Source organism: Notamacropus eugenii, chromosome 1, assembly GCF_028372415.1.
Source record: "Notamacropus eugenii isolate mMacEug1 chromosome 1, mMacEug1.pri_v2, whole genome shotgun sequence".
NCBI lineage: Eukaryota > Metazoa > Chordata > Mammalia > Diprotodontia > Macropodidae > Notamacropus > Notamacropus eugenii.
This window is the reverse complement of record NC_092872.1, coordinates 685863183-685935271: the sequence shown is the minus strand read 5'-3', so window position 1 is coordinate 685935271 and position 72089 is coordinate 685863183. Positions and strand designations below refer to the sequence as shown.

Here is a 72089-nt window from a genome sequence, read left to right as displayed (position 1 = left end):
TAATTATCTGGCCTTGCCCTTTATTCCCCTCCCTGTGATCAATAGCTTGCTTTAAATGTTGAAATCCAAAGTATGATCAAACATGCCTCCATTTTAAGTGCCTTTCTACCAAAGTCATGGGACTCCTATACTTGAGATATATATATATATATATATATATATATATATATCTGTGTGTGCGTGTGTACATATACATATGTATATAGTGAGATATATGAACAGCCATATACAAACATGCACACACACACAGGCTACATGCATATTTTTGGACATGAAAATTATTATATGGAAAGATAAGACTTCCCCAACAAGGTCAAACTATTGATCCTGGTAGTCCTACTCATGGCAATCAAGAAATAGAAAGCTTAAAGACACTAGAAAGGAGAACAAAGCAGCCAAGTATGAATGCAGTTATAGCTCTTTTGATTCCCTCATTCTATCCTCTAGCTTCATAGATTTTAACTGCAAGGTTGTACAATTTCCAGGCTTCTCACAAATTCTGCTACCCTCAGAAGGTCCCTCAGAGATCACCTTAAAGAGGTGAAATGGTGCTTCAGAAATATGTGCTAGTTGTGTACAGTTTGTATTTACTTATCTGAGCATTTGCTGTATGAATTCTAGTTCCCTGAGGGCAGAAATTATTTCTCTCTTATTTTGTTTTTTTGTCCTTGTACCACCAAGCATGATTCGTTGCTCTAAAAGGTCTTAGTAAATATCTATTGAATGAGTCAATGAACAAATAACTAAAAGAAAGATTATGTCTCCCTTTCCTACTAGACATGCTGAAGGACCCTTTTTCTTTTCAGGCATAAGCAAGAAGAGTCCAGAAGGCAAAAGAAGGTCTCACCAATATTTCCAAGAAATGCCTTGGACGTTCAACTCTAAACCCTTAGTTCTGTCCTTCCAGCTCTCCCCTTTCCCTTGCTACTAATATAAGACTCCAGGGTGCCTACTAACTCACCTTTCATTCTATTATTCATTCTTACTTCTATAAATCACTTAGACATCAACTTGTTCTGTGAATCCAGGAGACTGTGGTCATGAGCTAGATATACTGAGTTTTGGCTAGATTATTCTCAGTCACACACCCAAGAACTATCTCTGGGCTTACAACCAAGTCTGTGTGTGACTGCTTATGTGAAGGAAATGTGATTTCCAATAAGATAATGTGGAGAAGTGGTGTGAAGCTCAAATAGAAACATTTCCCTGTTAGGCATTTATATCAGAAAACCACAAATTAAAATTGCCTATATTGGATTGTATTTTCATTTTTTGTTAAACATTTCCTGATTACATTTTAATCTATTCAAGCCCACTCAGGAGTTTTGCCAGCCTCAAATTTGACACCTCTTATGTAGAGAATGATGATGCCATACTGTGTTCCTGAAACAAAGATGAAGTTGGTGCCAGAACTTCTTCAGAGAGAGACAGATGTGCTTTCAGAGATTCTTTGGGAAAGACATGTTGAGAGAGGAGCTGCCAACATTTTGCAAAGTCTTCATAATGCAAGTGTGGCATTTTAATTTTTTAAATGAACTAGTGACTAATTTAAGCATCATACAAATATGGAATTTACAGAGGGAGTAGGTCATTTGGAATGCTGACAGTTAGTGACCTTGGCAAAAAATAGGGCTGTCTTTATGTATATTTTGAATCATCAAATAGGGAATAGTAGTGCTGGAATGCACTTTAAAATATAGAACAGAAAATGTTTAAGCTGAAAGAGACCATACAAGGTTATCTGGCCAACCTTTATCATTTTACAAAGGAGGAAACTGAGTTACAGAGACATGAAATGAAATGAATAAACCTGGCAGAAGCAAGAATGGATTAAAGACCATCTGAGTCTTAATCAGTGTAATGGTAATTTAAATGGGAAGATTTTCCACTCATTTATAGGCCCATGTGACTTACTTAAGTCACATGGAATCCTAAATCACCTGTGGTGGGAGGAGTGCTGAGCTGGTGGAACAGGAAGGGTGGAACAGAACTGGGAGGAATTTCTTGAGGGCAGTTAGAGTGGAGGAGAGAGAGGCAGCTAGTCTTGTAAGTATTTGCTTGTAGGAAGACCCCTCCCATCCTTCCTGACCTCCCACCCCTCTCCCCCTGGGGAGGGGAAAGGGAAGGTTTGAGAATGACTTTGTCCCCTGTCAAGCTGATGTGTGTTGACTTCTTGATTACTATGATGGGTTTGGCTTTCTGGAGCTGGGATTTGGCTTTCTGATGTCTGAATAAATGTTTTTCTTCTGCCTTCTATATGGAGAGTCTGTTATACTTTGTGATTCAGAACTATGCCAGCATGTTAATAGTCACAGACGGTGCTGTGAACATTGCCTTGGTGAAACAATCAGTTAGATGGAGTAGATATACTTTCATTGGGTTTAATCCAAGAAGTAAACCAAATCAATCATATAGGGTCACTTAAATAAAATAAACTGAGATTTACTGAATTCTTTTTTTTTTTTTTTTTTGCTGATGACTGAATTGTTTTTTTAGCTACAGTGTAAGTTATGAAATTATTAATAAAATGATGTAGCCTAAAGTATTAACCCTAGCTACTTTAGATGTGATTGTCTGGTCCTATAATATTAATTAATCTAAGTGAGTATAGGGCATTGCTAGGATACCCCTTATAAAAGTTCACTGTTTTGGGTGGAAATCTGAATTATGACAATCAATCATTTTTAAATGTGTGAGATCCTCCTTCCATCATATTTTCCTGACCTGATCTATGCTAACATCTCTCTGGCACTTGACCTCTGCTCTGTTCTGTTTTACCACTCCTACCAAGCCCTCCAGATTTATTTGCCTCATTGAAGTCTTTAGTCTAACCTTTCTATAACATTCAGCTTATCTGTTGGAATAATTCCTTGAAATGTTCTTCTCTGCCTAGACAAGTTCTCACCTTGTTAATTATCACTAATCACTGGCAAGTGTCAGACCCAACCCTATAGAGAGTAGATGTCTGACAATATCCTGGATGTATTATATGTTTTTCAAAAAGGTGTGGACATGTGTGATTTTAATTTAATTCAATAACAACCAAAAATTAATTATGCACCTAATTTGTACGAGGAACTGTTATTTTGGCCCCTGGATGCAAAGCCTTATGAAACTGATAGGAATCAGGGCAGGGGGAATAATGATGACAGATGGACCTTGTGGCATGGAAAGGGCAGTTGAGGGAGGATGCAATTTCATTAAATTTAACAAACATTCATTAAGGACTTACTGTACCTATGGCTTGGTATTAGGCAAAAGAAATATAAAGACAAGAAAAAAAAACGTCTCTATTCGGAAGAAGCTTATATTCTACTGGGAGGAATGAGGGAATAAAATATGTACAAAAGTAAATAAAGATAAAATATGCCCAAAGTAATAGAAAGTGTTTGTAAGAGGTAGAGAATATGAACAATTGGAGTTAAGAATGGGTGACTAGAAAGGGGAAGCAGCACCTAAGCTAGGCTTTGAAAGAAGCTATGGATTCTACAAAGTAGGAGTGAGGAGAGAATGTATTCAAGATTTTGGACATCACTTGTACAAAAGGATGGAGGCTATCTGTTGAAAGAGGAAGATTAGGGTTTGATGTGAGCACAAAAAGAACAAATCTGAGGACAAATGAGGTGTGGAGTTGTCATCCTCCTCACTAGAGGATCACTGATACTTTTTGTTTCTTAGCTGGAAGTTTTGCCCATTTAGTTACTATTCTAAAAAATATCCAATATATAATAACATGATATAATCTAGAATAATCATTATATTCAGGAACATGGGAATAAGAGGAACTTGGATAAAAATACATACCACCCAATTACCCATGACCATATTGGTTGGGTTTTTGTTTGTGTGTTTGAATAAAGAACTTCAAAATATGGTTCTTTGGGAAATCACATAAGCCACATTGGAGAATACAAATATAGACATATATACATACATATACAAACATAAATATGTATATACCACAAGCACATTGGGTAAATCACTTGTGGCTAATTTATGTGAGGACATACACAATAGGAGTACAAAAAGGATAGGTGTGAATATGTTATGATATGCACAACTGGAGGAAATATTACAATTGAAGAGGTTGTAAATCCATTTGATGGCATCCGTGACTAATAGAAAAGAGCATAGGGCAAAATCAATCAAAATGGAATGTAAAACTGATAATTGTTAGTCTTGCTCTTTGATTCAAAAAATGACCCTCACAAGTATAACATGGAAAAACCACAGGCTGACTGAGAAAGATACCTAGCAGAATGGAGGTCCAGGGAAGACTGAAAGCTCATGGCATTAAAGAATAGTAGTAATGGTGGTAGTAGTAGTATTGATTGGTTGTTGGCCTTCATTTTCAAAGAAGACCAAAATGACACCATGAAAAAGTGAAGTTTCAATGTGTTCGATTATGGCTGATCAGACAAATATGAGCTCAGAATGTCGGGTACAGATGTCCTTGTGAATATTTGGGGTAGATACTCGAAATCTGCACATCCTACATTTACTTTGTGCCGTCTCAAGTATGCTTTACTCATAGAGTACAGCACCCTTTCTGATGTGGGCATGCCATGCTGAGTGTTCCTGTGCCATTGTCTGCCATGTTGCAGAGTCAAGTCCAAAGTTCTTGAGAGAGACCTCGAGAGTGTCCTTGGATAGCTTCTTCTGACCACCATGTGATCAGCTACCTAATGTGAGTTCTCCATAAAACAGTGTTTTGGACAAGTGTACATTTTGCATTCGAACAATGTGGCCAGCCCATCAGAGTTGCACTCTCTGAAGTATAGTTTGAATGCCTGACAGTTCAGCTCAAACAAGGACTTCAGTATCAGGTACCTTGTCTTGCCAGGTGATCCTCAGAATCTTCCTAAGACAGTTCAAATGGAACCAATTAAGTTTCCTGGTATGGTACTGGTAGACTGTCTACATTTCACAGACGTACAAAAATGATGTCAGAACGACTCTGTAGACCTTCAGTTTGGTAGTCAGTCTAATACCACTTCTCCCCCAAACTTTTCTTAGGGCCTCCCAAACACTGACTTAGCTCTGGCAATGCATGCATCAACTTCATTGTTAATGTGTACATCCCTGGAAAGTCCACTACCAAGGTAAGTGAACTTATCCACAACGTTCAAAACTTGTCCATTTGTTGTAATCGATGGTTCCACATATGGATGGTTTGGTGGTGGCTGATGGAGCACCTGTGTTTACTTGATGTTAATTATCAGGCCAAAATTAGCACAGGCAGCAGAGAATTGATCCATTTTTTGTTGCTTCTCAGGCTCAGAGGCTGCATCAAGTGCACAATCATCTGCAAACAGAAAATCATTCAGCAACATTCCCTCCACTTTGGTCAGGATATACCAGCAGGATAGTTCGTCCATCTCTAAGAAGCCAGCATTTAATTCCATCAAAAGCAAAGTACAAGCAAAGCACAATCAAAGCTCAGAGAGATGCAGGATTTCTGGCTCAGTAGAGAGATGGGCAGAACACTTCCATAGTGTTCTCAACAGACCATCATCAATCAATGCTGAGGCCACTGACCTTTTACCTCAGGTTGAAGTCAATCCCTTCTTAGCTGAACTTCCAACTGAAGAAGAGGTTTTGAGGGCCATTAGGCTCCTTTCACGTGGCAAAGCACCTGGTGTTGATTATATTCCACCTGAGATTTACAAGATAGGGGGACCATTGCTCATACAAAAGCTGACTCAAATTTTCCAGGTTACATGGCAAGAGGAAGTTATCCCCCAGGAGTTTAAGGTTGCCTCCATTGTCCATCTCTATAAAAGTAAAGAGAATAGATTGTCCTGTGATAATCACAGGGTGATCTCTCTATTAGTCATTGCTACCAAATGCTAGAGTCCTCCTTAATAGGTTGATCCCTCATCTAGAAGATGGTCATATACCTGAGAGCCAGTATGGCTTCAGAAAGGGCTGAGGAACAGTCAATATGGTGTTTGCTGCCTGACAACTCCAGGAGAAATGCCAGGAACAGAACAGAGGTCTGTACACAATGTTTGTAGATCTGACCAAGGCCTTTAACACTGTTAATCACAAGGGCTTATGGAAAATTATGTCAAAATTTGGTTGTCCAGAGAAGTTCATCAGTATTGTATGTCAATTTCATGATGACATATTTGCCCAGGTTCTGGATGGTGGATAATGCTCTCGTATCTTCGTAGTCACCAATGCAGTGAAACAGGGCTGTGTGCTTACTCCCATGTTTTTAATGTGATGTTTTCAGCCATGTTGTCAAATGCTTTCAATAAAGATGAACACTGCATCAAGATCAACTATTATACTGATGGTAAGTTCTTCAATTTGAAAAGTAGTAATGGTAGATGACAACAAAGTACTTTGCATGTATTATGTCATTTCTTATAACAGTTGTGCTAGGTAGATGCTATTTTTCCTTAATAGTGTTTCATTTTTAAATTACACATAAAGGTAGTTCAAGTTTTATCTATCTATCTATCATCTATCTATCTATCTATCTATCTATCTATCTATCTATCTGTCTGTCTGTCTGTCTGTCTGTCTGTCTGTGTCTGTGTCTGTCTATCTATCTATCTATCTATCTATCTATCTATCTATCTATCTATCTATCTATCTATCTATCTATCTACCTACCTATCTATCTATCTATTATGTATTTATTTATTTATTTTCAGTGTTCCACAATCACTACCATACAACCCAGAATTTTCTTTCACTTCCTTTCCCTCCTTCCCCCCACCTCCCTCCTCCTTCTCCGAGATGGCATGCAATTTTACCTAGGTTCTACACATACATTCCTATTAAATATTTTTTCACTATAGTCATGTATAGAAGAATTAAAATGAATGGGAGAAATCATGTAACAAATCAAAACGTAATAAAAAAGAAAATGATCTGCTACAATCTGCAATTGAATTCTATAGTTCTTGCTCTGGATGTGGAAGGCATTTTGCCTTAAAAGACCACTGGAAATTTTTTAAGTCCTTGCATTGCAATGAAGTTCTAAGTCTACCAGAATAAGTCCTCCCACACTGTTTTTGTTGCTGTGTACGCAGTTCTGATTCTGCTCCTTTTGATCAGCATCAGATCATATAAGTCTTTCCACACCTCTCTGAAGTCTCCCTGTTCATCATTTCTTATAGCACAATAGTATTCCATTACATTCATATATCTTAATTTATTCAGCCATTCCCCAATTGATGGACATTGCCTTTATTTCCAGTTTTTGGTCATCACACAGAGTGCTGCTATAAATATTTTTGTACATGTGAGACTCTTTCCTATTTTTATGAGTTCTAGGGGGATACAGTCCTAGAAGGAGTATTGCTGGGTCAAAGCCTATACACATTTTTGTGGCCCTTTGGGCATAGTTCCACATTGCTCTCCAGAATGGTTGGATCAGGTCACAGGTCCACCAACAATGAATTACTGTTCCAACTCTCCCACATCTTCTCCAACATTTATCATCTTCCTGTTCTGTAATGTTAGCCAATCTGATAAGTGTGATGTGGTACCTCAGGGTTGTTTTGATTTGCATCTCTCTGATCAGTAGTGATTTAGACAATTTTTTCATATGACTATAGATATCTTTAATTTCTTCCTCTGAAAACCGCCAGATCATATCCTTTGACCATTTATCAATTGGGGAATGACTTGTATTCTTGTACTTTTGACTCAGGTCTCTATATATTATAGAAATGAGACTTTATCATAGACTCTAGTTGCAAAAATTATTTTCCCGTTTTCTACTTCCCTCCTAATATTGGTTGCATTGTATTTGGTTGCGCAAAAACTTCAGGTTAATGTAATCAAAATTATGCATTTTGCACTTCATAATGCTTTCTATCTCTTGTTTAGTCAAAGATTCTTCCCTTTTCCGTAAATCTGATAAATACACTATTCTTTGCTCCACTAATGTGTTTATAGTATCAATCTTTATACCTAGACCATGTACTCATTTGGACTTTATTCTTGTGTATGGTGTCAGGCATTGGTCTATGCATAGTTTCTGTCATACTTTTATTCAGTTTTCCCAGCAATTTTTGTCAAACAGTGAGTTCTTATCCCAGAATTTGGGATCCTTGGGTTTATCAAATAGTAGATTGCAATACTCATTGCCCACTATGTCTTGAGTACCTAGCATAATCCACTTGTGTAACCTTCTCTTTCTTAGCCAGTACCAAGTGATTTTGATAATTGCTGCTTTATAATACAATCTGAGATCTGGTAGAGTTAGACCACCTTCCCTAGCATTTCTTTTCATTAGTTCCCTTTCTGTTCTGGACATTTTGTTCTTCCAGATTAATTTTGATATGATTTTTTCCAGTTCTAGAAAATAATTATCAGATAGTTGATTGGTATGGCACTGAATAAGAAATCAGTTTAGGTAGAATTGTCATTTGTATTACATTGGCTCAGCCTACGCACTCGCTACCAATGTTTTTCCACTTACTGAGATCCAACCTTATGTGTGCGAAAAGTGTCTTGTGATTGTATTCATACAGTCCCTGAATTTTTTTGGCAGGTAAACTCTCCAATATTTTTTAGTGTCTACCCTATCTTTAAATGGGATTTCTCTTTCTATATCTTGCTGTTGGGCTTTCTTAGTAATATATAGAAATGCAGAAGATTTGTGTGGGTTTATTTTGTAACCTGCAATTTTACCAAAGTTGTTTATTATTTCAAGTAGTTTTTTATTTGAATCTCTGGAATTCTCTAAGTATATCATCAAATCATCTGCAAATAGTGATAACTTAGTTTTTTTTTTCTTTGCCTATTCTAATTCCTTCAATTTCTTTGTCTTTAATTGCTACAGCTAATGTTTTCAGTACCATATTGAAAAATAGTGGTGACAATGGATGTCCTTGTTTCATGCCTGATCTTATTGGAAATGCATCTAGATTAACTCCATTGCATATAATGCTTGCTGGTGATTTTAGGTAGATACTGCTTATTATTTTATGGAAAGTTCCCTTTATTCCTATGCTCTCTAGTGTTTTTAATAGAAATGGATGTTGTATTTTGTCAAAAGCTTTTTCTGCATTTATTGAGATAATCACATGGTTTCTGTTAGGTTTGTTGTTGATATGATCAATAATGCTAATAGTTTCCCTAATATTGAACCAGTCCTGCATTCCTGGTATGCATCCTACCTGATCAAAATGTATTATTCTTGTGATAAGTTACTGTATTCTTTTTTGCTAAAATCTTATTTAAAATTTTTGTAGAGAAATTGGTCTATAATTTTCTTTCTCTATTTTTTCTCTCCCTGGTTTAGGTATCAAAATCATATTTGTATCATGAAAATAATTTGGGAGGACTCCTTCTTCCCCATTTTCCCAAATAGTCTATATAGTGTTAGAATTATTGTTCTTCAAATGTTTGATAGAATTCACTTGTAAATCCATCCAACCCTGGAGATTTTTTCCTGGGGAGTTCATTGATGGCTTGTTCAATTTCTTTTTCTGAGTTGGGGTTCAGTATTCAACTTCCTCTTCTGTTAATTTGGGCAATTTACATTTTTTAAAAATAATCATCCATCTCATTTAGGTTGTCAAATTTATGGGCATAAACTTGGGCAAAATAATTTCTAATTATTGTCTTACTTTCCTCCTCATTGGAGGTGAGTTCACCCCTTTCATTTTTGATATTGGTAACTTAGTTTCCTTCTTTTCTTTTTTAAATCAAATTGACAAATGTTTATCAATTTTATTGGTTTTTTCATAAAAGCAACTCTTTGCTTTATTTATTAGTTCAATAGTTTTCTTAATTTCAATTTTATTAATCTCTCCTTTGGTTTTCAGTATTTCTAATTAGGTATTTACTTGAGGATTTTCGGTTTGCTCTTTTCCAAGCTTTTTCAGTTGCATGCCCAATTTATTGATCTCCTCTTTCTCTATTTTATTCAAGGAGGCACTCAAAGGTATAATGTTTCCCCTAAGAACTGCTTTTGCAGTATCCCATAAGATTTGGTAGGTTGTCTCAATATTGTCATTCTCTTGAATGAGGTTGTTGATTGTCTCTATGATTTGTTGTTTAACCCACTCCTTCTTAGATTATTTAGTTTCCAATTAATTTTTGGTCTATCATTCCATGGCCTTTTATTACATATGATTTTTTAAATATTATAATCTGAGAATGGTGCATTGACTGTCTCTGCCTTTATGCACTGGATTGTGAGGTTTATATGCCCTAGTACATGGTTTTTGTATAGGTGCCATGTACCATGTATGTGTATGTCCTTTCTATCCTCATTCAATTTTCTCCAGAGATCTATCTTATCCAGAATTTTACTTCCTCCTTAACTTCTTTCTTGATTATTTTGAGGTTAGATTTATCAAGTTTAGAGAGGGGGACATTGAGGTCCCCCACTAGTATAGTTTTGCTATCTATTTCTTCCTGTAACTCTCTTAACTTTTCCTCTAAGAATTTCGATGCTATACCACTTGGAGCATATATATTTAGTAATGATATTGCTACATTTTCTAGGGTACCTTTTAGCAGGATATAGTTTCCTTCCTTATCTCTTTTGATTAGATCTATTTCTGTTTTGCTTTGTCTGAGATTAGGATTGCTACCCCTACTTTTCTTACATCAGCTGAAGCACAATATATTCTGCTCCAAACTGTTACCTTTACCCTGAATGTATCCCCCCATTTCAAATGTGTTTCTTGTAAACAACACACCGTAGGATTATGACTTTTAATCCATTCTGCTATCTCTCTCTGTTTTATGGGATAATTCATGCCATTCACATTCACAGTTGTGATTACTATCTGTGTCTTTCCCTCCATTTTCTTTGCCACCATTTGTGCTTTTAGTTCTCCTTTCCCCTCCACAATAGAGTTTTAATTTTTGACCACCAACTCCCCCAGTCTTCCCTTCCTTCTTTCAGTTCACCCTTTTACTACCTTTTACCCTTACTACTTCTTCCCTCCCTTTTAGCCTCCCCTACTCTTGCTTTCATCTTTTCCCTCCTGCTGCCTATAGAGCTAGTTAGATTTATATACTTAATAACATTTTTGTTCCCTGCTTAAACCAAATCAGATGAGAGTATCTCTCAAACAATGTTCATCTCCCTCCTCTCTTTCCCTCACTGTAACATAATTTTGTACTTCTTCCTATGATGTAATTTACCATTTTCTGCTTCCTTCTTTTCATATCTCCTGTTACAATCTCTTTGCATGCTTAAATCACATTCTCATCATCACGTAATTTACTTTATACTCCTCCCCTCTATCTCTTTCAAAATAGATATACAATTCTCAAGACTTACAAGTATAGTCTTCCCTTATAAGGAAACAGTTTGCCCAAATTGAGTAACAAGTTTTCTCTTCCCCTATTTTCCTTTTTATGCCTCTCTTCAAATCTGTGTTTGACAATCAAATTTTCTATTGAGTTCTGTCCTTTTGATCAGGAAGGTCTGGAAATCCCTTATTTCATTGAATTTCCATCTCCTTGTCTGAAATGTTATGCTGAACTTTGCTGGGCAATTGATCCTTGGTTGTAGTCCCAGCTCCTTTGCCTTGTGGAATATCATATTCCAATTCCTTCAGTCTTTTAATGTAAAAGCTGCAAGGTCCTGTGTGATCCTGACTGTAGCTCCTTGATATGTGAATGATTTCTTTCTAGTTCCCTGTAGTATTTCCTCCTTCATTTGATAGTTCTGGGATTTGGCAGCAATATTTCTTGGTGTTTTTCATTTGGGATCCCTTTCTGGAGGTGAATAGTGGATTCTTTTGATGACTATTTTCCTCTCTGGATCTAGCACTTCTAGACAATTTTCCTTGATGATTTCTTGGAAGATATTGACCAGACTCTTTTTTTATCATGGTTTTCTGGTAGGCCAATAATTCTTAAATTTTCTCTCCTCAGTCTCTTTTCCAGGTCAGTCATTTATCCAATTAGATATTTTACATTTTCTTCTATCTTTTCATTCTTTAGATTTTGTTTGACTGACTTGATGTCTCATAGAGTCATTAATTTCTGTTTGTCCAATTATAATTTTGATCAAATTGTTTTCTTCAGTTAACTTTTGCATCTCCTTTTCCATCTGTCCAATTATTCCTTTCAAGGAATTATTTTCTCCAGTTTGTTTTTGTATTTCCTTTTCCATTTGTCCAATTTTCCCAGTTAGGTTTTGTGCTTCCTTTTCTATTTGTTCAATTTTTCTTTTTAAAGAGTTGCTTTCTTCAGTGACTTCTTTTACATACTTTTAAAATCATTGGCCAGTTTTTCTTCTATTTCCTTCTTCAGCTGTTCCAGGAGTGCTCTTTGTGCATGTGAACAGTTCATAGGTCCTTCTAAAATTTCAGATGGGAGTACAGTCTCAATACTGACTTCTGTGGTATTCATGTTTTTGTCCTTGTCCTCATAGAAAGATTCTATGGTCTTTTCCTTCCTCCTTTTCTTCTTGCTCATGGTGGTGAGGTTTTGCATGTTGTGGCCTCTGATTCTCTCAACTAGGTGCTAAAGAACCTGGTGCTGAACTGGCTGGTGTGAGAAAGCAAAGATGAATTCTGTTTGGGTTTTCCCAGATTAATCCTGGAGTTAGCTTGTTAACTGTTGGGGAGGGGTCATCTAGTCACGGGAGATCTCCTCAGCTGAGCTAGAGCAAAGACAAGCTCAGGGCTTGGTGATTCAGGACTACTCTAGTGTCTTCCCATTTCCCCTGGAGCACTGAGGCACCTGGGTCCTGGTGTTCTGGTCCTCCACCACTGTAAGAGGAATCCCCCTTAACTATTTTCCTAGCACCAGGTGCTCTGAGACTGTTTGCCCCTTCTGTTGATCCCACTGATCCAGAATTTTTCTGGGGAAATATTTTATGGTTCTTTCAAGGTCAACAAGGAGAGAGGGAGAGAACATTTACTGATCACTCTGCCATTTTGGCTCCTGCAAGTTCAAGTTGTTGACTTACAAACGTTTAATCTGCAGGCTGAAAATCTCAGGCAGAGCTGCTGCAGATACCTCGGTCTCCTTCTGTGGCCCTCACTCACTCAGATTCACTTGATTCTCACTCTGAGCTGCTATCCCACTGTGCTGCCACTTCTTCAGACTGCCCTAGGGCTTTCCTGCTTAGCCCTGCCTTGGCAGGGATGCTGAGCTGTGTGTTGTATGCTCTTTCAGCCCCTTGGAACAGATCTTTCCCCTCGACCTTCTAGTCTATCCTGGGCTGTGAATCTGTCACAGTCTGTCTCCTATTGTATTCTGCACCCCCAAAATTTGGTCAGATTCTCTTTTTAGAGGTATCTGAGGGAATTTGTCTAAGAGTTTAGGTGAGTAGTTGCTCTCACTCTGCCATCTTGCATCTGCCCCTAAACCATTCATTTTTGTAAAATTTTGAGTTACAAATTTTTCTTCCTCCCTCTCTTCCCTTGTCTCTCCCCAAGACTACAAACAAACTGATATAGGTTATGTGTGTACAAACATGTTAAACATATTTCCCATTAGTCGTGTTGTGAAACAAGAATCAGAACAAAAGGGAAAAAACAAGTGAAAATAGTAGTCTGCTTCTATTTTCATTCAGACTTCATAGTTCTTTCTTTGGATATGATTAGTATTTTCCATCATGAATCTTTTGGAATTGTCTTGGATGATTGTATGACTGAGAAATGGTAAGTCTATCATAATCATGGCACAATGTTTCTTTTCCTGTGTACAATGTTTTCCTGATTCTGCTCATGTCACTGAGCATTGATTCATGTAAGAGTTTTGAAATTTTTCTGAAATCTACCTGCTCCTTATTTCTTATAACACAATAGTATTCCATTACATTCATACACCACAACTTGCTTAGCCATTTCCCAATTGATTGGCATCCCCTCACATTCCAAGTCTTTGCCACCACCAAAAGAACTATTATAAATATTTTTGTACATGTGGGTCCTTGTCCCTTATTTATGATCTCTTTAGGATACAGACCTAGTAATGCCATTGCTGGATCAAAGAGTATGCCCAATTAGTTTGCCTTTTGGGCGTAGTCCCAAATTGTTCTCCAGAATGGTTAGATCAGTTCACAACTTCATCAACAATACATTATTTTTTCAACTTTCCCACATCTCCAACATTTATCATTTTCCTATTCTGTCATGTTAGCCAGTCTTATAGGTTTGAGGTGACATTTGAGTTGTTTTAATTTGTACTTCCCTAAACAGTGATTCAGAGCATTTTTTCATGTGATTATAGATAGCTTTAATTTCTCCACTGAAAACTACTTATTTCTATCTTTTGATGACTTATTGATTGGGTAATGACTTGTATTCTTAGCAACATAACTGAGTTCTATATAGATTTAAGAAATGAGGCCTTTATAGGAGAAATTGACTGTAAAAATATGTCCCACCTTTCTGCTTTTCTTCCAATCTTGGTTGCACTGGTTTTGTTTGTGCAAAACTTTTTCGATTTAATGTAATCAAAATTATTCATTTTTGATTTCATAATGTTCTCTGTATCTTGTTTGGTCATAAATTCTTCCCTTCTCCATAGAGCTAAGAGGTAAACTATTCCATGCTTTCTTAACTTGCTTATTTTATTGTCCCATACATCTAAATCACGTACCCATTTTGACCTTATATTGGTATAAGGTGTGAGATGCTCATCTATGCCTAGTTTCTACCATAGCATTTTCCAATTTTCCCAGCAATTTTGTCAATAGTGAGTTTTTATTGCAGAAGTGGGGGGTCGAGTTTAAGAAGTGTTGAAAGTGTCATGAAAGACATATAGAAAAAGTTTAAGAAACCCTGGGCTAGACAACTCTGTATCCCATTTTTCTCCATTGATTCCATTGATATTCTTGAGCTGTTGTTCTTCCAGATGAACTTTGTTATTATTTTTTCTAATTCTATAAAATAATTGTTGATAGTTTGACGTGGCACTGAATAAATAGATTAATTTATACAGAATTGTCATTTATCATATTGGCTTGGCTTACTCATGAGCAATTAATATTTTTCCAATTGTTTTGATCTGACTTTATTTGCATGAATAGTGTTTTATAGTTGTGTTCATATAATTCCTGGGTTTGTCTTGGCAGGTAGACTCCCAAGTATCTGATATTGCCCATATTTATTTTAAATGGAATTTCTCTTTCTATCTCTTGCTGCTGGATATTTTAGGTAATATACAGATATGCAGATTGTTTATGTGGGCTTGTTTTATATCCTGCAATTTTCTAAGGTTGCTAATAATTTTAAGGAAATTTTATTTAATTTTTTAGAATCTCCTAAGTGATAAAATCATATCATATGCAAAGAGTGATAGCTGTATTTCCTTATCTATTCTATTTTTAAATTTGTTTTTCTTCTCTTATTGCTACAGTTAACACTTCTAGTACAATATTAAATAATACAGATGATAATAAGCATCCCTCCTCTTTAATGTTTTTCATAGGGATGTACATTTTGTCAAAGACTTTTTCTACATCAATTGATGTAATCATATGATTTCTGCTAATTCTGTTAGTGATATGGTCAATTATGTTGATAGTTTTCCTAATATTGAACCAGTCTTGCATTCTTGCTATAAATCCCACCTGATCATAGTGTTTTTTCCTGGTTATAAATTGCTGTAATCTCTATGCTAATATTTTATTTAAAAAATTGCACCAATATTCATTAGGGAAATTGTTCTATAGTTTTCTTTGTCTGTTTTGACTCTTCCAGGTTTAGGTATCAACACTATATTTATGTCATAAAAGGAATTTGGTAGTATTCCATCTATTTTTTCCAAATAGTTTATATAGTATTGGAATCAATTGTCCTTTAAATGTTTGTTAAAATTCACTTCTAAATCCAGCTGTCCCAGGAGATTTTTTTCTTAGTCAGTGTATTGCTTGTTCAATTTCTTTTTCTAAAATGGGGCTAAGTATTTTGTTTTCTCTGCTCTTATTCAGGGTAATTTACATTTTTGTAACTATTTGTCTATTTCACTTAAACTGTTGGATTCATTGGCATACAACTGGACAAAATAACTCCTAATTATTGCTTTAATTTCCTCTTCGTTGGTAGAGAATTTACTCTTTTTTATTTTTGATATGAATAAATTGACTTTCTTCTTTCTTTCTAAATTAAATTAACCAAAAGTTTATCCATTTTATTGTTTTTTCCCCATAAAACCACCTTCTAGTTCTATTTATTAGCTTAACATCTTTCTTACTTTCAATTTTATTAATCTCTGCTTTGATTTTCAGAATTTCCAATTTAGTATTTAATTGAGGATTTTCAATTTGTTATTTTTTTTACCTTTTTCAGTTGCATGCCCAATTAATTTTTCTCCTCTTTCTCTATTTTATGCATGTAAGCATTTAGAGATATAAAATTTCCCCTAAGAACTGCTATGGTTGTATCCCATAAGTTTTGGTATGTTGTCTCATTCTTTTCTCTCTCTTTGATGAAATTATTGATTATTTCTGTGATTTGTTGTTTGATCACATTCATTATTCAGGATTAGATTATTTAGTTTCCAATTAATTCTTAATCTATCTTCCCATGCACTTTTATTATGAAAAAATTTTTATTGCATCATGATGTGAAAAGGATGCATTTGATATTTCTGGCTTTCCGCATTTGATTGTTAGGTTTTTCTACTCTAATACATGGTTAATTTTTGTGTATGTGCCATGTACCACTGAGAAAAAGCATATTCCTTTCTATCCCCATTCAATTTTCTCCAGAGGTCTATCATATCTAACTTTTCTAAAACTCTAGTCACCTCCTTAACTTCTTTTTTGTTTATTTTGTGGGTTGTAAGGGGAGTATCGTATAGTTGTTTTGCTGTCTATTTCTTCTTGTAACTCCCTGAACTTCTCCTCTAAGTATCTAGATTCCATACCACTTGGTGCATGTATATTTAGTATTAATATTACTTCATCATTTATCGTACCTTTTAGAAAGATGTAGTTTCTTTCCTTATCTCTTTTAATTAGAGCTATTTTCACTTTTGCATTGTCTGAGATCAGGATTTTTTAACTTCAGCAGAAGCATAATAGAATCTGGCCCCATCCCTTACCTTAACTCTGTGTGTGTCTCTGTGCTTCAAGTATGCTTCTTGTAAACAACATATTGTATGATTCTGGTTTTTAATGCACTCTGCTTCCATTTTATGGGAGAATTCATACCATTCACACTCACACTTAAAATTACTATGTATTTCTGTCTATCCTATCCCTGCTCCCATTTATACTTTTCTCTCTCCTTCTACCCTTTCCTTCCTCACCAGAATTTTGCTTCTGATCACCACCTTCTTAAATCTGCCCTCTCTTCTATCATCCTCCCCTTTCTTTTCCCTTTTCTACTTCTGTCTTCCATTCTCACTTCCCTTTTATCACCCTCTCTCCTTCCCATCCTACTTTCCTGTAGTATAAGATGAATTCATACACTCAACTGAATGTATATGTTATTCCCTCTTTGAGCCAAATCCAATGAGAGTCAGGTTCAAATGCTAACCCACTCCCTTTCTTCCCTCTACTGCAATAGGTCTTTTACTCCTCTTCATGCAATGTAATGTGCCCTATTTTGCCTCTCCCTTTCCTCTTCTCCCAGTACAATATTTTCCCCCACTTCTTAAATTTTTCATATTATCACATCAAAAAAACCTTATACCTATAACCTCTGCCTATGTGTGCTCCTTCTAACTGCCCTATTAGAGATATAGTTCTCAAGGGTTAAAAGTATAGGGAAAACAGTTTAGATATAATTGAAAAACATGCTTCTTTTTTCTTTCCTGTTTACCTTTTTATGCTTCTTTTGAGTCTTGGATATGAAGATTGAATTTTCTGTTCAGCTCTGGTCTTTTCATCAAGAAAGTTTAAAAGTCCCCTATCTCATGGAATATCCATCTTTTCCCCTGAAATATTTTGCTCAGTTTTGTTGAGTATTTCATTCTTGGTTGTAATCCAAGCTCTTTTGCCTTCCAAAATACCATATTCCAACTCTTCTGACCCTTTAATGTAGAAGCTTCTAGATCCTGTGTAATCCTGATTGTGACTCCTTGATATTTGAATTGTTCTTTCTGACTGCTTGCAGTACTTTTCCTTGACCTGATAATTCTGGAATTTGGCTATAATATTCCTTAGAGTTCTCATTTGGGGATCTTTTCAGGAGGTTATTGGTGGATCCTTTCAATGACTATTTACCCTCTGGTTCTAGAATATTAGGACAATTTCTTGATAATTTCATGAAAGATACTGTCCAGGCTCTCTCTCTTTTTTTTTTTTATCATGGACTTCACATAGTTCAATAATTCTTAAATTTAATTAAATCTTTCCTGGATTTCTAGACCACTTATTTTTCCAATGACACATTTTACATTTTCTGCTATTTTTCATTCTTTTGATTTTTTGACTGATTTTTGATATCTCATACAGTCATTCCTTTCACTTGCCCAATTCTAATTTTTAAGGAATTATTTTCTTCAGTTAGTTATTGTACTCCCTTTCCACTGACTAATTCTATTTTAAAGTAGTTTTTTTCTTCAATGTTTTTTTAAAAATATTTGGTCGCTTATTTTTTAAGGAGTTGTTTTCTTCAGTCAATTTTTCGTGCTTCCTATTCCATGCTAATTACCTTTTTTTCATTATTCTTTTTCATAACTCATTTCTTTTCCCAATATTTTTCTACCACTCTTGCTTGATTTTAAGAATCTTTTTGAACTCTTCTAAGAGGAATTTTTGGGCTTGAGACTAATTCATATTTTCCCTTGAGGCTTTACATATAGGTATATTGATGTTGTCCTCTTCTTAGTTTGTGTTTTGATTTTCTTTGTCACTATAGTAGCTTTGTATGGTCAGGACTCTCTTCTGTTTCTTATTCATTTTGCAGTCTATTTGGTAACTTTTAAAGTTGAGCTCTGCTCCTGCAACACAGAGGGTGTGATCAATGGTTTTTCATGTCAAAGCCTGAGGTACTTGTAGTTTGCCCACTGCACTGGGGGTAACCTACACACATGTTGTGCTGGGGTACCCGGGCTTGTAATTTGCCTTCTGCACTGAATCTGGAGGCCTGCTGAACCAGGACTGTGGAGTTTCAGTTGCTGATCTGTGCTATGACTAAGAGCTTCCCACTCGCTTCCTGGGACACCATCTGCATTGGACTATGCTCCCTGTTACCTGTGAGACAGACCTTTCCCAAAATCCTTCTAAGTTATCTTAAGCTAGAAAATTATTTCACTCCAGAATCCATTTAAAGACTTGATTTAATGTTTCTAAGGGGAACTGGGGAGAGCTCAGGAAACTTCCTGGCTTCTCCTTGCCATCTTGGTTCTAGTAAACTCTATTAGTGTCCCAATTTTATAGATGAGGAAACTGAAGCAAAATCAAATATTCTTTACTACAAGTCTAATGTTCCATCCAGTACACCACCTAGCTTTCTGAACACAAAATCAGCAAACCTGTATTTGGATCTTTCCTTGTACATTTAACTATCTATGTGACCAAGGACAAGTTCATTAACTTCTCTGACTTTCAGTTTAGTCTTCTGTTGAGTAGAGATTATAAAAGCATTAGCATTTACCTTGTGGTGAGGATTATATGGGAGTATATATAGTCACACAATAAATTGCTTTGCAAACTTCAAGGTAAAACATAAATGTTAGCTATTTTAGTCCACACTATGATGTAATAGTTAAGAAAGCTATTGTAACAAAGAAAGGAGCAGTTTCCAGGATTAAGGCAGTAATAGCTCTCCTGAATGTACCATTCAGTTCTGGCTGCCACATTTTGGAAAGTATATTGATGAACTGGAAAGCATGACGAGAGGAGTATGACAAGAAAAAGGAGGGTCTTGGGTTCATGACATATAAGGATTCACTGAAATTACCTGTTAAACATTTCAAACTACAGAGATGTTTTAGACTCACCATGCCTAAAACAGAACTATTTATTTTATTTTTTTTCCAAACTCACCTCTCCCAAGTTTCCCTATTTCTGTCAAAAGCACCACCATCACATGCTCTCCCAGGTTTGGAACCTCAGTCTTATTTTTCCTCGATTCTTTATTCTCCCTCCCCCACATAGCCAATCTTCTGTAAAATCATGCCATTTCCAACAACACCTCTATCATATCTGCTTCTTTCATACAGCTATCGCCTAAGTTCAGGCTTTTATTGCTTCTTACCTAAATTACTGCAACAGCTTCCCAATTGGTCTTCTTTTCTCCAATCCCTCATTACATCAATCCATTCTACCTCTACTGCTGGCAAAGTAATATGCTGGCAAAGTAATATTCCTTAAGCACATATCTGACTAAGTGATCCCCTATTACCCCCAACAAATTCCAGTGGCATCTTATTGTCTGTAATAGTCCAAGGCCCTATGTCAGCTTTCCCAAACTTATCTTTTCATCCTCACTGAGCATTACTTTCCCCTCTCCCCACTATGCAATCTATCCATAATGGCTTTATTTGATCCTCACCCACAATATACCAACTCCCTGCCTTTTCCATATCCATCCCACTTGCAAAGAATGCACTTCTGATTTACTTATGCCTCAGAGATTTTCTCTTTTCTTTTCTAAGATGCCACTTAAGCTGCTAGAACCTTCTCTTCCAGACTCCCTTATATTTAACTACTTTAGGGAATATTCACAATTAATTTATGCTGTATTTATTTTCATATGTTCTTGTGGTCTACCTCCATTAGAATGCAAGCTCCATACAAGTAAGAATACTTTTGCTCTTTGTACTGGTACCCCCAGTCTCTAACACACTGCCTAACACATAGTTGGTCTTTAATAAATGTTGATTAATTGATTGATCAGGTGAAAGAACAGACCATATTTAGTCACATGGATTAGGGCAAACTTAAGACCAGGTGTCCTGACTGTCTTCAAGCATTTGAAGTGTTGTCATCTGGAGGGGGAATTCATTTGTTTTGTTTGGCCTTAGAAATAGGAGCAATGAGAAAATATTTCAAAGAGGTGAATATAGACTCAATGCAAAGAAAAATTTCCTAAGAATTAGAATACGAAACAATCAAATAAGATCCCTGATGAGCTAATGGGTGGCTTCATTCTCATTGGAGGTTTTTGAGTAAAAGTCGTAGAAACATGTGCTGAGTGTATAATAAAAGACTTTTACCCCCCAGGTATTTATCTTCAGATATATAGGTTACTTTTGATTCTAGGCATTCTTAACTTCCAATTATATACTGTTCAGACTAATTCATTCCTGAGCTCCCTTTCCTACTCTACCATTTACTTATCCCATGATTGGTTGAGCACTGGCTTCAAAACTTTGATTTAACATACTACCTGCTAATAATATAACTGGTCAAAATAAAACTTTTTGCATCTTCCATTACTTCTTTGCAGATACAGCTATAAAAGCACTTATTCCCTACCTCATAGTGGTGATATGCATTGCAATGAAGTTTATATTCTGGATTCTTCATGGAAGCACTGACATAGATCAACATATAACAGGACATATAAATAGCCCTTTAAGAGATGATCTAGAAGTAAAACAATAAATACTTTAAGACAAAAGAAGTTTATTTTTTTTATATCCCAAAGGCTACATAGGTGCTATCTTGATCAATTTTAATAACAACTATATGAGGTGACCAAAAACAATATAATTATTCCTATTTTACAGAAGAGGAAACTGAGGCTCCAAGTCATTAAACATTTGTCCAAGTTCACTGGTGCGGTAGGTGTTGATGGTAGGAATATAAACAATTTTCTGGTTCAGAGTGTTCTGCTCTTCTCACTATGACAATTGATAGGGAAAGTTATTAGTATCTCTAATTTACAGAGAAAGGGAAAAAGAGTCTCAAGTGAAGTGAATTGATTTACCCAGGGTCATCCATTATTCAAATCCAGGTCTTTGGAATTAAGTCTTATCTTTGACAAGCAAAAAAGAAAAAGAGCATCCTAGTTATCTTTCCCTCCTTGTATTCCTCACACAGAGGTGATTTGCATTGACTTCTTAAGCCCTGCAGAGGAATAAAATGCAGACTGTTTGGTACTATTTGTACCTATGTAGTCAACTCTCACCTCTACTTGAATCAACTCACTTTTTCAAATAAATACCCAGTGTGTTAAAAACGTGTTTTATAATCCTCCTATTTTCCTCTGAGTGCTATCATTACTGGCCAATTTCTTTGAAAGTGCTTCCTAAAAAAACATTACCACCTCACTAAAAGGGATCTGCCCATCAATAGCTGAAATCCCATGCTAGCTATTTACCAGTACTATAAACATACACTGAGTATGAACTTTGTTGGAATCTGGCTGTTCTTATTCTCTAAAATAACTACAGTACATGTGTTTTCACAGTCCCTTTTTCATAGATTTTCTTTTTAGATAAGAATGACTAATAATTCTTTTGTTCCAGAAAAATTCTCTTTTCACTGGCCCTATTAATATGATTAGGCATTTTATCCATGAACATTGCCTCCCACCTACCTTCTCCCAACTCCTATCATTATAATCTTCATAATAACTAGCATTTACAATTCATTTTAATACATTTTATATGTATATATATATATAATCTCATTTGATTGTCACAACAACCTTGTGAGGTAGGAGCTACAGTTACCTCTATTTACAGGCATAGAAACTAAGGCTAAAAAAGGCTAAGTGACTTACCCATGATTGCATAGCTAGAAAACTTCCAAAGCTATATTCAAACTCGTCTTCCTGACTTCAAGTTCAACAGTCTCTTTTCTGTGCAGCCTAGCTATTTAATTGTAATAATGTTATTTTACTTAAATTTAAATTTAATTTAATTCATTTGAAGACTTATGAAATCTAATAACAAAAACAATAGATATTGTATGATTATCTCAATAGATACAGAAAAAAACGTTTGACAAAGTGCAGCCCTCATTCCTATTGAAAACACTAGAAAGCATAGGAGTAAATGGAGATTTCCTTAAAATGATAAGTAATATCTATCTAAAACTATCAGCAATCATTATCTTTAATTAGAACAAGCTTGAAATCTTCCCAATAAGACCAGGGATAAAACAAAGATACCCATTATCACCACTATTATTTAATATTGGACTAGAAAGTCTAACTATAGCAATAAGAGAAGAAAACCAAATGGAAAGAATTTGAATAGGCAATAAGGAAACAAAACTATCACTCTTTGCAGAGAGTATAATGGTATACTTAGAGAACCCTAGAAAAACAAAAAAAATTAGTTGAAATAATAAGTTGTAGGATATAAAAGAAATTATCAGCATTTATATATGTTAGCAACAAAGTCCAGGAGGTAGAGACAAAAGGAGATATTACATTTAAAATAATCATAGACAATACAAAACACTTGGGAGTCCACCTGCCAAGACAAACTCAGGGACTATATGAACATAATTATAAAATACTTTCCATATAAATAAAGTCAGATCTAAATGATTGGAGAAATATTAATTACTTGTGGGTAGCCCAAACCAATATAATAAAAAATAAAACTTCTACCTATATTAATTTACTTATTCAGTGTCATATCAATCAAACCACTAAAGTATTATATCATAGAATTTTAAAAATTGCAAAATTGATCTGGAAGAAGAAAAAGGTCAGGAATATTAAGAGAGTCAATGAAAAAATATGAAGGAAGGAAGCCTACCAGCCCCAGATTACAAGCTGTATTACAACACAGTAATCATCAAAACAGTCTGGTACTGGTTAAGAAAGAAGGGTCAATCAGTGGAATAGATTAGTTGTAGAATATATAGTAATAAATGACCACAGTAATCTAGCATTTGATACATGCAAAGAGACAAGCTTTTAGGACAAGAACTCACTATCTGACAAAAATTGCTGGGAAAACTGAAAAGTAGTTCATAAGTATAGACCAGTTTCTCACATCATATACCAACATAAGGTCAAAATGGGTACATGATGTAGATATAAAGGGTAATATCATAAGCAAATTAGGGAAGCATGACTCATTTTACTCATCAGATCTATGGATAAAAAATGAATTTATGTCCAATTAAAAAATAGGGAGTATTAGATATAAAACAGATAATTTTGATCACATTAAATTTAAAAAAATATTTGCACAAACAAAAAACAGTGTAGTCAAGATTAGAAGGAAATCAAGAAACTGGGGAAAATATTTTACAGGAAGTCTCTCTGATAAAGACCTCATTTTTCAAATATATGGAGAACTTAGTCAAATTTAAAAGAATTTGAGTCATTCTCCAATTTTATAGTTAAAGGATATGAATATTCAGTTTTCAGAAAAAGAAATAAAAGCTATTTATAGTCACATGAAAATTATATTCTAAATAATTATTAATTAGAGAGCACGAATTAAAACTTTTTGAGTTAACTACTTCATACCTATAAGATTGACTATTATGACAGAAAAGGAAAATGAAAAATATTGGAAGGAATATGGAAAAAAATGGGACACTAATGATCTGTTGGTGGAGTTATGAATGGACAGTAATTTTGAATTATGTGTAAAACTGTAAAACTCTGCATACCTTTTGAACCAGTAATACCACTACTGTATCTATATCCCAAAGAGATTTTTTAAAAAAGTAAAATGACTTATATACACAAAAATATTTATAGCAGCTCTTTTTGTGGTGAAAAGAATTAGAAATTGAGAGGATGTCCATTAATCAGAGAATAACTGAACAAAATGTATCATTTGACTGTGATAGAATACTATTGTGTTATAAAAAATGGTGAACATAATGGTTTTAGAAAAATGTAGTAAGAGATATGAACTGATGCAAAGTGAAGTGAGCAGAACCAGGAGAACACTGTGCACAGTTAACAGCGATATTGTATGATGATCATCTTTGAATGGCTTAGCAATGCAATGACCTAAGACAATTCTGCAGAACCTGTAAAAAATGCTGTCTGCTTCCAAAGAAAGAACTGATGAAGTCTGAAAAACAGATTGAATCATACTTTTTAATTTTATTTTTCTTGTTATTTATTTCTATGTTTTCTTTCATAACATGACAGTAATATAGAAATATGGTTTTCATGATGGCATGTATACAGTCTATATAAAATTGTTTGCCTTCTTAAGAATGGGGAAGGGAAGAAAGGGAAGGAATGAATTTGAAACTCAAAACTTAAAAAAAAATTATTGCATGAAATAGGAAAATACATAAATTTTCATTTTAAAATGCTTTATGAATGCTTTTACACAATCTCATTTGTTATTAACTACAAGCTTATAAAAGAGGTATTTTATTAATTATATTTTGCAAATTGGGATATAGGGTTAAGTTATGCAGTCATATACTATATAAACATGTGAGTGGAGATTCACACCCAGCTCTTTCTGACTCTAGATCCAGTGCTCCATCTGCAATAAGACACTACCTTTCACAAGTAAGGATCAAGAATAGCTCTCAGTGATGCAAAAACTTTTGGTAAACCATGTCACCTGAACAGCCAAAAAATCAGAATCCCCATCAAAGTCCCCCTTTCCTTGACAAAGATGCCATTGAGAAAAGGAAATGGGCCAGAAATCACTATTAAGAAAATGTTTATGGCTGACTTTGTGACACACTCCTTTTCTATGTCCCACATCACATGCAATTTGACATCATGGTCTGTTCCAGTGCACAGGACTAGGTAACTAAGAATGCTCAGAACACAGGAAAAACACATTCTAAGAAAAAATGTGATAAGAAAAACACCGCACTGGGATTTAGGAAACCTGAGTGCAGGTTCTGGGTTTGGTCTTGGCTTGCTGAAGATCTTGGTTGAGTTACTTTACTTACCTATGACTGTTCTTTCTTTTGTAAAATGGTGAATTTGGAATAGATGATATTAAATTCCCTTGTCTTTCTAGTATTCTATGGCACACAGAAGAAAAACACCTAGAAACACTGGAAATCCCAATCCAATGTAAAGAATTCCTATATGTATCTTCTTCCCCTCTTTCAAAATAATAGAGCTAGATACCCATATTATGATGAAGTTATACATTAACAACTAGTATTGGCCTTACTTCTCTCTGATTTCATGTGCCATCTACATATGCTCCTCCCTTCCTCCTCATCTGATAATGACCAGGGTCTTCTTCAGGACTATAACCTACAATATGTGGGCTTGCTAAGCCCACATATTACCTACTCTCCCTTCCTCAGTGTCCTAACATCATAAAGTTTTGCCTACTTATCTTTAATACCACTTGAAATTCTGGCCCATATGAGACAGAGCATGGGCTTATTGTTAATACAGCTGTTTATATGTCTTTGATACCACTACATTTTCATTTTGATTGATTTTTGCACTATACTTCTGAACCTTGTCTCTTGGCGATAAATCAGGCTTCTCACTGACCACTTTATCTTAAAGAAAATTCTTAGCATTTGATCTTAAGAGAAAATTGGATCCGTGATATGACTATTTCTAGTTAATATCTGGTAGTCAAAACTTTTAAATATCTGCTTTCCTTAAAATTCATAATTATACTAACTTTTGGTAGTGTAAATCACAGACCTTCCCCTATTTAAATTCCCTGCATAGCATTGCAAACACTGATTTATAATTAACAATATTAAGTTAACAAATTAATAGTGTAAATACAACTTTTAAGACATGCAGATAGTGGGAGGGGGCAGAAAGAAGCCAAAATGGAATCAAAAAATGGTAATTATGCTGTACACCACAGGAAAGAAAGCTATTGCTCTTTCCTTGAAGTTGAAAACAGGGCAAGGAAGACTTGGGGGCTTTGGGGTGGAGAAGAATAAGAAATCTGAATATAAAAAGATCTATTGAAAAGTCTGGGAGTGTTTCCTATGGAGTGGGCTAAGAAGGTGGTGGTCAGTACTATAGCTGTCTTTAAGGACAGGATTGTGGAAAAGGGATTAGACTTGTTCTCTGGGCTCCTGGAAAAGGGGGTGGAATTTGGAGAAAAGAAAATTTTGCTTCATAGCAGGAAAAAAATAATTGCTAACAAATCAACTCCCACTAAAAATGAAATGGGTTAGGGTTAGGATTAGGGTTAGGGTTAACCCTAACCGGAACCCTTGTGAGGCAGAAAATGTAAATATTATTCAGCCCATTTTATAGATGAGAAAAAATACCTGAGAGAGGGTAAACGATTCACTCCACTTCAGAAGTCCTAAGTTTGAATTCAATCGATCAGGCAATCAATAACCTTTTAATTACGCACCTACTATGCTTAGCAATGTGGGTACAAAATAGAGGCAAAAGATAATCCTTGCCCTATAGGAGCTTACAGTCCATTGTGGGAAACAACATGCAAACAAACATATACAAATCAAGTCTGCCTATAACATTTCTGAGCTTCATGATGCAGCAGAGAGTGGGCGCAAAACCCATTCTCCTGATTCCAAGTGTTCAGTGCTCTGCACAAGAAGTTCTTAACCTGGGGTCCATGAACTTTTAAAAAAAAAAGTATGTGTTTTCTGAACTATTTCCCAACGTATTTTAATGGAATTAATATTAATGCATTTCAAAATTATTGGCTTGCTTTGTAATCTTATGCATTTTATTTTATACATTAAAAACATTATTCTGAGAAAGGGTCCATAGGCTTATTCAGACTGCCAAAAGGATTTTGACACAAAAAGACAAATCTCTTTTAGTGCTATTAGGGTACCTTCCACTGAAGTCCTTCTTGGATCAGTTTCCCAGACAGTGGTTTCTGTTATTTTTTTCCAGATCACAAAACATTTACTACCAAGGATTCTTACCAATTATAAAACATATAGGCTTAAAAATAGAGAGTTCCTTCTTCTCTTCCTTTCTACTATATCTTTCTCTTCTAGTCTCCTAGAGTCTTTCTTTTACACAACTCCCAGTACCCGACCCTTGACTTATTCAGAGCCACCAAGGATCACAGATCATTCATAAGTAAATATAGCTAGATAACTTACTCATTTGTGATATGTGTATTTGAATTTGGAAAATACTCTTTTGGAGGACCTACTATGTCTTGAATTTTATCCAATCCCTACACAATGGGAATCAGACAAAGTGTGTTCCAGGGTTCATTAACAATGCTTTATTTACACATATACACACATAAGTATATAGATCTAACCATAGATCTGTATTTCTATTTCTATAGATCTATATGAGTGTGTATTTATTTATCTATTTATCCTGTAAATATCTGAAGGACTCCATATCACAAAACCAACAAAGATTCAGAAAGTCACAATGTGAAAATAATGAAAGATTGATGACACTGGAGGAAGAAAAAAAACAACAACAACTTTTGAAACGATTGATTTTCTCTTTTGTAGCTACTGTTGTATCTTTTTCCTCTTGCCAGGAATATTGATGTTATGTGTGACTAGCTGTGAGAACCGGGACAGGAGGAAGAAAGCGATGCATTACCTTCCTGAATGGGAACACGATGACATTTGTGACAGACTTTTCAACCCCCCAATCCCAGAGAGCCACTGAACAACTGCTTTTTTCCCCTTGTGATGGCAAAAAATTGAGAGTTGAAGAGAAAGACAGGCTTGTGAAAGGACAGTGAAGTATCCTCCTTTTATTTGGTTCCTCCTTATTTAATATCAGGGATACCAGTGCATTTCCACTGAATAGTATCATTACAGACTAATTTCTTTGAAAAATGCTTCCTAAGCAACGTTACAAACTGACAAAGCTTGCCAGTGAAAGTGGTCTTACAGAGCACTCTAAAATGCATTAAAAAGGTTAGATGCTAATATAAACATTCATTGCATATTTTCTTTCTCCCATAGTTAAAGATCCAATCTTTCTCTACAGAATGCAGCATAGTATATACATTCTTCATATGCCTGCTTGCCATTCACTAATATTACTCATGGGGCTGTTTTTTTGTTCCTACCACTCTGCAGTGAGAGTTTAAGGGTGGACTAGAACTTGGAAACTGAAATTGATGTGGATCTGGGGTGCACATTGTCTTGTCAATTTTATGTAGATCCATGCTAACTGCTTATTTTTGTCCTTGATTTCCATAAACGGTCGACATACTTTGACAACCTTCTTCCACATTTCTAACTGCCTGCCACGGAAGCTGATGAATAAAATAATAGTGACTACAGGAACAAAAGACTGCTGATGACACATGATGGAAGACTTGATGAAAACTTGCAATCTGATCAGAAGGCTGGGAGAAAGATGAAGGGTGAGAGAACTAAGCCTGTACGTGGTACAACGAGATGGTTCAAAAGATCTATGGGAGAATGAAGATGATCTTCATTTCTTCTAGAGGAAAAGATGTTTCCACTTTGAGGTACTAGATTAGTAAATAGACGACTGGATTTGAAATTGGTAGACCTGTGTTCAAAAGCCAACTATCCTACTTAGTATCTGTGCAACATTGAGTGAGACGTTAGAATTCTCTGGTCTTTGGTTATAAATCTAAAAAGAAAAATGAGAGCTATGAAGGGCTTATCTCACCACAACCATGGAAGATGTAATGCAAGTATTATTACCCCCATTTTATAGATGAGGAAACAGAGGTTCTGAATAGGGAAGCAACTTTCCCAGGACCTAGCTAGTAAATATATAAAGTAGGATTCATATTTTGATTCCCTGTCTAAGGTTACTGGCAGTTCTAAATCTTATATTTTAGATGGAGATATCAGATAGCTTAGGAATGAATTATTTTAATTTTCAGAACTTTCGTGTTGTAGCAAAGAACTAGAAACAGGGTAAGTGCCCATTGACTGGGAAATGGCTAAACAGTTATACTAACGCAACAGGATTTTATTGTGTTGTAGGTAATGACAAATGTAAGAAATGAAGAAAAAAATGGGAAAATTCATGTGAATTGGCACAGAATTAAGGGAAATCATGAAAAACATGTAAACAATAACTACAGCGATGTAAACAAATTCAAATACTATGTAATTATAATGATTAATCTGGGAACAGAGAGGAAAAAATGCACTTCTCTTCCTTAGAGAAGTAGGGGATTATGGGTATGGATGCTGCATAAACAGCCTTCAGAGGTGGTAGCTGGTTTTATTGAATTAGTTTTTTTTGTTATAAGGGAATATTCAGTGAGTCCAATCATGTGATAGAGTAGATCTGGATTGCAAAAAAAACTATATTAGAAAGAACAAAGAGATTTCAATAAAATATTTTTATTACAGAAGATTAAGTATTACAGTTGAAATGAGTTAATTTAGTTACTTCATAATAACTATGTTTACTGATAAGTCATTATGATTATCTAGTAACAAATGGGCCAGTTTAAAAACCTCTTTGGTAGTGAATGTCATTGTATAGTTGGATCAGATGGTCTCTCTCAGCCCCATTTAGTTCACCTGTAAAATAAAAACTCATTTACTGAAAGCAGAAGGGTGGATCATTTGAAATCTCTTCTTTGTATCTGTGATTCTAGGATTCAAATTTGATTAGACCTATAAGATGTTTTTTGAGTACACTGGCTGACTTATGAGAAAAAAAGTAGACTGTGTGTGTGTGTATACACACAAATACATATATAATATATTCATATTATTATAAATACAAATAGTATATTTACATATGTGCAAATATATACATATACACATACACATATCTTTATATAGACAGGTATATGTATACACAAATATATATGCACTTGTTTGGTTGTTCAGTTGTGTCTGAATCTTTGTTACTCTGGACCATAGAACACCAGGTCCTTTTATCTTCCACTATTGGAATTCTGTCCAAGTTCATGTATGTTGCTTCTATGACACTATCTATCTATCTCATTCTCTGCCATCCCCTTTTCCTTTTGTCTTCAATCTTTCCCAATACCTGGACCTATATGCATGTATGTATACAAGTGCATATATATACACATAATTCTCTATGTGAAACTTTTAAAGCACATAAACGGCTGCGGAATTGCTGTTGATAACATTGTCTGGCTATATGTAAATGCCCAGTACTCATGGTAGAAGCAGAAATTTGTAATTCAGTTATATAACTGAATAAACATTTATTAAATACCTACTGTGTACTAAACATTTAATAAATACCTAACTATTTTGCCAAATTTCACAGTTACAAAGATGAAAATGGAACGGTTCTATCTATTGAGTTATTATAGGTTTAAGAGAAATTGCCTATATTTCAGAATTCGATCCTGTAGGTAAATTTCCTATGTAAATATTTAGTAAGTGGTCATACATTTTTAAAATCATAGCCCTCCAATTATGTGAATGTTCCTCCCAAAGTAGGTATTCCATTCTTATACAGTCCTCACTATTATGATTTTCCTTGTCTTGAACTGGAATTCATCTCCCTGTAATTTCCAACCTTTGTTCCTGATTCTTCTTTCTGAAGGCAAGAAAAGTAGTACAGGTACTGCCCCTTTTGTATGTGAACAATTTGGCTGATGAAAGGGACAAACATGAATATTGGGGGCAAAACACATTTTTGTATGAAAAAAATAATTAAATTAACTTGTGAAAGTTCCCCACACCAGAAAAACTCTGAAGAAAAGTAGTTTGCTGTTGTTGTTTTTATTTTATTGTTTTTTGTTAAAAAAAAAATAGTCCAGTCATGAATTTAGTGATGTAAGGCAGAGGTGTCAAACTCTTGAGTAAAACTCTCAAGAGCTACATATTAAAATATAATAGGGAAATGTTTTAAAAATAAATAAAAACACGACATGACATAGATATTGCTAGTTTTTAGAAGTTAACATGTTATCCACAGGCAGACATGTCTATTTCAGCTTGATACCACTGGTGTATGGTTCTCCTGGTAAATAAATTCCTTCTAGAAATATATTCTGAGAACTGCCCTGTGACTTATCATCTCCAGAGAGTTTCCTGGGACACTAAGAGTTTAAGTGATTTGCTCATGGTCACAGAGTCAGTACATGTCAAATCATCGGATTAGAGACTTAGAGCTGGGAGGAAACTTAGAAATTGTCAAGACCAACTTCCTCTTTGGCAGAGACACTTTAAGTGACTTGGCCACAGTCACAAAGATAATGAGTGTCAGGAGTGGAATTTGAACTTAAGTCTCCCTGATGGCAAGTGCAGCAGACTATTACCTAAACTCACATCTTCCTGATTTTGAGGTCAGATCTCTATACACTATGCAATAAACCTTCTTCCCATGTCTGTTTAGATTTTCGTAATTCCTTCCATTTAAAATGTTTCCTTCTTTCTGGATAGTTGTGTAACACTAATAGCAGGGGATATAGAAATAATGTTATCCTCAATGCAGTGTGAACCAAGGGAAAGAACTTTTGAATTTGCCACCGAGAGATCTAGGGTTCAAGTCCAAGTTGTGTCCCATGGTAGCTATACAGTCATAGGCGAGTCTCATCAACATTTCATGTTTCTGTATCCTCATCAGTAAACTGAGAATCAGATACTATTTGCCTCACATGATCATTGGTGGGAAAGTACTTTGCAAACCTTAATATGGAAATATGTTCTTTCTACCATAAATTAGTCATACTCTCAGAATTTAGCTCCAATTTTTTTTAAACTCACATTTACTGGCTATAGGAACATTTGTCTTTTCTTTTTTTTTTAGCAAAAGCAGTTTCTGGATTTTATTTTGTAAAGCAGAGTCAAAGGGTTGGTTACTCAGGGCTAAAATGCATAAAGAATTGGCCATATCCATTTCATTTATGAGTAAAAGTTAATATTTGAGTTTTCACAGTGAAGAAAATGAATGCCTTTAAAATGCATCTGCCAATTGCATGATAAATAATAGCAGAAGCTAGTAGCAAAAATTATTCACCTTAATCTGGTGACAACATGCAGGTGTCAAGCAGTCAGAGATATTGATAAAATTCACATTAGGGAAAGCACCTAGGACTGTGAAATGAGGGGTTTGGAGTTTATGATCTCTAAGGGTCCTTACAGCTCTCATAGGTGGTATTTTAAAAAATATTCATTTTTCTACAGTCCTTTTTAGGTATAATGTTTTATATTCTAAGTCCTAATATTTTGTGGTCCAAATTTCCTTCTTTCTTTGTTATTCTATGTTTTAAGGTGTATGTATGGTTCCCTCCAGCCCTAACATTCTGTGTTTTAACATTTTATGTTAGCATCACATAAGATTCAAGTTACCCATGGGGCAACTGAGAGATTGTATCACCAAGGCAATATTCATAGCACTGGTGGTGACTATGAATATGCCAGCATAGTTCTCAATCACCAAGTATAAAAGACTCTCCATATCGAAGGCAGAAGGAAAACTGCCAGGCCTAGAGGCCTGAGGGCTACCCGAGTCTTCCCTTACCTCTATCGGAGGTCTTCGGTTGGCCAAACCAGATGCTCATATGAGAGAAAGGACGTTCCAGAGTCAAACAAGGGTTGAGCTTTATTTCAGGGTCTAGTTACAAGTGCAGGGGAATTCTTCCTTAGGAGGGAGCGAAGAATCTCCCAAGGAGGCAAAGATCTTACAATAAGAGATTGGAAGTAGAAGTATAAGCGGGGAGAGAGGGGGAGGGGAAAGCGGAGAGAGGAAAAGTGGAGCCTAGTGTCCTGTCCGCTCCGCGCCCCTCTGCCCAAGAGAACTTTCAGGCTTTCCTGATCCTACTTAAACTCTCCAGCAGCATAGTTTGCATCTGAATACCGTGCTGTTAGATAACAATAGTGTGCCCAGATCCAGGACAATCTCGAGGGCGGGGAGAGCTCTCTCCCATCACGTTTCTCATGGGAAGAGGCGGAAATACACGAGATAGCTTGGTTCACCTCGATTCCCAGTCGTTTCCTGGGGGGTCTCGTGAGAACTCTAAGATTTAGAAGTTCCCACCTTTACCCGCCCGAGACTGTCCATATGGAATTGACCTTCCATCCCCAGCATCTCCCCCTTTTTGTTTTGCGCTGCACGCACATGGCTCTAGAGCAAACAGTGGCTGGAGGCTGAGTGGATTAGGAAGGCCTTTAGCATATAAGTACCCCACAACAAGACTTCATTTACACAGAAATCTGCAGCTAGCACAACTGACAAAGAGAGGCATCAAATAAAACAAAGATGAAGCTAAATGGCTGAGTTACAACAAGAGAAAGGGCAATCACTAATTCCAAAGCATATTCTAAGAGAAGCAGCTAGTGCTGGCGCCTTACACATCACCACCCCCTCAGTCATGCAAATGGATCTCAACGGCCAAGCCTGAATGGCCAAGCCTGTGGTATTCAGGCGAAAAGTTGGTCACCCCTTCCCCCCGCAATGTCCTGGGTTTGTGATATCAAAGTCCTCTTTCAGCCGCTGGAAAGAGATGCCTAGATGGAGTGGTCAGCAATGTTGGGATGAGTGCTGCTTCCTCTCTGGGCAGCAGGGTTAAAGCTGTCATCAGCAGACTCAGGTGGTGCATGATCCTTCTCCGGGGTCTCCAGGCTCTCCGGGGTCTCCGCCTCCTGCGTCTCTGCCGTCTCCGACATCGGTTTACACCTACGGATCCTTCTAATGGGAATCCATGCATTCCCTTTTCCTGTGGAGACACAAACATACCCTGGACCCCATATTAGTATCTTATACGGACCTTTCCATTTCCCTGAAGCCATATCCTTTACCATGGCCCATGTGTCCTTATTTCCAGCCTGGGTATTACTTTCCTTGCGGGGTTGTCTTGGAATAGTCACAAAATGTCTCATAGCTGGAGTAGTATGTGAGTTTTTTGAGATATGCAAAAAATTGTGTGTATACACAGCTGTATCAAGCTCTGATTGTGTTAGGCAACCTCTTAATCTCCCCCTTTTTTGTTTAGCGAGAATCGCCTTTAAGGTGAGATTGGCCTTTTCCACTATGGCCTGGCCTTGTGGATTGTAGGGGATTCCTGTAACATGTCGAGTCCCTAGATCGCGAAGGAAGTGTGTAAGGGTTTGAGAAGTATAGGCAGGACCGTTATCTGTCTTTATTTCTAAGGGTAAACCTGAAACAGAAAAACAGTGCCAAAGATGTTGAATTACTTTAGCACTTGATTCACCTGGCTGTAAAGTCACCATAAGGAATCCGGACCATGTGTCAACTGTCACATGTATGCACTGGCCCTTAAGATGGGTGACATCCATTTGCCAAATTTCATTGGGTGCCAAGCCACGAGGATTGACACCCTGGTCTAGAGATGGGTGGAATGGGATACATTGGAGACAGCTCTTAACAATTTTTCTGGCTTGTTCCTGAGTTATCCCATATAATTTGCAGAGGGCTTCTGTGGCTAGGTGGAACCTATCATGAGCCTTTTGGGCCCTTTCCTGTGGTTCCACAGTGTGCCCTACAAGGTATAGTGAATTGTCTGCTATTTGATTTCCTTCAAAAATTGGTCCTGTGCCATTAGTATGTGAGCGCACATGTAAAACATAAAAAGGGTGTGTTCTGTTATTAATGGTAGTCAATAGCTGCTCACACTGTGAAAAAATATTGGACTGATAATCTACAATAGAGTCCTCAATCCGTGAAATTAATAAAGATGCATACTGACTATCAGTAATAATGTTAATGGGTATGTCATTATATATTTGGAGAGCTTGGATTATAGCTTCCAACTTGTTCTGTTGAGTAGAGGTGTAGGGTGTGTTAACTATATATATCTCTTGGGAAGCCGAATTATAAATAGATGCCTTGTGATGTTTTGTGGCATCTGTAAAAATGTTAGGCCCTTCTACTGGGTTTGGTGAGTACCTTTTCACTGGTGCTGGGGCCCACTGTAATAACTCTTTGAATAGGAAAGTTGAATTTGGTTTCACCTGGGCCCACTGGAGTATAGTGGCCCAAGAAACGTGATTCTGAGCTAACTCTTCTACATCCTTAGTGGTGAATGTAGCATAAAGAATTGGCTGTCTTTGGTACATGTGGGTAGCCCTTTTTACTGCCTCTAGTGCTAACCATCCTAGAAATTCCCACTTGTTTAGTAAACTGCTTCCTGTTTTACTTAAATATACCCATTCTAGGGGCTTCTCTTTTTGGTGTATGACGGCATAGGGAGGTGTGGTGGAGATAATAGATACCTCCACATCTCTTCCTGGATCCCACCGGAATGTGGTGGACTCTAAAAATTGTTTTTTTATTGCCTCTATGGCCTTGGCTGCTTCAGGAGTCAATGTTCGTGGGGAATTTAAAGCAGAGTCTCCTGTCAATAGTGAATATAAAGGTTGCATGAGAGGTAGAGGTATAAGCACCTTTGATCTTATCCATTGGATAGCTCCTACTAGTTTCTGAGCATCATTGAGTGTTTGGATCTTTATATCCCATTTTGGGGGTTCCGGCCGAATGATGGTGCCCTGTATCTGATATCCCAAATATTTGTAACTGGGTCCTCTCTGTATCTTTTCAGGAGCAATAACTAATCCTAGTCCTAGAAGGTTCCTTTCTACTGCTTGGAAACACTTCTCCAGATCCTTGAGCTGAGGTGCAGCTATAAGGATGTCATCCATATAATGGATGATTTTGCATTGGTATTGCTGTCTGAGGCTTTCTAATGCTTGATTAACATACCACTGGCAGATGGTGGGGCTGCAACTCATACCTTGGGGCAATACCTTCCACTGATACCTCTTTGCAGGTCCTTCATTATTGGGGTGAGGTATTGTAAAAGCAAACCGAGGACAATCTACTTTGTTTAAAGGAATGGAAAAAAAAAAACAATCCTGAATGTCAATGATTATAAGTGACCAACCATCCGGGATGGCATTAGGAGAAGGGAGACCTGGTTGCAGGGCTCCCATAGGCATGAGAGACTGATTTACCTTCCTTAGATCTGCAAGGAACCTGAATTTCCAGGATTTTTTCTTTATAACAAACACAGGAGCATTCCAGGGTGACTGTGATGGCTCTATATTTCCTTTTTCTAATTGCTCCTTAACCAATAGTTGTAGTGCCTGGAGTTTTTCTGGAGTCAGGGGCCATTGCTCCACCCAAATCGGGGTGTCTGACTTCCAATTCAAGGGTGGGGACTCCAGTGCAACAGCAATGGCCCTTACTAAAAATTTGATAGCTTCATCCCCAGGAGGCTCATGATGTCTCTGCCCCAGATGTTAAAACTAAGTCCTGGAATCACCAACGGCCATACATTCCCTTGGCGATCCTCTGCCTCCCACTTTACTGGGTGCATTGTCTCTAAGGTATTTTGGCACCCTCCTATTCCCCACACTGGTCTCTGGCTTTCTTTAAGCTTCCAGTGCCGGGGTACTGAGCGACCGCTAAGGCAGGTCCTATCCGCTCCAGTATCAAGGAGGCCAGTCATGGGAATTCCATTGAGCCAGATTGTACACTCAGGTCTATTCTGTCCTATTTCCTTTAGTAACTGGATTTGAACTGAGTGCTTTAAGGGAAGGGCAATAGCTATGGGAAGCTGATTGTCTATATGAGCTGGCTCGGCTACCACATTGGAGCATGGAAGTGCTGTGGTGCCGGTGGGATAAACTCCTGTATATATAACTACGGGTGCATGAGAGGGGTTCTGTAACATCAGGGATTCCTCCTATATGGGGTCTCTCAGGGGAATCATAGTAAACTGATGAGCTGTAAGCTGGCACTTCTCTAAGCTGTAAAGGTGTTGCATTCCTTCCTCTGGACCCATAATCTCCTGTATTCTCCCTCCAAGGGGCCGTCCTGATTCTCTGCCAAAGGGTACACTTTCGGGGCCCTCGAGGGGCCCCTCACCCCGTTTCCCAACTTCCTACATTGTCTAGCTAGGTGACCTGGCTTTCCACATGAAAAACAAGGGTCCTGGCCCCTCCCTGTACTTATTTCTTTCCTACACTCTTTCTTAAGGTGTCCCGGTTTTCCGCAATTAAAACATTTTTTCTCCAAAGAGATATTACTTAAGGCTGCGGCCAGGTACTTCCCTTGCACCTGTGCCAAGTAGACCTGACTTCCTACCCTGTCACATCTTTGTATCATTTCTTCAACAGATGCATTCTTTGGCAGTCCCAGCATTGCCTTTTTGCAGTCATGATTACAATTCTGCCGCAGCAATGTCCTCAACACTATCTCTGTCCCTTGATTCTCCTCTCCCATGTCTCAGCCTACTGCCTCCTGCAGCCTGGCCACAAAATTAGTAAATGGCTCAGTGTTTCCCTGCGTAATCCTAGTCATGGGAAACTCTCTCTCTTTCTTAGAGGCTATAACCTTCCAGGCCACAATAGCCATTCCGGCAATCAAGACATAATCGGTGCCGAGTACTGTAATTGATTTCCTGTAGCCTCAAACTGCCCTGTTCCTGTAAATCGCTGATAAGCCTGGAGGGCCTGAGCCCCTAGCCCACTGGTAGTGCTCTTTACCCTCTGAGAAAATTCTGATACCCAAATCACATTCTGCCCAGGGGTAAGGCAGGCTCTAGCTAAGCTCTTCCAGTCATTAGGAGTCAGAACGAACTGACCACTGAGAGTCTCAAGCATGGCTATGACAAAGGGTGAATTGGGGCCGTGCTTGGTACAAGCCTCTTTGAGAGTCGCTACTCTCTTCCACTCTATAGGTATGTGGCTCCTCCGAACCCCACCGGGGACACTGGGGTCCTCTATTTCTAGCACAGGAAATGTCCCTACGTCTTCTCCATTCTCATAGCCTTTCGTATTCCCTTTTCCAAACTGGACTGTGGCCCTGGACTGTCTGACCAATGGAGCATGCTATAAGGAGGCGCAGAGGGAAGACACGGCGTATGCTCCCCTGCTTCGCCTTTCCCATCAGCTAGATGGAGCTCTGAATCTATTTTTTCTCTACACTCCTTAACTTTCTGCTCACCAGGGTTCTCCCCTCCCCTCTCTCCGCTTCCACTTTCATTCCAATCCCACCCTGGCCTCTCCGGCCCTTCCAAAAGGCTCTTAATTACACCGTATGTCAGGAAATCTAAATCCTCCAGCTCCCCGGGGCATAGTTGCTCATAAGCGGTCATTTGTTCTCCGACAGCTCCCCATCTTTCTCTTGATATTCCTGTCTGCTTGAGCCAAGGAGAAACTTTCCAAATCCTTTTACAAAATTCTCGGAGGTCGTTTAACTCTATAGTGACCCCCGCCTCCCTGCATTCCCTGTAAAGTATCTCAGCCCAGACCTCCTGTTCCTCTGGCTTTATTACTGGCAATTGATTCCCCATCCCTGCCCTTTTCCCATGGGTGTGGGAAGCTACTCTCAGTCTTTCTCTCCTTCCGAATCTAGGATTCGGGACTCGCGTCTTTCACAGCCCCTTCCGGGTGTTCCCAAAGCACCCAGGATATCTGCACTCCCAGTCGCTGTTCGGGGCGCCAACTGCCAGGCCTAGAGGCCTGAGGGCTACCCGAGTCTTCCCTTACCTCTATCGGAGGTCTTCGGTTGGCCAAACCAGATGCTCGTATGAGAGAAAGGACGTTCCAGAGTCAAACAAGGGTTGAGCTTTATTTCAGGGTCTAGTTACAAGTGCAGGGGAATTCTTCCTTAGGAGGGAGCGAAGAATCTCCCAAGGAGGCAAAGATCTTACAATAAGAGATTGGAAGTAGAAGTATAAGCGGGGAGAGAGGGGGAGGGGAAAGCGGAGAGAGGAAAAGTGGAGCCTAGTGTCCTGTCCGCTCCGCGCCCCTCCGCCCAAGAGAACTTTCAGGCTTTCCTGATCCTACTTAAACTCTCCAGCAGCATAGTTTGCATCTGAATACCGTGCTGTTAGATAACAATAGTGTGCCCAGATCCAGGACAATCTCGAGGGCGGGGAGAGCTCTCTCCCATCACGTTTCTCACGGGAAGAGGCGGAAATACACGAGATAGCTTGGTTCACCTCGATTCCCAGTCGTTTCCTGGGGGGTCTCGTGAGAACTCTAAGATTTAGAAGTTCCCACCTTTACCCGCCCGAGACTGTCCACCTGGAATTGAGCTTCCATCCCCAGCAGAAAACATTTATTTAAACACCAGAAAACCAAATCTCAGAACCAGAAAGCAAAATCTATCATGGTGATCAAAAGGTTAAAAAACATGATCACAGCAGAGGGCAAAGCTATTCCCAAACCTCCCCACCTCAGCCAGGGCCTTCTCACTATCAACTGTCATGAGCCTGAGCCTTACTGTGGCCGTTGGTCCGCATTCTTTCTCCTCTGACCCAACCCCACTCATTCACTTCCTCCAGGTTCTGGTCCACCCTTCCTGTTCCACCAGTTCAGCACGTTCCTCCCACCACATATGACTTAGGCTTCCAGGTGATAAGCAAATCATATGAGTCTATTAATGAATGAGAAGGATCTTCCCACTTAATTTACTATTACAGAGATATATAAATAATCTGTAGTATAGTAACAACAGATTCATGTCTAGAGAGTGGCAAAGAAGACATTGCCATCCAGACAGCAAATCTAAAAAAGGAGGCAAGTAAGGAATAAAAGATGCACTGCCCAAGTGATGTCTTCAAATCTACTTTATATTAAAAGACCTAAAACAAAGTTTCTTAACCTTTTTGAGTGTCATTAATCTCATTGAATGAGATGAAGTTTAGGCTTATTCCTGGGAATAATGATTTTAAATCAATAAAATAACATACATAGTATTATAAAAGGAATCAGTTATACATATAGTCACATACATAAACATGCCCAATTTATAATACATATATAATAATTTATATTGTTATCACAATACTAAAAAGAAAATTGACCATTTGAAATCTAATTATAGATCCCCCAAAACTCCTGATTTAGAGGAAAGACTTTGGGGGTTGGGTGGACCCCTTACACAGATTGTATGGGAGGATCTGAACAATAGGTAAATAGAATTAGACACTGATTGTGAATTGTCCTTTGAGCCATTGATGAAAGAATAGATTTTTTAAGATATTAAACTATTAAAACTATTAAGTCCGTATTTTGATCTGATAGAACTTAGGATGCCACTACTGGAAAATAATATTTCAAGAAAAACTCAATGGAATCATAGAGAATAAGGAGAAAAATATATAGGAGACTAATAATAGATCATTTAAGCTCTGGATTGAGAACAATATTCATAATTTGTCTTCAAAATAATAATAAGGGCTAATCATTGAACAGAATAATTTAATTCTAGACTTTGGAGGGAATTTCAGAAATCATCTGGCCCAATCCTTACCTATGGATAAGATTTTTCTCTACAGCATGAGTGAATAGTCATCCAGCTTCCCCTGTAAGACCTGCAATGATAAAAGAATTGCCACAAACTAAGGCAGCCCTTTCCACCTTGAGATATAACTCGTTGTTGCATTAAACTGTTAGGAAAATATTTTATTTGTAATATCCTACACTAAGCCTTCATCTGAAACCTCACTGTGTTGCAGTGATGATCCTGGATTTTCAAAAACGATGCTGGTGGAGCCTACTCGGATAGGTTCTAACTGAATGGCAGGGCCTCAGTTATGAGACTGCTGACAATATGGCCACCCTGCTGTCAGAATTCGAACTAAATGAATTATGGTCATAGAATATGATCACAGGATGTTGTGTTGAAAGGATTAAGAGCAGAGAAGAAACTCTTTTCCCTTGTCTGCCCTCAATGGTGTTCATCTTCTTGAGTCAACAAAATCGTAGCTCAGTAATATTTCTTTACAAAAGCAAATCTTCTCCCAACAAATTTTAATTAGTGTTAGAAGCCAAAGCAGCTTATCATCCTAAGTAGGGGTAGAAGCAAAGCAAATGATATTTAATACTAATTATAAAGGTGGGTGGGGAGTGCTATTGGGTAGGTGAGAAGGCAGAGGGAGGAAAGGGGAATGAACAAGTATTAATTAAGCACCTACTACATGCCAGGTATTGTGTTAACACATTGCAAATATTATCTCATCTGACATTATCTTATTTGATCCTCATAACAACCTATGAGGTCACTACCGTTATTTTCCGCATTTTACAGTGATTAATCTGAAGTAGATAGGAGTTAACTGACTTATCCAGGATCACAAGCTAGTTAACATGTGAGACCAGACTGGAACTCAGATCTTCTTACTCCAGGCCCAATACATCATCCACTGCACCACATAACTGTGTCACAGAACAGACATCTCTGAGATTTAAGGAAAAAAATATGGCATAGTTTATTGTGTGGAACCTAGAGTAGGGAAGATCTGATTCTTTCTCACTTCTAATAGTTATTAGCTGTATGTATGATGACAGGTATTTAACTTAATACCTCAGTGTTTCAGCTTCCTCATCTTTAAAATGTGGTTAGTAACACCTGTAGTACTTATCTCACAGGACTTTTGTAAGTTTCAAATGAGACATATACTTAAAGCTTTTGACCAACTTTAAAAATCTACTTAAATATCTTTTATCTTTTTTAAAATCTGGTGAGTCTGGGGAAGTCATTGGCCATTCTGCCCATTTCTGAGAGACAATGTGCTTATGCCATGAAACTGGCTGCCCAGCTGATATAAGGAAGGCTCTAGGATGACATATCTGTGAGGAAATTTTAGAAAGGTAGAAAGGGCATGAAGGTACACGCAGGCAAATATACATACACACATCCATATATGTATGTGTGTATGTATATAAAGAGATACATATATATGCATACACACATATATACACATATATGTATATGTAGATATGTGTGTATATATACAGAAACACACACACACACATATATATATATGTGTGTGTGTGTGTATGTGTGTGTGTGTGTGTGTGTATGTGATTTGCAGAAGGACAGAGCACCAACACCAAGAACAATCAGGACAGTCTTCACAGGGAAGATGGAAGATAAGCTGATTGTTCATTGGTAGAAGGGTCTCGATAATCGTTGAATAGCCTTCCATTTTAATCTTGATAACAGATAGATAGATAGATTGCTCTTTGAAAATACTGAATTTCTCTTCTTCTACTCTGCCCAGGGATTTATGCAGTCTATCATTTCAAAAATTCCTATTGTTTTACACAAAATGAACCCTGTTCAGGGCAAGTCCAATCCCTGGAGCTTTCAAGATGTCTGCCTTCAGAGAAATAGAATTGAGCATATTAGCTGGACATGTAAATCACTCTTCTGTAGGACCTATCTCAGATTTTGGCTTCAGAGACAGGAGGCAGGGGCATGTAAAGGTTACCTTACTCCACTAGGTGGTTGAAGTCTCTTGGATATTTCTCCTGGTCTCACAGAAGGATTGGCTATGTTATGGAATGTAAGACCAAATGGTTTAGTTTCTCCTGTCCTGATCAGATTGAGCAAAGGTCAGTCTTTCTCTCGAGGAGCCTACAAAAATAGTTCAGGCTCAGGGCTTATAAAACTGAATACCAAATCTTGCCCTCACTTCCAGCTTAGCAGAGAGCTTCCTCTTAGTCTCAGACTCATGCAGGAGTATTGTAAATACTGGGTTATAAGCATTTGAGGATAATGTTGGGAGTTTAAGAAGAGAAAATTTTTAACAGTAATTGGATTAAACATAATAGTCAATCAGAAATGACAAAAGCATTTCCTTATAAAAGTGTATTCACAGTAGAGATTAGTAATGGGTCCAATTGATATGGATTTGTGACTTTCTTCAGCAGTGTTCAACAGTTCAAGAATTGCTATTCTTGAAAGGAGAAAGAAAGAAAGAAAGAAAGAAAGAAAGAAAGAAAGAAAGAAAGAAAGGAAGGAAGGAAGGAAGGAAGGAAGGAAGGAAGGAAGGAAGGAAGGAAGGAAGGAAGGAAGGAAGGAAGGACATGATGTGGATGGAGATGAAGAAAGGTTGGGGACTATCAAGACTTGAATGATGGGAAGAAAAGAGGTCAAGAATTTTAAGGGTGGACAATAAATATATAATTGAACTGATTAATTATAAGGTCAATGCTATCCAGGAAATAAAGATGCAACAGGGACAGTAGTCTGGAAGAACATGAAATAATAGATAAACCAGAGGTTAGAATAAATTCAGTAAACTAGGAGGAAAGATGTAAAAAAAGGTGATCATTATGTGAGGGCTACTTCATAGTTCAAGATCTCAGAAGTTGTACAACTTAGGGTCATGGTGCTTACTATACCATAACCACTACCACAGGTGGTTAAGGTAGAGTGGAGATGTAGGTCAGAGGAGTCTGAGTACTAGAGAGATTAACAATATAAAGGGAGATGATGTGAAACAAACTGAAAAGGTCAATGAGTTAGTTTGGAGTCAAAAAATGACCTGAGTCCAATATCTCCTCCATGACTATGTGTGTGGTCTTGGACATGTCACCTCACTTCCTTGGGTCACAATTTCAGACATCTGAGTGGCACAGTATATAAAGTCTTGAGTTTGTATTCAGAGAAACTTAAGTTCAAAACCTGCCTCAAATATTTTCTATTTTTATTACTTCCAGAAAATCACTTAAGCTCTTTCAGTCTCAGTTTACTCATTTGTAAAGTGGGGATATGTAAGTCATAAGAGTTGACATGGATAAAGTTGGAGACCAGAATCCCACAGGTATTCACAACATATATGGTGAAGTCCCCAACTATAAGATCAGTGTTTCAGGTGCACAGAAAGGCTGAGTGAAGTGCTAAAATCCTTTCAAGGGAGGATGGATGACAGTAGTGACGATGGAGTGGATTTCCAAGGAAAAGGGGTTTCTGAGTCATGCAACAGAGCATAGTCTGGAAGTGTTGGTGGGACTCAAGGAGTGTGTTGACTCTTCTTTTGGGTCTGGTATGTCTAAGAGGCATTACAGAGTGCATCCAGCATTTGAGAGCTTGAACAATGATAAGGATGAGGCATGTCCAGAGGTGGAGAAGATACTATGAGCATAAGAAGATGGAAAGGACATGAAAGGAAAAGATCTAAGACGAAGGAGAATTAATCAGTATTAGATCAATCTTCCCAGAGATCACAGGGGAAGGGAAGGGTATAAGAGGATAGAGATGGGGGGGGAAGATGGGGAAGAGGCATTTAGGCAGGGCTGTTAGATAGGAATAGGAGTGTATAGAGAGATAGCGGAAATTGGCTTTTGCTTCAGCCACCTGATTCATACAGATAAGTGTCATAGGAGATGGGAGTTTGGCAGTCACTATATTAGTAGTAACTCTTAGTCAGATATTCAGTTGACCTAAGAAGAAGACAGGAAGATTGATGGTACTGAATTTGTTTCTGAAAGTCTATATGAAGAAAGCTACTCAAAGGAGTCATTTTAATTTTCTGTACCTTTCCTTAGCAGGTTGTGTTGCAAATGATACCCTATGTTCCCTGTCCACCTCAATTCTTGAAAGAAATTGTGGTTATAACCAAGAAAGGACAACAGTATCTACGGAGTCAGTGATACCTTCTGTCTCTTCAGCAAAAGCAGTCTACTTAATTGGATGATCAAAAAATGATCATGGAATCTTTTCTCAGATGTTATCGGAGGGTGGCATAGGGGGAAACGAAGTTGAATCACTGCCATTTCTCCAAATTATAGGTAAGCAAGTCATGTGTCAAGTAGTTCTGCAATATCAGTCTCTGAGAACATCCAAGTGAGAGCTGGAGGTCCCACAGAATGGGAATGAAGGGTAGAGTAAGTGCTAGACTGGGCAGCTTGACTCCTCTCTTTCAGAAGTGGCCTCACTTCCTGATTCCCTAGGAGACAAGGAAGTTTCTTGCAGTGAAGGCCATCCCTTTTTTGTTTTGTGATTCTTTGTTACAAGGTCTACTCCACTAGTCATTTTCCAACTGTAAGTCCTATTCCATTCAGTTTCAGTGAGATCTATGAAGTCAAATTTGTCTTTTAATTTTGGGATATCTAGCTTTTCTGTTATCTTACATTTGCAGTTTACTCAGGGATTAGAATGCTGGGTCTGCAGTCAAAAAGATCTGAGTTCAAATCTGTGCTCAGATACTTATTAGCTATGGGACCCTGGGTAAGTCATTTCAGCCTGAGTTGGAGAGGGAAACATCAAATCACTCTAGTGTCTTGGCCAAGAAATCTCCAAATGGTGTTGCAAAGAGTCAGACATGACTGAATGACAACATTGAATTATAAAAAGCTATGGGTTTTAGTGTTATCTCTTCTTGGTTCCCTGCACATTATTCATTCTTTTCTTCCTACTTTCTTCCACGATTGACCCTGATGTTTTCTCTGGTATCAGGTTTGGCAGAATTACATGGACAGTTTTCTCCCTCCCTAAAACTTTTCAGTTTGCAGTTCTCTGAATCACCTTCACAAGAAATCAAAAGAAAAGTTTTAATGACCCTTGATAGATGTACTTCATGCTTGGTGAAGAGCCCATCAATGCTATATTTTATGTTATGGTCCAGAAATTCAAGTCCTATTCCCAGGCATCTTCTTACCAGACATTCTCTTCCCTAAACCACTTTTTATTTTTTTTTTCCCTTATGATGTCTGAATCTTCAATCAGTAGCAGTGATGACCATACTGTCTAAGCAACAAAGGAATGAAGGTCTTAAGGTTTTATGTCTGTGTGTTTGTTAGTTTGGGGAAGACATCATACATCCTTTGTGTTGATACTATTGTCCTTATATTACTCACCAGGAGAAAATAACAACAGCCTTCAGCTTTAGACTTTCCCCACTGGACCTACTTTTCCTCAGCTATAAAATGAGTTCCTTAATAATATAATTGAATCAAAAAGTAGACAATCTTAAGATTCCATTCAGTTCTAATAATTCTCTATGTTCTAAAATTTTCTATGCCAAAACAAAGCTGTAATTTTCATTTTGGCCCTGAGTTAAATTTCCCAAAATGATCTTGGAGTGAAAGGTATAAAATGCATATAAACAAATATATGTCACATATACATATTTCTATATGCAGGGGGTATAGAAAGCCTTAAATAAACTCTTTATTACAAATTGAGTTGGAAGAGAGAGACAGAAGCATCTGGATAGAGGTCCTCATAGGCAGAGACCCTGGGATAACATGAGACAACTCCTGTGGGGAGGGTATATATAACGGGGAAATAGGTCAGGGTGAGACAAAGGAAAAATTAATTAGTTATAAAGCCACAGTTGCTAATTTCACTAATTTCTCTCTGTCTTTCCATTTCTTTCTATCTTTCTATTTCTGTGTCTCTATCTCTCTGCCTCTTGTAAAGTCACTATAGTAATGTTGATTTTTAAATACATTTTTGATATATTTTGTTTTCCCATGAGCAGTATCTCCAAATCTATGCCTCTCTTGACCATAAATATTGGTTCTTGTTAACTAGGACCTAAGATCATCTGTGTCTGTACTGCTCATGGAAGTGCACTCTAAATTTTATTGTCCTGGGACAAAGCAGTGACTGCCTCACCCTAGTGAAAACTCTGTTCCAAAAGTCCTTTCTAGGTCTAAAGTCCTATGTTCCAAAGGCCTTTGAGTGCTGATATTCTATCTAAATGCTTAAACCAGAACTTTCTCTATCAGTGATTCCTTTGCTCTTGCAATATTATGAGTCAAAATGAAGAAGTAGATCATAGCTTAGGCTTTAATATGTAAATTATAGTTTCAAGGTACTTTCACTCACCTAAGACATTTTTGTACATTCAATACTTCCATGAAGGGTATTATATTTTCTCTACAAAATTCTATTATAGCCTTAGCTTCAATGGAAGAAGAAATCCAAAGGGATTTTTCTTTCTTTATGGCTATGGAGCTGCCTCCTTGAACTTAGTTAACTGGTACAGAGAGGCCAATTTAGAGTAAGGTAGGCCAAGAGAGTACAGCATATAGAGGGGCCGGGACAATTTTCTCTGCTCCCTGCAGGAATGCTATACTTGACCTTGGGTCACCAATATACATTTCCCTAACCCCTTAGAAAAAGGCTTTCTTCAGAAGAGAATTAGATAGTTAGAATAAGCTTCAGGGGTGGGGAACCTTCGGCCTCTAAGTCACATATGGCTCTCTAGGTCCTCAACTGTGGCCCTTTGACTGAATCCAAAATTCACAGAACAAATTCCCTTAATTAAAAGATTCGTTCTGTAAAACCTGGACTCAGTCAAAAGGGTGCACCCAGGAAATGAGAACACATGTGGCCTCAAGGCCGAAGGTTCCCCACCCCTGATAAGGATTACAGTTCTCATTTTATAGATACATAGATAGAGTTGCAGAGAGATTGTGCACTGTCTAGATTCAAACAAGTATAAGTGTTGGAGTCCAGACTTGAACCCAGACCTTCTTCCCACTAGACTCAGATGCTTTTAATTAAATTGTGCATCTAGTTTTTTCTAGGAGAGTCTGGATGTTAGAACTGCTAGGGACTTTAGAACATAAAAAATTAGAGCTGGAAGAGAACTTAGAAATTAGAATATTAAGGAAATAGGAGAGATCTTGGAAATTTGAATGTTCATGCTAGATGGAGCTTGGAGAAATGGAATATTAGAAAATGGAATATCAGAGTTGAAATGGGTCTTAGAGATGATCAAATGCCAGCCTCTCTTTAGCGAAATTAGAATTCTGGCTCATCCCTGTGAATATTCAAATGAGCAGCAAGTTCTTTGCTTAGCATTTCTTGAGTTTGGATGGGATGGGGGGGCAAGGTGGGTGTTGAGGGGGAAAAAAGAAACATGAAATCGAGTGGTGCTAATGTAGGTTAAAGGAGAAAACGTAGGGGGGTGGAGACAGGGAGGGCTTTTGAAAGATGTAACTGCTTCCATCTGTTCTCTTTATCTGTAAATGATGTAAAAAATTAGTTTCTGCCAGAAGTCACTGGATATGCGATTACAATGTTTAATGATATTAGTATAAAACGAGGAGATAAACTCCTTCATTTTACAATGAAAAAAAAGACAGAATAAATGAAGTCAGAGTCAGCTTTCAAAATGAACTCTCAATTAGAACATCCTTCTCAAAAAGTTGTTAGGAAATTCAGGGCACTGTGTAAGCAACTAGAAAATCACAAAGTCTTGTTGGTCTAATGCTAATGACAAGATGAGCACATTTCCCAGAGGCCTATGACCTCTGTGTCCTAGCCTCTTAGTCTGGGTTATGTGAACATGCAAATGAAAGAGAATTTGTTAAGGATGGAATAGTGGTGGAATGTCCTTCAAACCAACAATGCAAGGTCAGTACCTTTGGAATTTCAGTTTGGGCCACCTTCTCTTCATTCTCCTCAACCCTTAAATGTTATATCATGCATCTTTGCGGTTCTAGGAGTCAGGACCTGGGTTCCACGATCATGTTATGCAACCTTAGTTAATTTAGTCCCTCATTAAACATTTAATAAGTGACTACTATGTTCCAGATACTGCACTAATCAGTGGATACAGAGAAGGGTAAAAAGTAAAAGGTAAAGGAAAGTAAGCCATTTCCCCCTCTCTTAGGCCTAGTTTCTTCATCTGTGAAATGAGGAGGTTGAATTAGGTTATTTCTGAAGCAGGAAATATCCCATGAGTTCTAGCTCAGCTCTGAAAGACTTAACATGATGCAGCAGTCCCTTATTGGTTTCCATGACTGGGAGTCAGGGGAAGGGAAAGGTTTTAGAAATGATAAGTAACTGAGCCAGAAAGATCTGCTCAAGCATTACACTTTAAAAGAGGAGAATGTGTCCAAGGGAAGACTGGCACTGGATGCATACTAATTGTGGGAGTGATTGCTCTTTCTCTTCCTTTCCTCTTATGGCATACTGAGAGAACAGTTCCTCTGACTCTTCAATGAGACCCATGTCAGTAATGAGTAATCAGGACTTGCTGTGTCATCTCAACAAGTCAAGGGTCTATAGCATAACACTCAGAAAGGAAACCGAGGAAAAACCCAGCTGCAAAAGAGGTTCCCCACCTCAGCAAATCAGGGATTCCTCCAATCATCATCATTTAAATATATATATATATATATATATATATATATACATACACATATATATATACACACACGTACACACATATACACATATATACACATATGCATGCATATGTATAAATATATGTATCTATACACTTACATACATGTATGTATATATATGTATATTTTTAAGTAGTTTAGGTAGGAGGCACTTCAAGGCTGAATCACAGTTTAATTCATTTATTCAATAAATGTTTATTGTTTTCTGCTTTATGTAATATGCTATTCTAGGCAATCAGGATATGAATACAAAATGAAACAATGTTTTAATGGAGAAGGCATTCAATTTCTGATGTATTCATTGCTGAGATATTTGGTGGGAAATTTTATTTTGTTTTGGGGGTTTTTTTGGGAAATTTTAAATAAAAAATACATTTTCAACTAGATTTTCAAGTCTTCCAGATCCACTCAGTATAGCTATCATTCAGTCATGTCTGATTCTTTGTAACCCTATTTAGAGCTTTCTTGGCAAAAATGATAGAGTAGCTTGCCATTTCCTTCTTCAGCTTATTTTATATATGAGAAAACTGAGGAAAACAGGTTAAATGACTTGCCCAGGGTCACACAGTGTCTGAGGCCATATCTGAATGGAGAAAGATGAGCTTCCTCAATCCAGGCTGGCACTTGATTTACTGTGCCACCAAGCTGCCCCATCAGTATTGTAGAATCACCCCAAAATGTTCTTCTTTTGAATTATTAAACCACAACAGTTTGGTGCCAAGAAAAACAGTGCATCTAGGTTTGCATTTATTATGTTGAATAATTGTCTTATTAGTAACCATAATTCCTATAGTTTTTCAAAAGTAGTAACTTGGGAATTTTACAGAATTATTTATAAGAAACATTTTAAATTAGGTGTATCTAACTAAATATTTGTCTTAAAACACCTGAAAATACATTTAAGAACAATTGTTTATAATGCTGCAGTTAGGCTTCCTATTTATAGTCAAACGGCCTCGATCCTAACATGAATCAAGATGGTTTATAACCGTTTAGTTCAATTATTTCTTGTCAAGGAACTTCTGTCCCTTTGGACTATACTGGCATCACCTACATTCATGGCTGGGGTGAGTTATTCAACATAAATTATTCCACTAAACTGAGACATCTATACGTAAAGATATCCATGGTGTATGTATCAACACAGGTTTTAAGAATTTCACTTCCTAAGAAGCAGAAAATTTTATTTGTCAAAAAACCCAGTTACCAGGGGGTCAACTCTCATAAAATGAGCCTCTCTGTACTCAGCTAAGCTGGTTCCCAAATAACAGAAAAATAATCAAAATAAAATAATTTCCAACAGCAATCCTAATTTCATTCATACATTGGACATTTTTAAAACTGTCTCTACTTCTCCATATATTGCTCTTTTATGAGCACAAAGGTGGTGCAGTGGATAGAGTTAGAAAGTTGTTGTCTAGTTATTTCGGTCTTGTCTGACTTTTCATGACCCATTTGGGGTTTTCTTGGCAAAGATACTGGAATGATTTTCCATTTCCTTTTCCAGTTCATTTTACAGGTGAAAACTGAGGCAAACAGAGTGAAATGACTTGCCCAAGGACCCACAACTAATAAGCTTCTGAGGCCAAACTTGAACTCATGAAGATGAACCTTCTTGACCCTAGCCCTGGTACTCTATCCATTGTGCCATCTAACTGCACAAAGAATCAGAAAAAGTAGAATTAAAATGTGGCATCAGAACTTTCTTGTTGTGTGATCTTGGACATGTCATTTTGCTTCAGTTTGCCTCATCTATAAAGTGGCGATGTCAAAAATACCTACCTCCCAGGGTTGTAGTAAAGATCAAATGAGGCCACCATAGTGTGGTGACTGGCTATTAGGCACCATATAAATTTTAGTCATTTTTATTATTTTATTAGTCTCTATCTTGGACTCCCTCTTTGTCTCTATCTCTCTGCATTTCTATCTCCATCTCTTTTTTGTCTCTGTCTTTGTGACACTCTCTCTGTCTATTTGTTTATCTCTCTGTCTCTCATTTATCTCTGGGGTTCCATTGCTATAAAGATCTCCTAATAAGGAAACTACCTCAAACACTTCAGATCTGGAACTTCCAGTATTAGTGAGTTGCCTGGATGATCAAGAGGTTACATGATTTAACCAGGGCCACACAGCTAGTGCATGTCAGAGGTGAGACTTTAACTCAGATAATCCCAATTCTGCATCTGGTTCTTTATCCACTGTTCCATAATGCCTCATTATGTGTAAATACCTCAGCATAAGACCTTACATTTATATAATGGTTAAAACTTACAAACATTTTCATATATGTTATCTTATGTAATCCTGTGAAGTAGTTAAGACAAGTATAATTAACATTTTACAAGTGGCTAATCTAAGAATCAGTTTGCCAAAGTGACTCACTTAAAGTCACAGAGTACAAACTATGCCAGAAGGAAGACATAACTCCAAGTCTCTATTTCCAAGTCCAGTGATCTTTCTACTTGACCTTGTTTTCATTTGCTTGGATTGCAAAGATTCCTAATAATAACTCATGTTTCCACAGTTCCTTTAAAAATGCCAGGAAATTATCTCTTGCAATCCACTCCCTACCTAATGCCTCTACCCCTCCTTAGAATTTTCTTCCCAAAATAAATTGGGAAGTATTTAGATTAGTAGCATGAAAGCATGTCTATTATCCCTTCTCTCTCCTGATATATGGAGAGCTATATGTGGAGTGGGGACCCATGGATGCTGATTCCTGAACACAGTTTCTCTCAAATCTGGGCTCGCTGGCTCCTCATTCAATCTAGCTCACACCTTCTCCATCACTCACTTACTGTTTTATATAAGCACTCACAGAACTCTCCCTTTCCACATTGGTCTTTATGTATTCTAAGATCCCACAATTAAATCTCTCTTGATCATACTCTTAGACTCATTCATCCTATATAGACACCAAATTACTTTTCCTACTCTATACCTGATCAGGAATTCTTAAATATTCAACAAAATGGTAGTTTTCCCTCTAAGCTCTTTCTTTCCCCATACACAGGCCAGTTTTCAACATCCAAAACATACAACGCTAGCCCTGATACGAAGTTTATTCTTGGATGACAGACACAATCTATCCCTAAGTCATACTTGGGCCTGGAAGCCAACTAATGTAACATATCAAATAAATATCTAATTTTTTTCTCATTTTTTTGATTTTCATGAGATTAAAAATCAAATTCTTTCAATAAATAATCATTTTTTAGCTGCCTACTATGTCCTGGGTACTGGATTAGGCACTAGGTATAAAAGCAAAAAAAAAAATTAAAAACAATCTACAGTATCAAGGGGATCAATAGAAATAATAAATACATATAAAATTAAATATTTTATATATAAATATAATAAAATATAAAAAACAAAATTGTGAGTCAGTAAGCATTTATTAAGAGCCTTCTATATACTAGACACTGTACTGTTAAGCACTGGGGAATACAAAGGCAAAAGACAGTTTCATCTCAAGGAGTCAACAATTTAATAGAGCAGAGAATATGAAATTGGCCATATACAAACAAGATCTATAAAGGATAAATTGGGTCTCTTAAATAACAAACGGAAGACAGAATTAAGAGGGAGTGTCTAGAAAGACTTCCTCTTTTGGGTAGAAGATATAAGCAATGGGGGAGATCAGCGTAGGCTTCTATAGGAGATGACACTTGAGCTTTGAAGACAAGGAGGTTTTCTATGAGTTTGAGATGATGAAGGGGAAGATTTCAGGCCTGGGAGGATAGACTATGCAAAAGCTGGAGAGAGGGGAAGAAATGCCATGTATAGGCAGCAGACACACTAGTGTGGCTATACCACAGACAGCACACAACAACATAATGTCTAACATGTCTAGAAAGGTACCCTCTAGTGAAAGATTTTAAAAATCTAGCAATGAAGTTTGTACATTCCCCCCAAAGGATAAGAGGAAATTCTCTTGAAAGAGGAGGGACATAGTCAAATGATTTCAAATTATTAAAAAAAATCTAAAATTGTCTGCTAATTTTGTTTTCCATTGCTCCATTGTCTTCCCCTTTCCCAAATATAAGTGTTTATTTAAGAGACTCAGAGAATTCTCCTTCCTCCTCTATGGTGGCAGCCTGTTGAGCACAAATGCTGCAGAGAGGATTTATGGGATGACATAGGCAAAAGTTACTTGTGATAAGAAGGCCTATGGGGGGGAGGTGCAATCCATAACATTGATGGATTGATCCACATCAATGAGATTACCAATTTATTGGAGTTAATTAAAGTAACATCAACAATGTTTATAGAGATAGCATTTTCATGTTAGTTTTTTTAAGCCCTATCCCAGTACACATACACGTATACACACACACACACACACACACACACACACACATACACACACACAAAAGAAATTCTTCTAGAGTGTCTGTTAAAACTTATCTCTAATGAAGTCAGGTTGCATTAAAGAAGGAAGGGTACTCATAAAAGGGAAGGGGATCATTTCAATTTCTCCTATCCTGGTAAGGCCACATTTGGAGCTCAGTGTTCATTTTTTACCACTACAGGATAGGAAGACAATTGACAAACTATAAGGTACTCAGGGAAGGATGACTGGGATGGTTGACGGGACCTGAAACTATGTGGCATGCCACTATTGGTGGAAGCAACTGGAGAATTTTAGCCTTGGGAAGATAACACTTGAGGGATGTATAATCAGTGTCTTTAAAAATTTGAAGGCATGTTATATGGAAGAGGAAATCAACTTCTATTACAGCCCAGAGTCCATAAGAAGGATCACTGAATGGAAGTACCATGAGATAAATTTAATCCTGGTATAAGGATACCTTTCCTAAATATTACAACTGTTCCAAAATGAAATGGAAGGCTTTGGAAGATCCTAAGCTCATCATCACTTCAGTCATTAAGCAGAAAGGAGATTCCATTCAATTCTACTTGACAAGCCCTCACTAAAATCACTTCTTATGTACAGAATTCTTGGAGAAACCCCAAACTTTGCTATAACACTTCTACCAGTGCAATTTATAACTTAGTAGCTCAGGAAACTTGAATTTTAGGGCTTGCCCTACCATTGCATGACCATTTACCAGGACTGTTACAGAAAAGATTTCTAAAGAGCGGGCATTTGAAGTCCTCATGAGTCCCTTACATCACTGAGATTCCATGGTCTTCATAATCCTTCCCCATACTCATTTAAAAAAGTTAATTAACTTGGTTGGGTTTGATAAACTAGAGAATCTCTCTGGATTTGTGTGATCTTTCAGAAGTTTCCAGGGACTTTTTTCCCATTAAGAAATAAAAAATTCTACCACATCTTGGATCCCTTGTATTGTTAATGGTAGATTTTAAGTTGCATTAATCTTTTAAATTATGAATGAGGAAGTTCAGGGTGAGGATACACAGCCATTTGTGGTTAGAAGTCAGCATCCCATTGGAGGGCAGATGAAAGCTGTTCTGAGGGTTCTTCCATAGACAGCTTGGTGTTAAAAGTCATGCACTAAAACCAAATATATGTGTTCTACTAAACTACTGGAAACAATATTGAGAAAAACATGTCTCAGAATAGATGAGGAAGATTGCATTATGGTTTCTACTAATCTATCTTTTCTGTTAGTCTTAACTCTCTAATTGCATTAATTTTATCCTAATGTTCATTCTTATAGGTTATCAAACCACTCTTCTTCCCAATGTGAGAGTGCAATAGCAAGCACCCCAACATACACAAGGGGGCCTGCTATCACAGGTTCTTAGATCTGCATTCATAAAAGTAAAGGCAACTTTTGAGGGATTAACAATCATTTTAATCAAGCACATGTATCATTTCTTTAACCAAACACATATATCATTCACCCAGTTCAGGGGAGTCAGCACCCTGAACTTCAAAGAAAATGCAGACAAATTAAAAGTCAACAGACATGCCTTCCACTGCCTGAATTCAACAGACAGTTCCAATTGTCTGACCATAGTTACCAGAGAGAGAAGCACAACATCTGGGCTCTCAAAATCAGGGGACTTCTTTAGCAGCTTCCCAGAGTTCTCATCTGGCCAAAGAAACACTTCCAGTTAGTAAGCTTCAAAATAAAACCCATACCTCAGAGTCTTTATAGACTTTTTTTAGAGCCAGAGGGCATAACGTCCCTTGAGAACCAGTACTTCATTAACAAAAGGCATGGAACTTCTTACAAATTTTCCCAGACCTGATAATGGTTGGGAAAGATCCTCCTTAGTCACATTCAAATAGAGACATTATATTTGTTGATTACACTAAAACAAAAACAGCAAAAGATCCTTTTTTACTTGCCATTACAGAGAGTCAGAACATTCGTTTTATCATAAAAATAAAGACTTATTTCCCATTAGTACTTTGGTGATGACTTTGAAAAACTAATCCTCATTGGAATACTATAAAATGCAATGGTTATAATCAGTGGTCTCATTGCCATGGTTATTTCTTTAGTTGACAGAGATCCAAGTTCAGCCATACTTGGTTGATTGACTCTAGTGAGTTGCAATGGCCACACTAATTTGTTAGCTGGTGGCCAATGACTGGGTGGTGAGCCTCTATCATTTGATTTTCCTGGATCATTGAGGACAGACTATCAGTCCATTGTCAGGTCAATAGTTAAAGTGAATCTCATTTGGTAGAATCTCTTACCTTCCAATGCCATGATCTTTGAAAATCCAAGGTCATTTCCATGATACAAGATGGCTTCAAAGGAGAAATTTAGGACCAAAGTCCTTGGTGAGATTAGTACTTGAAACATCCCACATCTTTATCTGTAAATTTTGAAAGCACCATTTTCTCCCCCTTTTTGTGAACTGAGAGCTACAGAGCAAAGCATCTTCCCTGCAGTGAGCCATGGCCTTTGAATAATACAATATTTGCACAGTGCCCACATTTGACTGTTTGGCAACATGTTTAAAGATGTACGGAAGCTTAGTAGAAAAATCCTAGTCAGAGAAGAAAGAAATTGAAAAGGATCATTTACAAAGTCCTCATTTTACCCATCCATCCTACATGCTAACTCCTTGCTGACAAGCAGACAAATGGGTTTTTCTATGCCTTGCATATGTTTTATGTATATGTAACATAAATAACATAAAAGGATAACTCATTGACTTTCTTGTTTCATTTTTCATATTTCTGGTTTCCTGTGCCCCTCCTTAAACAATAGGGATATTAATGCTATTTTAGGAAAGGAAAAAGACATACAAAACAGAATTTGAAAAAAAGTTACTGGAAAACAAAGGAGGAAAAAAGGATATATTCATTCATTGACTCATTCAATGGACATTGACTAACCATTTATTCCATGCAAGGTACTGTGCTGGGCTCTAGAGATACTAAGGGGAGGGGGGGAGAAAGCTGGCACTTTCCTTGTGTCCAAGCATCTTAAAATCTAATACTAGTGAAGGGTAACTTAACTAATAATTATGATACAAAAGAAAGTGAGGCATATGTGAAAGACTGTTGGGAATAAAAGAACTATATGACAGTTCCATGAGAAATATGAGGAGAAAGGGATGAAATTCATAGGGTGAAAATTCATAGGAAAGAGAAGGTAAGGGGGAGATCCTTGAATAGGAGAGTTCCAATGCTCCCCTTAGAAGGTAGAAGGCATTTCAACAAACTGCAGTTGGGGTGGGAGGGATCCGTTCTAGACATTGGAGAGGGAGGTGTGATGTGAGGAGTCATAGAGATGAGAGATGGCTGGTCCTGGTGCTGCTACTGCTGCTGCTGCCTGTCCTTCCTTCTCAAAGAAAACCATAACATTGGGGAGGTGATGCCATGACATTCAAGTGAATTGGACTTAAGCGACTATGCAAAGTCACCAGACTCACTTCCTCCTCAGGAGCCTTAGGAGTCCAGTGTCCAGATATAGACCAGAACAATTGGAGGTGGCTCACCATGCAGTGAAAGACCTTAGTCTTTTGAAGCTAAGGTCTTTAACAGGTGTCAGTTTGACTAAGGCAATGTCTAGTCAGTGATTGAGGCTTAAGATGAAATGAGACAAAGGATGGCCTCTTTAAAAAACACAACAAAACACAATTCATTGGTCTGTTAGGGGACGACCCTCAGGGTTTCTGGCCAAAACAGAAAAATTGCTATTTATAGTCATTCTGAGGCAATTGGGAGTTGAAACAATGACCAATTAGGGCTTGGACTGGGACACATTATGGGCTAATCAATGAGAGCCAGAGTGATTTGGGGGTAAAGCTGGTCTTTGTGAGAAAAAAAAATAGTTTCAGGGATTTAAATTTACATTCCCTTTGGGCAGAGCACCTTCAGATTAGGGTGTCATATGCAATGTGGACAAAGGAAAAGAAAAAGAGAAAGGAAGGAAGGAAGGAAGGAAGGAAGGAAGGAAGGAAGGAAGGAAGGAAGGAAGGAAGGAAGGAAGGAAGGAAGGAAGGAAGGAAGGTAGAGCACAGTGTTAGAAGTTTGGTGTCAAGTTTGCTGGTCCTTTTCTACTCACAGACGTTACTGTTTGTTTTTTCAGTCTCAAAGAGGACCATGACATCAGGGAGGAGATTACATGTCATGGCAGGATGAAAATGCCAAATATAGAATAGTCCATTTTGGCATATGGGAAGAATGTACAAAGCAGAGTGATATGATTCAACAATGCCAAGAACTTTTAGCAAAAACTTTTGTTTCTGAGTCTCAAGCAGCTGTGACTGCTGAGTAGATAGGGCTATAGTCCCTGAACAGAAAGTTGGTAGTTCCTATTCCCACAAATGCTGCTGTCCTGGACCATGGCTTCAGGGTCTGTGGTGGTGATGGGTACAGTGCTGTTCCTGGGTACCTTAGGTGCACCTGAACTTTGATGTCAGTTGGTCAATGATTGGTTCTCTACTCTCAGTTTCAGAGGCCCCATTTGGGGTTTTCTTGGCAAAGATACTGGACTGGTGTTTGTCATTTCCTTTTCCAGCTCATTTTATAGATGAGGAAATTGAGGCAAACAGGGTGAAGTGAATTACCATAGCTAGTAAGTGACTAAGATTGGATATGAACTTAGGAAGACTCATCCTCCTAACTCCAAGCCCGGTGCGCTATCCACTGCACCACTAAGCTGGCTTCTTCTAACCATTTAATATCTCTGTTTCAATTTCGTCATATATAAAATATGGGAGTGGAGAATGGGGGTAGTTCAATGCCCTTTAAAGTCCTTTCCATCTCCATATCTATGATTCCATGATCCTATGAATGAGTTGACCCAGGTAATTTCACATTGGAAAAATAGGTGACTAACTTCACCTATGTTTAAAACACAAAGGGAAACATTTGAGTATGACTTTTCTGATAAGTTACTTTCAAGAATATTTCAAATTTGGGAAGGAATGTGTGTGACTGGTGGGGAGGAGGAAGGTATAATTCCTTTAGTTTCACTTGGCCCTTGAATCTGTAACAGCTAATGCAGTCAAGAGAATTTAATTGTAATACTTAATTTTTGATGGGCACTGGAATTTTTTTTACAGGACTGTTTTTATCCCCTAGTGAAAGGGAGTGTATGTTTTGCAGAAGGTTGACTACTCCAGGCAGGCAATATCTGTTTATAGCCCACTGTCCTTTTTACATTTGCAGCATCATACATTTTAATTAGGAGAGTTTACAACTCGGGTGCCCTCTCTAGCTGCCAAGTGGAAATAAATGTTACTGTGTTGCAGATGACAGTTGCCCAATGGGGCCTGATGACGGAAGGCATCTCGGCAAAAGAAGCCCCATTCCCTCCACACTCTCCCAAGCCCACAGTGGCCTAGAAGTGCTGATTTGCATTGGTCCTTAATATTCACCTCAGCACACAGAGTGCATAATGACAGCATTCTCGCCATCATCTTATTCATTGGTGTGACAGAAAAGAAAGTTTTCATGGATAACAATAAAGAAGATGAATTGAAAGGGAAGGGAGAGAGGGAAGAGGGGAAAAAAAGATAATAGAAAAGAAGACTAGCCTATAGAAAGCAGGTCAAAAGAAATGAAAATGGGAGGACAGACATATTAAGGGACAAGAGGCAAAGAGAACACAATTCATTAGAGGTAGGGTAAGGTTCTAGTGACAAGAAAAATTACCCTGGAGAAAGAATTCCCTCTGACCGCAGCCCAGGCAAATGAAGAAACAGCAGTGTCTCCCTTGTACACATGTTAAAATCTTACAATTTCCCCCCGCAAGGATTAGATTTTAGTGTCTCTTTTGATCAGCAAGTCAATGTTTCAGCCCTGTTATAGCTGCTTTTGTTGCGGCTTTTCATAATTATTCTAGAAATAGGAGTGTTTCTGCAGTCATATTCAAGAATGACTTTTCACTTGACTGATTATTTAATCTACTCTGAAGCTGTCTGTCTGTCTGTCTGGTTTCCTGACAAGGTTTTTATCCCTACTGAAGGCACAGAGTAAGGCAGGGATGAAGGTGACATCTTTAATGCAATTACCATATTGGGCTGTATTTTAGGACACAGTATTTCTACAAAGCTGTCTCACAAAAAATGTAAGTGGAGCTTAGAGTTGTACTCTTATGATGAAGAGAAAACTCAATAGTGCACATAGTAGGCACTTAATAAATATTCCTTGAATTGACCATCATTGCTTTCTTCTGATGAAGATGAAGAGTGATGATTGCCATGAATAATACATCTTTACTAGAATCACAGGAAATCTAGAAAGAAAAGGCTGTTAGATAGACAAGAGAGAGACAGGGAGGGAGAGAGAGAAACAAAAAGAGAAAGTGAAAGAGTGATGGAAAAAGAAAAGAGAGACAGAGGAGAGGTAGAGAGAAATGGAGAGAGAAGCAGTGAGAGAGAGAGAGGAAGAGATAGAAAACAGAAAGAGAGAGAGAGAAAGAGAAAAGGAGAGAGAGAGGAGGAAAGGGAGAGAGACAGAGAGGCGAAGAGAGAGACAGGGAGTCAGAAACACATTGGGAGATAGAGACAGAGATAAACTGTTCCTCCTCTGCACTTCTGCATATATGTGTGTGTCTGTTTATGTGTATGTGTATAATATATATATATCATATATGCATATATAATATATATTTAATGCAGATGTGACTATGTCATACTGCCCTACCCAATAAATTCCAGCCACTTCCTCTTGCCTCTAGGATTAAATATAGGACAATGAAAGCCCTCCTGCAGAAGATGGGATCTGAGCTGAGTCTTGAAGTAAATCAGGTGGAGAAAATGGGAGATAGTATAGGGTCACTGATCAAAGAAATGGAAGCAAGGAGACACGTTCAAGTAGAGTCTGGAACAAAAAAATCTTGTAGAGGGTGAAGGCAATGCTGGAAAATTAAGTTAAGGCCATATTTTGGAAGCCATTAATATCAGCTTCAGTCATTTAAAAGAACTTCTTGTCACTGAACATGGCTTGGAAATACCTCAAAATTTGATTGATATGTATTGGTTTTCAAGTAAGCCAAAAGTTAATTCATTGAATAGTAGATTCAGGGATGTTGCTGAGGTCACATGGAATTAGAGGAGGGAGGGTGGGGCATTAGATGTTTCTCAGTAATCAGATTGATTAAATGTACGGACTAGGGGATTTTTTTTTCACCAGGCTGAGGCAAATCTGTGAAATGGGAGCAGGGGAAGAAAACTGGGGTTCAGCACATTGTGGGGATTCTGAGATTGGGATGGGGTGGTAGATGTCGGGTGAGAATTATGCTTCCCCTACTGCTAAAGCTGCCTTTTGAAGACCGCTCACCTACTGAGCTCTTTTGGTTCTGTTTCTTCTTGAGATTTCAAGGGGCTTGATCTGAGGAGGTATGATTCATGACCAGAATGACACTTTCCCTTCAGGCCCTGTTCCACCACTATGACATTCTGTGGTAATGAATGGATAATAAGTCAGGTAAACTAATCCTTACCTTACCTTCTTCTCCCTCTGCCCAGATGATAAAAATAATGTCTTAACCTTTAAGAAGAATTTGTTAATACTAGAAGAGGAGTTTTAAGAACAGAGGCAGAGCAGGAGGGGATAGAATTTGGACCAGGTATACTGCTGGAAGATTGACATAGTGAAGAAAGGAATGGCCAAGTACACAGGAGATGGGGGTTTTCGTCCATGCTGCTCTAGGTCTAACTTCCTGCATGACACCTGGGGAAAAAAAAAAAAAAAAACAAACCTTCCCCAGCTGAGTCTCTGTTTCCCCACTCATCAAATGAAGGGGTTGGACTAAAAGGAGTATGATATAATGAAAAAATGCATTCACCTGAATTCAGAGGGCCTAGTTTTAACTACCTACAAAATCTTGTCCAAATCACTAATTCCATCTGGGCTTAAATTTCCTCATCTGCAAAGTGATTAGGTTATTTTAGTTTAGAGGTTCTCAATTTTTTTTGGTCTCAGGACCACTTACACTTCTCAGAATTACTGAGAACCCAAAAGAGCTTTTGTTTATGTGGGGTCCTTTCTATCAATACTTACTGTGTTAGAGATTAAAGCATCATCATATTATCTTGAAAATAGTTTTAATCTCTTAAACCCCTTGAAAGAATCTCAGGGATCCTTTGTTGAGTGGTTTCTCAGTAGTCTTTGTGACCCCATTTGAGATTTTCTTGGGAAAGATAGTAAAGTGGTTTGCCATTTCCTTCTCCAGATCATTTTACAGATGAGGAAACTGAGACTGAGTTGAGCAACTTGCCCAGGATCAGTTTTAGTGTCTGAGGCTGAATTTGAACTCCTGATTCTAAAGTTAATGTTCTATCCACTGTCCCATCCTGGACCCCATTTTGGGAATCAGTGGGCTAGATGATTTCTAAGTTTCCTTCTTGTTCTAAAACTATGTGGACCTATGATCTCCAAGTTTCCTTCTATCTCTAACTTGTGATCATTTAACTGAAATCATTTAATTATGCACTGTACATGAATAACCTATCTCAATTTGCTTACTGTCTCAAAGAAGGGGAGGGAAAGCAAGAGGAACAGAATTTGGACTCAAAACTTTAAAAAAATTAAAAGTTGTTTCCACATACAATTGGGGAAAAATAAAATATTATTACAAAAAAGAAAGAAATCACATCACACAGATATGTAATAGTTAAATATAACCCTTAATCCTTATCCAATGACACATGTAAGGTCAACAGTGATGAGTAAGTAGCCTACTTTTTGCTATCTTGTATATCCTAAAAATTGCATCATTCTCCATTTAACATCTCTCAGCTCATCAAAGATATAGTTAGCAATGATCTCCTTCTGTACCACATGCCCCATAGTAATGATGGAAGGGAGGGAGGAGGAGGTATGTAGTTGTTACTACCTGATTCATAAGAATGTAATGATATTATTTTACATATTATCACATTCAAGAAGACAGGGCAAGTTGAATCATGAGAACAACAGGAAAGCAGATATTGCTGTCAATAACTCTAATGGGGCACCTCCCTTTCTCCTGCTCTAAAACTACCTGGAGGAATAAGACAAGTATAATTTTTCCTAGAAAAGCCTAGACCCCAAGGCTGGTGTTCCTTAAATTGACCTTAACACTGCAGAGAATAGTATTTGTTAGAAAAGAGAATGAGACAGACAGGTAACACTCTTTGTGGCAGCCCAGAGAAACTCTTGGGAATGTACTTACTGAGATGGGTTTCCCTGTGTTTCTATGTGAGTTTGTATCTCTATGAGAACCTCATACAGTTCTGTAAGTGACTTGAGGTCATATATACAGAATACAGCCAAGGGATGAGTAATCATGAGTCTATGTCACACGATGAGTGACAGCTGTGTCCTTAACAATATATTCTCAGACCTTCCTTGTTTTCTCCTGCATGTCCCAATAGGAAGTGAAAGGTCTCTGCCTTCACAGAACCCTGACACTATGCCATGCACTGAAATTCTGAGATCCTTTGTAAAACTCCTCTAGCTTTAGAAAAAAACAAAAAAACAAAGCAAAAAGAAAAACAAAACAAAACGTGAGAACCCTACTCTGGCTTTAACATTCGATCTCTTTGTAGTTTTCCATAAAGTGCACGCGTCTGTACATCATACACTGTTAGCCAGTTGGGCAAACAAAGAGAAAGCATAAATGGCACTTCAGCATGAAGTCCTGGGGGATTTAAGTGATTTAGATTCTTTCTTCAGTAACATTTGCTATAAAGCTACTAAAGGTAATATTTAGTGGAAGTAGACATTTTGCCAAAATATCACCTCTTTAATCCTTGGAGTATTTACTTGAAATCCATCAGCAGTTCATAAAGACTTGAACACTTTATGAGTATTATGTTGGTTTCTCTTTGCACTGGTGAAAACAATGGCAGCCAAAAACATTTTTAAATAAAAATAAACTTTCATTGAAAAGGACAACATTTACAGAAATGAAACTGGGTGATATAACAAATAAAGCAAACAGGATAAGAGGGAGTTAAATCTGAGTTTACTCCGATACCCTCGGTTTCGAATCTATCTCTTGGGGACGTTTATGTGATTTATTTAGTTTGGCCTTCCTCTAATAGAAACTATCATGGGATTTTCATCAACATGTGTCTAGGATATTAACTGAATTTGATGATTATTGTCCCCAAATGTAGGGGAAAGAAAGACTCTGCACTGTTTTAATGCACAGTTACATGTGCAGGCTGAGGGCAGTGCTGTATTATATACTGGAAGACTCAAAGATCCTTTTGAACCTTTGAATAATGCCAAACATTCGGATTCCTAGAGTTGTTTTGAAAGTAAACCAGAGAAATCTAGAATGTTCACAATGATAATTAAAGCTTTATTATTTTCCTCTTTCACTGAAAAACAACTCTTTATCTTGTAAATTTTATTTCTCCTTTTTTGCCTTTTTGGTAAAACTTCAGAACCTTTTTCTAAAACCCTCCTACTGATTCCTCCTTTATAATAAATTAACAAAGACAAAGTTGAACAAAACACACCCAACAAAGGTACACTATACCTCTGTTGTGAAGAAAGAATCACAGTGACCCCTGGATGTATCTAAAGGAAGAAAGGCAATATATATGACTGTGAGCCAGGCATCTTGGAGATCAGAAATATGGAGAGAACTGGGCAAGTAAAAGAGGAATGCACTAGATTTCAAGGAAAATAAAGGGAGAAATGAGAATGTTTGACCTGAAGAGTTGGGAAAACTGAAACCTAAAGAGAGGAAGTTACTTGCCAAATGTTACACAAAAATAATTGGGCAAAACTAGGTCTTGAAAACAGGTCTCCCAGTTCTTTCTACTATCCCTGCCTAAATTAGTTCCCTGAATTATATCATATGATTCAGAAAGCTTGAGGCCTCAAAGTCTCTTATAAGTTAACTCGTGGATATTCATCGATGTTAATGTCCTTTAAGGAGAACAGGGCCAAAGGACCAAATGGTTATACATTCCAAAATGGTAAGACAATACCTGTTGACGAATGAGAGAGTGATTCAGTAAATATTTCTTAAGCACTACTGTGTGCCAGGCACTGTGTCAAGCCCTGAAATTACAAAAAGAGGTAAAAAGTCTCTGTCTTCAATATATAAACAGGGAGACAATAAGCAAATATACACATATATGGTTATGTATGTGAGTTTATATGTGTATATGAGTATGAAACAAGCTATATGCAGAATAAATAGAAGATAATTTAAAAAGGGAGGGTACTAGAATTAAGAGTTTAGTCTTTCTGTAGAAGACAGGATTTTAGTCAGGGCTTAAAGGAGGCCAGTGAAGTCAGTAGGCAGAGATGAGGAAGGATGGCATTCTAGAAATGCAGAACAGCCAAAAAAACTGTCCAGAGCTAAGAGATGAAGAGTTTTGTTGGTTGAACAGAAAGGAAACCAATGTCACTGGATCAAAGAACAGGTCAAGGTTTAAGAAGACTGGCAAAGTAGGCGGGGGCTAGGTTATGATGGACTTTGAATGACAAAACAACATTTTGTATTTACTCCAAGAGGCAATTATATATAAAGCCACTGAAGTTTATTGAGTAGAGGGTTGACATGACTGGATTTGTGTCTTTGGAAAATGACTTTGGGCCTGAATGGGGGATGGTTTGGAATAGAGAGAGATAGTCCCATCAGCAAGCTACTTTGAAATAATTTAGGTATGAAGTGACAAGGGGTTGCACTAGAGTGGCTGCAGCAAGAGAAGAAACAAAAGGTGGTATATGAGTGATGTGACAAAGGTAAAACTGATAGGCCTTAGCAACAGATTGGAAATGGGGGGTAGATGGCAGAATAGATGGAGTGCCAGGTCTGGAGTCAGGAAGATTCCTCTTCATTAGTTCAAATCTGGTTTTCACCACTTACTTAAGTGACCTTGGACAAGTCACTTGACCCTGCTTGCCTCAGTTTCCTCTTCTGAAAAGTGAGCTAGAAAAGGAAGGACATAGCAAGTCCAATATCTCTTTCAAGAAAACCCCAAATGGGGTCACAAAGAGTCAGACATAACTGAAAAAATGATTGAACATCGACACAAGAGTGAAGAATTGAGGATGACTCCAAGGTTGCAGTCCTGAGGGACTGGAAGGATTAGTGTTAGCTCTACAGTAATAAGTAATGTAGGAGGTAGTGGAGGGTTCAGAGAGAAATAGAATAAAATCTATTTTAGACATATTGAATTTAGGATGTCTCCAGTACATTCAATTTGAGATGTCTGAAAGGCAGTTGAAGATGTGAGATTGGAGATCAACAGAAAGGTTGGGGTAGGAAGATAGATTTATGAATCATAAGTATAGAGATAGTAATTAAATCCATGGGAGCTGATGAGATCACTAAATGAAGCAGTACAGAGGGAGAAGACAGCCCAGAACAGAAGGCAGTGAAATACCTTCCATTAGAAAGCATGATCTGGATGAGGATCCAGCAAAAAAGCCCCATGGTTATTACATCTGCTATATTTATAAAATTAGAAAGGGGCATAACATGGCTTTTACATTGGGGATTGGTGGGATTATCCCAATACTGTATAGCATATTCTGCGAAGGGGTATGTTGGTAAATGTTTAACAACTGGCTCTCCAGGGGGTGGGGTGGAGGAGGGAAATACATCAATAACAAATTTTAAGTGTAATTTACGTGATTAATATTTTTCCACCACTTTTTAAAATCTAGACAATTAGCAAAACAATATATCAAGTCCTGGTTTATACCATTTCCTGGTTTCCTAGATGTAAGCGTTCACACTAAAAATTTAACAGTGGGCTCTCACAAGCCTATTTGAGGTCGCTCCAATAAACTTCTTCCCCCCTCTTCCCTTCTGATTCATACCTCCTTCCTGAGAAGAGATCATTTCAACAATTTATTCCTTGGAGTTGGACTATAGAGTGATAGAAGTCTCAACTGTCATGGTCACCAAAAATCTCCCCACCTAAGAAATATGTGAATTATCATTGGGCAGGAGGAATGTGTGGAAGCAATAAAAGCCCATTCAAAAGTGAAATTTTCAAATGAAATCATTTGGTATTAAGATCATTTACTCTAGGAAAAAAACAAGTTCCTGTTTTTAAGGCAAAAAAGCTTTAAAAGTCTCATTAGGCTTCCTCAAAAAGCTTCTTGAACATCAAATAGCTTTTGCAAAACACTTCATTGATTTAAGTGTAAATTAATCAGAAATGCATGAATTAAGTTTTCCTTAGAATACACATGGATTTTAAAATGTAGATGTAAAATGCCTTCCCTGTTTCCATAATATTAAAAGTTTGAAAGGAAATTTAAGGCTATTATCTACTCTTATTGTTTTGAGCTGGTATAAGGTGAGGATCAGAGTTTGATTACATTGCCAATGAATAAATCAGTCAACGAGAATTAAGTAAGTGCCTTCTATGTGGCAGATATTGTGCTGAGTGCTAAAGATATAGAGATATAAATGAGACAGTCTCTGTATCTAAGAATCTTATGTTCTATAATGGCTGAAAATATGTAGCAATGAAATAATCTGTATATACGAGATCGCCTTTGAGCCTCCACAAAAATGCTTTAAAGAGGCACTTCTTAATGATAGGATTTTTTTTTTCAGAAAAGAACAAAAAAAATGTTTTTTTTTTTCCTTCAGTGTCTTCTGGGTTTTGTTAGATATTAACTATATCACTCTTCTCGTCTCTCTTCATGTTCTTTCCAATTATTAATCCCCCCCCAACTTCAGTTATCACGTCTAAGGAGATGACTGCTAAATTGTTATCTTCCACTCCAACCTCCTTCAAGAGCTGTTGTCCAGTATATCCATTTGTCTGCTGAGTATGTTTACTTGAAGAATATACTACTGGCAGCTCAACTCATACAAAATAGAATTCATCCTGGTCTCCAAAAACCTGTCCCATCTCTTGATTTTTCTCTCTCTCTGGATGGTATCACAATCCTTCCAGTCATCCATTCTCAAAAATATTGAGCCACATTTTTATAAATTCCCTCTTTTGCATTGTCCATCCCCTTCCCACTATCCAATCAGTTACTAAGATCTATGGATTTTATCCACAGTATTTCTTAACACCTTTATTTTCCATTTCAATGGACACAATTAGCTCTTAGTGAAGTCATTTATTAAAACGGTATAGTAAGACCAGTAGCCACAAAATATCCCTCCCTGCCACTCCCAACCAGGAACCTGGGACCTACTGTCCCATTAATACAAGACACTTATGGGGAAAAATGATCTCAGAAAGAGTATTATATTAGTAAGGCATTCATTTAGGGAACAAATACGGCTAACACAACTCTGAAACTGTAACTATATCTTTTCTTTCCTCAAGGTTTTCACAAAATTTCTTCTGGGGCAGATTGCACAGCTAGACTTCCAGAGACATCTCTCCTATAAAGCTTGAATCTCCATTGTAACTCTTTCTTAAGTCTCTAGCCAACTGTCTCTGCTGCCAGGGATCATATTCCTTGAACCTACTCTAGCCTCAAATCATAATCTCTGTATGTCCATGTCTATTCCATGACTGTGTATCTGCTTTTCCACCCAAGCCTGAAACTCTCTTGAACTGACTTTCCAGGGGTTGAAAGGGGTGTTTCCCTTGGGATGAATAAACTCTACAGTTAGATGCCATGGATGTTGGAGAGGAGAAAGCATAACAAGAGAGAAAAATCCTTCTTCAGTCCCTGTAGGGAGCTCCTCTATAGTCACCTTCCAGCCTGAACTCATCCAAATTCCTAAACTTTCCTCAGGGCTTAGCTATTTAAAGCCCCCAAAGTATAGTTCATTTTCAGCCAAGCACATGCTATTGCCCATTCAGATTCATTCAGAGAATGAACCAGTACCATAAAGGGATCACTGGTTATTAACATATTGTTATCAAATATATCATTACCTCATTATCTCTCTTAGTTTTCTTTCTATGACTACATAAAAAATGAGGTAGGAAAGGGGAACCAATCCCCATTCACTTGTATTTTATATTCTAACTTTAGCAGACTTAATCTGTTCTTTAATTTCATCACATCTTTTTCCAGTTGCAGATATCTGTTCAGAAAAGTCCCAGTTCATGGAATCCATTTCCTTTTCATCTATCCTTTTTTTTTCACTTAACAAGTACTTACTTTCTCTCTTGCTCATTCACCTCCCAGTGATGGTAAGTAGGGAAATCTTGCAAAATATATGCAAAGTTAAACAAAACAAATTCTCTGATTGGTCATGCAAAAACTGTGTGTCTCATCCCGTATATTTAGTCCATCCCCTCTGTCAGAAGGCAGATGGCATTCTTTAGCATTAGTCCTCTGAAATCATGGCTGATCATTTCACTGACCAATCATTTCGTCGACTGGAGTTCTTCTAAATTTGGTCATTTTAAAGTGTTCCCATAACATAAATTTTCTCCCAAGATTCATCTACGTCTCTTTAAATTTCTTCAAGGCTCAGTTCAAGTGTCAACCTTCTCCAGTAAGTCCTATTTGTATACATATCATTACTAGATTCTATCCGCCTTGATGGGAGGGACTCTGCTTTTTTTTTTTTTTAAGTTCTTATGACTTAAACTGAGCATAGTATCCTGGTACTGACTATATGTTTGTGAAACTGAGTTTGATTCACTTAGACATCTTGTATGCGTGACTACTTGATACTCACAGAAAGTATACCAGTGTCACCTGACTTTTTCCATTTTTCTCAATATTTTAACCCATGTTGTTTCTATATTTCCATTTTCTCTGCTTTCTCAACTCATTGTTTTCTAAAACCTTCCCTTTCCCCTAAATCCATCCTGTTCTTAGTGAATCTACTGTCCCTTGTGACTCATTGAGACCCTTCCTTTCTTCCTTCCTTCCTTCCTCTCTCCCTCCTTCTCTCTCTGCTCTCTCTCTCCCTTCCTTCCTTTGTTGATTGATCAGACATTCCCCCAAATGTCTTCCTGATTGGTTACCAGAGATTAAGGCAACCTGTGAGATGATTAGTGATTGAACATTAAAGGGTTTGAGCTTTTGCTGGAAAAGACCATTCTTCCCAGGCAAATACATTCGAGCTAAAATGCCAACTGTGGTGTTTATCTTTTCTCCAAATATCAAAAAAAGAATGCAGCAAGGACTGGAGGGGAAAGGATTCTAACTTCCTTTCCCTCCTCCCATGTCAGACCCAGAAAATGATGACTAAAATAGAAACAAATGACATTCTGTCTATGCTTGTCCAGGATGCCTGAGAGAGGAGTCTGTGGATCTTGAAGTCTTTGACTTCCTTCTGCCTTTCTGTATGCTTTTCTGAGCTCAAGTCAGAGAATAGAGTTCCTAAAGAAAGTTCCTTAGTTCTAGAGTCCTCTAGACTCTATTGGTTTTCAAAGTAGAGTTAAATACCTTCCTCCTAGAGGGAGATTTCCTTAACAGCATGATGTTACCCATGACCCTGTGGTAATTCCTGCAAATCAGATGGAGTAATGAAGGTTTGACCTCAAACGATGAATTTCTCTTTTGGTCTTTTGTACCAATATGGAGTTAATACAGGAGACCCCTAAAATATGCCCATTGTTTGGCTCCTATAGATTTCCCCCAAAGTGTGTAGTCAGCATCTTAAATATCTCAGAGACATTCAATATCCAATATAGTGAACAAGTTGGGAAAGACTTTATTTTATTCACCTTGGAAAATAAATAAGATTCACCAAGATGCAATGTGTTACAATAGATAAAATGCTGGATTTCAAGTGAGGAAAACTTTGATTTGAATCTCACTGCAGACACTCGCTAACTGTGTGACCCAGAGTAAGTCACTTAACCTTCCTGATCCTTACTTTCCTCATTTGTAAAATGAGGACTTGGACTTTGGTAACCTTTAAGTTCCCTTCTAGCTCTAAATCAAAGGCCCTATAAGGCACAGACTCATAGTATCCCATGAATAAATGCAGAAAATGATTTTTTAAAGAGATCTGTGATTTTATTAGAACTCATGGGGGTGGGGAACAGCTTGTTCTTACAATGCTGCAACTTGTAGTATTAGAGAGGTGGCCAGAGACATAAATAGCTAGAGACCAATAAAATCATCTCCTCCTCTCCTCTCCTCCCCACCCCCAACCTCTCAGGGGTTAAAGGCATTTGTGAGGCAACTGAACAAACACTTCCTATTGACCGCAGGGCTTTGCTAACTGAACAATTCACAGCAGTATCAAGGTTGGCAAGGTTCTGATAGCTTGGGCCCCTCCCCAATTTTGGTATGACTTTTAGTCCTTCAAAGGGTTATCCTCTGGTAAAAGATTCTCTTCCCTCAAGCTGAAATGTCAAGTGTTAAGTGTATCTTCCCTTTTCAGAACATAGTTCCCAAGTCTTATGTGAGCATATTTTGGCACTCAAAATTTCCCACAAGGCAAACCCTTAGGCATGGGAGCATCCATTCTCAGGAACTTCATTCTCAGACCTGTGCTCAAGAAAGAAAATCAAAAGGCAGAAGGCAGTCAGGAATATGGAGTTGGTGAACTCCTCTCTCAAACCACCTGAGGAAACATTGGCAGCCTGCCACACACTTCTGTCAGTCACCATTTTCTGCTCCTTCATAGCCTTTGCTGCACTCTGGTCAGGAAATCTAAAGGAGAGAGAGAGAGCATATAAAGAGACCGAGTTGGTGTCTCAGATTGTCTTTATGCCTCAGGGAATGAGCTCTTCTGGCAAGAGCACATTCCCTGTGACTCCTAGTCCCATTCACTAGTAACACATTTGAAAAGAAACTAAGTTATGCTTAGTCAACCTCAGTTACATGGTTTTCTATCCCTAGCAGCTACCAGATGCTTTGCACACAGAAAGTGTTTAATCAATGTTTATTAAATAATGCTCTCACCAATTTCATAGACTTTTTGTCTTCCCTATAGATCATATATATATATATATATGCATTGTATATTTTATATATTTTCACATATATTATATATATTCATACATATATGTATGCATTACATGTGTGTAGATAGGTAGATAGACAGATAGATGATAGATAGATGATAGTGTTGTTTTTCTTTACCCTATTTCTTCCAAGAAAGTGGAAGAAAGTGGGTCATTGACCCACATTAAATTTTGCACTCTTGACCACACTTATACATTCTTGCCCAACATAAAAATGAATACCTTGTAATGGAATAGATTGGAGTCAGTCTTGGGGTCAAGACATTTGTATTTGGGGCCTTAGTTTCTTCCTCTATCAAATGAGGAGGTTCAAATAGAAAATCCTCAAGGTATCTTC

General features: G+C 37.5%; 1 long non-coding RNA gene across 1 annotated transcript; it reads left to right on the top strand.

Annotated features, from left to right (window-relative positions):
* Positions 1–28208: 28208 nt before the first annotated feature.
* LOC140528317 (uncharacterized) lies at positions 28209–51214 on the top strand. The gene is made up of 3 exons (XR_011975142.1): positions 28209–29172; positions 44930–45172; positions 51036–51214. It is a non-coding gene; the product is annotated as an uncharacterized lncRNA (long non-coding RNA).
* Positions 51215–72089: the final 20875 nt, after the last annotated feature.